Source organism: Silurus meridionalis, chromosome 20 (genome assembly GCF_014805685.1).
Source record: "Silurus meridionalis isolate SWU-2019-XX chromosome 20, ASM1480568v1, whole genome shotgun sequence".
Taxonomy (NCBI): Eukaryota; Metazoa; Chordata; class Actinopteri; order Siluriformes; family Siluridae; genus Silurus; species Silurus meridionalis.
In genome coordinates, this window is record NC_060903.1 from 13277370 (window position 1) to 13333667 (window position 56298).

The 56298-nt window shown below is 36.7% G+C and overlaps 2 protein-coding genes across 5 annotated transcripts; one reads left to right on the forward strand and one right to left on the reverse strand.

Annotated features, from left to right (window-relative positions):
* The first annotated feature begins 13660 nt into the window (after nucleotides 1-13660).
* On the forward strand, nucleotides 13661-24801 carry meis3 (myeloid ecotropic viral integration site 3). Its single transcript, XM_046877247.1, has 13 exons — nucleotides 13661-14060; nucleotides 14423-14534; nucleotides 17484-17623; nucleotides 17720-17894; nucleotides 17990-18040; nucleotides 18496-18546; nucleotides 18639-18788; nucleotides 18922-19030; nucleotides 20559-20704; nucleotides 21412-21488; nucleotides 21999-22057; nucleotides 22169-22255; nucleotides 22753-24801. Exons 2-13 carry the CDS (start codon nucleotides 14523-14525, stop codon nucleotides 22938-22940), a joined length of 1245 nt encoding a protein of 414 aa, XP_046733203.1. The 5' UTR covers nucleotides 13661-14060; nucleotides 14423-14522; the 3' UTR covers nucleotides 22941-24801.
* A 7237-nt stretch (nucleotides 24802-32038) lies between these two features.
* Nucleotides 32039-51343, reverse strand: rinl (Ras and Rab interactor-like). Of its 4 annotated transcripts, none has more exons than XM_046876842.1 (12): nucleotides 51008-51343; nucleotides 47041-47199; nucleotides 45395-45554; nucleotides 42534-42642; nucleotides 38992-39064; nucleotides 38664-38752; nucleotides 38244-38335; nucleotides 37922-38144; nucleotides 36343-36957; nucleotides 33851-34168; nucleotides 33246-33377; nucleotides 32039-32721 (listed from the first exon to the last, which is right to left on the reverse strand). In XM_046876842.1, the coding sequence occupies exons 2-12, from the start codon at nucleotides 47079-47081 to the stop codon at nucleotides 32360-32362; spliced, it is 2214 nt and encodes a 737-aa protein (XP_046732798.1). In that variant the 5' UTR covers nucleotides 47082-47199; nucleotides 51008-51343; the 3' UTR covers nucleotides 32039-32359. The 4 variants fall into 4 exon arrangements, with proteins under 4 accessions (XP_046732798.1, XP_046732797.1, XP_046732796.1 ...); XM_046876841.1 differs by having other exon boundaries at nucleotides 51000-51343; XM_046876840.1 differs by having other exon boundaries at nucleotides 50996-51343.
* Between the last annotated feature and the right edge of the window lie 4955 nt (nucleotides 51344-56298).

The window sequence follows — 56298 nt, forward strand, 5'->3', positions numbered from 1 at the left end:
GGTTATATGTGTGTCATGAGTTGCTGCTTTATCAATTTAAACCCTTCATGACCTGCTCATTTTCCAATCTATTCTGTATTTCCTGCATGTTATGATATCAGAGGTTATGAGGTCGCTGGGATAACCACCGTCCATTTATCTACTACCCCAAACTCTATCTACCGACCTAATCAGATCATGCCACCTACCAGTACCAATCATCAAAGAACTGAACTCGTGAAGACATCGCGTAACAGCGATTCACCACTGAAAGCTTGCGCTTGAGTTATACCATGCAGGGGCCAAAATCAACTCACGTGATAACACTAACATTTAATCAGAGACTTTTATTTGCTAAAACAGTTTAGGTTCTAAAAGACAGATCGTTTATATTTACAGTTTTATATTGTCTCGAAAGGCTGTTTCATTGAGTCGTTTACACCACACATCTATGCTAGAAAACAGCACATGATGGACATGAGATATGAGATTTTAGAAATGAGTAGGTAATAAATACTTTTTATTATTATTATTATTATTTTTATTATTATTACATTTTAAAATAATTTATATTGTATTTTATAATTTTTATAATTTAGATTATATTAATACATTATATTAATAATATTTAATTTGGGGGAGTTGATTTGACAACTGAGTTAATGTTTTCAAAATATATTTCACAATATTTAAAAACAACAACAACAACAACAACAACAACAACAACAACAATGCTACTACTTCTAATAAAAAAAAATAATAATAATAAAAAATATAAAAATAATAATGATAATAATAATAATAATAATAATAATAATAATAATAATTCTGGAATAATATTTAAAAGAATAAATAAATAGAAAGCAATAAACCATTAAGGTTTCTGTCTTAAAGAAGAGTAGAAACTTATGTATAATTGGTGTTTAGTAATTAGACCTGAGACGATTACCATAATTGATTTCTTTATTTGTTTTTTTTTGTAATAAAAAAGCAATATTTCAAATAAAAACTGTATTACTATTTATTTCAATATTGTATATCTGAATTTAAAGTTAATGCTTTTCTTCAAATCAGCGTACAGCAAAAGGGGGAAGACATAATAGTGGGTCAGTAAAAATCCCCCTTTTTGAAGAAGTGTTTTTTTAAGTTTTTTTCACGTTGCTGTTACCCGACGAATGGAGAACATTTGTACTGGTAGTAGAGCTCTTTCTTAATTAATGAGACCTTGCACTTAATGCTAGTCTTAATAAAGACTGCTGAGCTGGCAGAAGCCAAAAGGGCTAGTTTTTTCACACACACACACACACACACACACACACACACACACACACACACACACACACACACAGCCCATACAAATTACAAGCTACTTAAAATTACACAAAAAAGAAATCCGAGTTCCTAGAACGTATAAGCACATCCTGTGTAAAAGCTACTTGACCGTTATTACTGTAACACTGCTACACACAAGGCTGTGTGGGAAAATATATAGCGTTGACTGTAAAACTGTAGAAACTGCAGTGCATCCTGGGATGTTTAGCAGCACCAAGCTCATCAATGGCAATTGTTACATTGAGTGACTCTTTCTACATCTTTAGTGAGTTCCATCAGTAGGTTCGGCTAAAGTTACAGCTAAAATGTATTCCTTTCAGATGTTGTGTTTTCTCCAGATTCGAAAGTAAAGCATTTAGAATCAGTCATGCTTGATTCTTTGATCCTTTGGTAATATTTACTGGCTTGCAAAGAATTCACATTACGTTTTTACAGAATTAGCTCACTCAGTCTCTGTGATTTATTGTGTTGTTGTGAATTAATGTTTATTTGTTTGTTTGTTTGTTTTAAAAGGTGTTTGTCAGTTCATATATTTTCTGAGTGTCAGTTATGTTTATGTTGATATTGATATTATTTGAAATGAAAGATAAAAAAGTCATTTATTAAGACAAAAAAAAAAATTATACCCTCATGGGTGGGAAATCTCTCCCTGCTCTATCCATCCTAGTTATCAACTTATTACTAGGCTCGTGATGAGTTGCATCAAATGTAGCAAAAAATAAAAACAATGACAATTTAAAAAAAAAAAAGAAAATTATAGCAGTAGATATTTTGGGAATATTATGTACCCCCAGATATGTGATATGTGTTACTTTATTATTGGTTCAATTTACATCAAACCTTTGCATCATACATTTTTTTTGTTATTTTTGCATACTAGCTTTCACCCAAAGTTCATTGCAGCAACAGTAAATGGAGGCACAGGAGCTCTCAGGAGTGCATTTGAGTAATACTTGCTCATTTCCTGACCGATCTTTTGTTGTTAAACGCATTAAAGGGCTCTGACCCCATTTTTGTTTTTCTTATCCTTTTTATTTTACTTGTCAAAGATTCAAAAAAATCTTATTTGCATTAGAAATCAACAGGCACATTTGCATTGCAGAAATTATTCAACTTTAAATAACGAGGAAAATGCACATTTTATACCCTTAACCCCAGAAATCTTTATCTTTACTTTATTTACATGCATAATAGTAACAATATTCAATATGATACAATAGAATTTTCTTTTCTACAGATGGAAGCCTTGTTTTTATTTGCCTAAATTTTGTTTTTAGTAAAAAATTCCACCTTTAAAATGCTTCAAAGAGAGTTTGTTATATTTAGAAAAACCTCAACATAAAAGTATATAGTAGGTTAGTCTTGTTTTTTTTGTTTTTTTTTTACTGCTAAATGATATTTATAGTTATACTAACCTTAACCTTAAGGTAACATATACTGTACTGTATATATACCACCTATATTTAAATAAAAATTGTTTCTATGAATTTTCTATGAAAAAAAAAACAGTTGTTTCTATGAATTTTTACTTTTTTGATGAACGATATGTCATATGCAACTACATTCACAATTATTTTATAATAGTCCTACTATTAACCTAACAATACAATATACTGTACTGTATATATACCACTTATATAAAAAAACGACAAGATTTATAATGTATAAAATTTTAAAGAAGCCTGACTACCATATCAGACAGTTGTGTTCTTATGATTTTTAACTTTATTGATTAACTATATTTCATACGCACAACTACATTCATACCAATTTAAGACACCACAACTACTCATGTCTGTGCCAGGACTGCTTATTGATCTCACCGAGTACTTAAATAAAATAAAAAAAAGGATGTGACGTAATGAAATATTACGGCATATGATGGCGAAGCAGCATGCGATCATTTTACCCTTATGGTTTCGAAACACTTCAGTGGTTGTTTCATGCTCTTTCTGCATGAAGGGCAGGTGTATTTATTTTCACATGTGATTTGCCCAGTGTTTGTCTCGTGCCAAGTGTTCACTCAACCCTGATCAGATCTTACTGAAATAAATAAATAAATGCTTATTTTTTACATTTCATGTATGTAGATTTATTTTTAATTTAATTTTACATATTACTTGCACAATAACATATGGAAAGTGTATGAATTGTATAATACATGATTTTATTAGTTTTTTTTATCAAATAAAATGATATTATTTATAAATAATTAAATGCAAAAAATAAATGGCTTAAAAATCTTAGTGATAAAAATCATAATAATTAATGAATAGTTATTATTTTTTTTTATGTTTAAAGTTCTTTAAAAAAAAAATGTATTAGTAATTTGCATCCATTTATAATGCATATTATGTTTTCTCTATTTTTAACCCTTGGTTACTTTTGAAAGAATATATAGTAAAAAACTATGCAATGTGCACATAAAACCTGCACGAGAAATCCATTCTTATGTGTCCTTATTAACCAGTGTGGAGATGTTTTACAGAATCCAATTGGAAATCCTTGGTGTGTTTTTCAATTGGAAAAAACACATACACATACACAAGAATTTATCTCATCATCACAATCTGATCATCAGGCAAGTCTGGAAGCTTGAAAATAGCGTGCTTCTCTCTTATTTCACTCTCTCTCCCACTCCTCATCTCTGGTTCTCTCTCTCTCTCTCTCTCTCTCTCTCTCTCTCTCTCTCTTTCAGCCTCTTGCCCATTCCCTTGATCAATGAGCACGAGCTAGAGCCATGACTATTAATCAGAGCCTATCGGCAATCTGTCTCCCACAACAACCAATCACAACGGCCCGACAGCTGCCCCATGACAAATGGATAGAGGAGGGATGGAATGGGGCAGTGTGTGGGTTGGTGTGTGGTGGTGGTTGGGGAGGGAAGGGGGTGGGGGGGTGTATTTTATCTGATCTTCACCAGGCTGCAGACAACGGCACTTACAGATGACTCCAGATGCTGATTAAAAACACACACATACACACACACACACACACACACACACACATAGATGAACCAAATGATGCATATGAACCTCTATATATTTAAAAGACAGCTACAAATGTGTCCATTCCAACTGTAAATAAAGTTCTCGGCCATCAAAGTAATTGGCTTACACGATTCCAGTGGTGCAGCTCATTAAACTGTGATATTATGAAACATGATCTGTTAATTAAATCAGCAGATGTGTTTTTACAACGAGGTTTGTTCTACAGAGCAACGTTGTAATGATGGGCCGTGTCTGTTTTCGTGTTTGTTTGTTATTTATTCATGTTCACAAGGCTATTCGAGGATCTCTACAAGTAATCTTGAGGTCGGTTCAGGCCGTTTTAGGCAGCACTCATACTGTTCACATGTTTAACACTTCCGTCAGAGCTCTCATCGATGGGAATAAAAAACAAATAAACATTAAAATCCTTCTCTGTTACTGGAGATTGCAATAATCCAGTAGCTGATCATAACATCTCGCCGAAAACCTCGCAAACGTGTAATGCAAACCAGACCTTGGGTCAGATTTATGAACCACTTGACTTAGCGTTTCTCCTTTGCCCTGCTCCTTACTCCTCCCTTCCTTCTGTCCTTCCCCACATCTGTCCATCTATCATCCCCATGGCCAGCGGAAGAGCATTAATCCCCCCTCATCCCATCGCTCACTCTTTTGGACAGCAAAGCAGAAGGAGGGGTTGGGGAGGAGAAGGGAGAACCTGGGATTAGTTTTTCATAACATTGGAACTAAAACCGGTTCGCAATGCACGCCCGAAAATAGAAGGTTCTTAATTATTACACCAATCTTTTTAAGGTTCAGGATTCCCTTGCGATGTGTGAGTGGTGACAATTTGCTATCTCCAAACTTCTTCTGGTCCCACATGAGGTTCATGTAAACCTAGACCACTTGCTTCGAAAGAGAGAAAGCATTCAGTTGGTCGCTGGAAAAACACCCAATGAAAAAATCCGATACCGACAATAATCCGAGACCCACAATAATATTACGAACCATGTTGAGACAACAACTTCATGTCGACAACCTGTCCAATGATGAGGTGTTTGGGTCAAACAGAGTTCGTGTCGTGCTCTCGCTGGGCTGGTTTGACTCAAATATGTCTGACATGTGAGGAGCTTGCAGCCATCCTGGGAGCTAAATGCCATGGTGGACGTGAAAAAGAAAGTCAAATGTTTAGCTCAAGTGTGCTAAAAGCATAATGCCACAGCCCCAAGCTGTAATTACACGCTGTAATTACAACAATTAGTCTAGTCTTAATGCTTTTTGCCTTTTACCTTTTTTTTTTGTTATTTTTTATGATTCCCACATTCATCAAACTTTATGGTTTCAATTATGAGTTTGGCAAGCATTTATAGACTCTACATATGTTCCCAATGATAAACCTCATAAATGATCATTCAGAATAATTCACAGTAGTCTTCTTGAAGTTGCAATTGGTTGGAATTTAGTCCCTGCACCTAAAGATCACAATGCAGCATCACTTTAGTCTTTAAGTCTGTCCTTTAGCTCTCTCACCTTTCAAACCCTCCACTGAAAATTTCATTTTTCAGTCTCTGCTTCTTCTACAGTAGATGTTTTTATAAATACATAATAGGGTTCAAGTTTGTGGACACAAGACCATCATACACATATACACAGACCAGGTATAACATTATGACCATGTGCCTAATACTGTGTTGGTCCCCCTTTTGCTGCTAAAACAGTCCCGAGCATTAACAGCATTAACTTCTTCAGCAATTTGAGCTACAGGAGCTCGTCTGTTGGATCGGACCACACGGGTCAGCCTTCACTCCCCACATGCATCAATGAGCCACCCATTACCCTCTTTCCAGTTCACCACTGTTCATTTCTTGGACCACTTTTGATAGATACTGAGCACTGCAGACCAGGAACACACCACACGAGCTGCAGTTTTGGCTCTGACCCAGTCGTCTAGACGTCACAATTTCTTACATGTCAAACTCGCTCAAATCCTTACGATTGTCCATTTTTCCTGCTTCTACCACATCAACTTTGACAGCAAAATGTTCATTTGCTGCCTAGTATATCCCACCCACTCACAGGTACCATGATGAAGAGATAATCAGTGTTATTCACTCAATGGTATAATGTCTTAATGTTATGCCTGGTCGATGTATGATTCTTCACCAAACTGTTAATACAATCATATAAAATGTATTCACTCCTCAGTAGAACCAGTTCCACCATAAAGATTGAAGTTTGGCCAATTGGTTATGGAAGAACCTTGAATGTCCTGTGCAGAGCCCTGACCTCAGCCCCAGTGAACACCTTCGAAATGAACTGCAACGCAGACTTACCCCTCAAGTCTCCTCGCTTGATATTAGTGCCTGAATTCACTAATGCTCTTGTGGCTGAATGAGCACAAAAACCACAGCCATGCTCCAAATTGTAGTGGAAAGCCTTTCACAGAAGTGTGGAGCTTATTCTAGCATCTTAGAGGGGATTAAAACTGGAACAGGATGTTTTAAAAAAACACATTTGGGGTTGGTGGTGAAGTGTTGGGTCGACCCTATGCTCCCCTAATATTTAGTGTGAGGAAAAAGTGGATGATCTTTTGTTTTCAGGAGTGAACAAAAATTGATCATTAACCCTTATGCTTCAGATTGGTGCCATTTGTATTCAATTTAAATGCCAGTAGCAACGAAAGGACGTCACAGGAATAATAAATCTGCAGCCCCATTCAACAAATTAGAGAGCACATTGCATATATTTCAATGAGAATATATTTATGTACTTCGGGGTAGCCTTATCGTTTAATGTTCACAATTTATCATAATGCCATGTGACATACAACAGTGCTGACATGCTTATAAATCACCTTCATGTAGACTTATTAAGACTTATTAAGAATTCTACAAATAATGACATTCAGCACTGGGTGTATGTTGTTCTGCATTATAAATGGATTTATAGATACTATATAAACAATTTCAATTATGTATTAGTTAACAGACTAGTTTTTTTTGCAGTAACATGGTTTAATGTGAATTACCAAGAAAATGACTCGCATCAGGTTTTGTACCACATTACAATTCTCTCTGTTTCCCCTACTCTCCTTTTCCCTGCTCTTTCCTCTCAGCTCTCTTCTTTTTTTCTGCCATGCGCCCAGAGTGACAGGTAGATTAAGGGGCGTGATAGATGCACCTCTCGCTGTCTCCCCTTCTCCATCTCCTCCCTCCTTCCCTCGCTCCCTCCCTCCCTCTCTCTCTCTCTCTCTCTCTCTCTCTCTCTCTCTCTCTTTCTCTCCCTCTCCCTCTCTATCTATCACAAGGCCTGGTGTAATTGTGGCTGCGTCGGCCTGGCACTGCGAGCTGCCATCCATCTCCTTAATAACAAACAGTCAGGAAAACGGATGGGGCTCAGGCTCCAAGTTAATCTCCATCTGTAAGGGGACCAGGCGAGGGAGGCAGTGAGGGAGGGATGGAGAAAGAGAGAAGAATGGAGCCAGATACGGAGAGACAGAGAACGACTCGGATTTGACAGTGTAGGAAACCATTCTTGTCCTAATGTTTCCAAATGAAAAAAAAATAAAAGACGAGGGCGGAAAAAAAAAGTTTCTTCAAGTGTTTAAAGGATAAGATGATGCAAGACTGAGGTGAAATGTGCAATAGGCTCGCTTCGTGTGAGGTGATTTGTGAATGATTTATTGTTTTTTGAATGACTCTTTTACGCGAAGTGGGCAAGAAGAAAAAACAAACTCACAGGCACGATCTGATGCGTGATTTTTCTTTTTTTTTTTCATTGAAAATCAGGAACAGCAAGCTAAACATCTGACGCCAACATTTCCTACTCCTGACATGCTGGTGATGAACATGCTGTTCCCTGTCTGCCTTTGGTTTTCTCATCAGAACCCCTCTCTGGCGCTATGCATGCATCATCAGATCGCCATTTTTTAAATAGCAGTTGTGGGATGCAAGTTAAACATTTTGTTTTATTAATTTTTGCTCTTGAAATGGAGCCACAACATCTGAGGTCATTTTTCATTATTTAATTTTATTTTGGGGTATAGCATATTTGCAAATTTGTAAGCACTAACTAAGCACAACTAAAGTGACTCTTAATGTCCACACGTCATAATTAGGTTCTAATTAAAGTTCTATAAAATATGAAAATAAAACAAAATAGTGGGTATTCAAACTTGAGTATTATATTAAACACCTACCGAAGGCTAAATCACAATAACAAGTTAAGTGTGTGATAAAACACTGCATAAACCAACTGCATTCATCTTAATATAACTGAAAAAGCAAGCTCGATTGGCATCCGTCTGTCACTCCAGTCTGCCACTAATTAGTATGTGACAAGCAGAAACAATCGGGTTTTTGATCAACTCAACATGAAACGACACAATTACAGAGTTAATGGTGGCTTGGCTTTCACTCACTAGGTTAACGTACGGTCGCTGGGTTAGCTATGGGTCACTAATTACCCCTCACTCACTGGTTGTTCAGACTCAAAGAGATCATTCGAGCACGAAAGTTTTGATAAAAAAAAGCTGCGTGGGTGAAACGGGCGAATCAGGCAGATGATTGTTTAGCGTCAGATTTATACAAAGCTTTACCTAAGATTAACCACTTTACAGTGAGAGAGAAGAGATTGAATGTAAACACTGGAAAAAGTCACAAATCATTCACTGTTGCAGTAGATTGTGGCTACAGGACAAACATTAAGTCTACCTGCTTTTGTCTAGTCTTTGTTTGAAACCTGTGATTCATGGCACAGTTTGTGTTGCCAAAACCGAAAGAACTGTATTGTTCGATTTCTTTTGCTTGTGGTGTATTTTTGAAGTTGTTATATTTACCTTTTAAAGCACTGACTGTCAAAAAGAGTGTATTTTCAGAAATTATACCACCACACTATTTGTGCTTCTGTTCAGAATGTGGATTCGTTTTCTAAAACAGCAGCACTGCGTTGACTGCAAGACAAATCACATGTTAATATTAACCCACTCTTTTTAATATGCTAATCATTTGGACAGTAACAGAGACTTGTATTTCTATTGCTCCACATGAAAGGATTTTTAAAAGGATCAATAGTGGACAGTAATAAATAACATATAATTCATTACTTATAGCTTTTTCAGGTATCTGTACTTTACTGAAGTATTTCCATTTGGGGAGACTTTTACTATAACTTCACTACATTTCAAAGTCAAATCTCGTACTTTTTACTCTTCATTTTAAAAAATCAGTCGTTCCTTTTTATTAATGAGTGGATAAAAACTTAACTGGTAAAGAACGCAGCAAGCCACCAATCAGGCTCGAACGCACGATCTGTTTCGAACTTGTTTTGATTGCCGTTTGGTGTATCTACTTATCACCAACATACGGTTCAGCATCAGTTCAACCGCGAGCAGAACATTATGAGAGGAATAAATGATGGGAAAAAACTTCTGACTCGAACTCGCCACAACACCAGTTGACTTATTTGCACCATTTCTTTTAAGTAGTTGAAAAGAAGGTTTTGGGCTCATGCTAATTTTAATAAATATCAATCAGTGTTTGACTAATTCATATCATTCTATTAATAGATCAGTGTGCTGAGAGTCACATTAGAGTCTGTTGTTGATTGAGCAAAAGTCTTGGGACAAAAATGATAATAGGAAAATTATAGCCATAATAAATCATAGTACTTTGGATACATGTGAAGGCAAATACTTTTGTACTTTATTCAAGTGAAAGTTTAAATGGAGCTTTTAACTGGAGTCATATTTTACCGAATGCATCTCTACTTTAACTCAAATAAAGTTTGTGTTCTTCGTCCACCACTTGATGATGATATATACTGTAGATGTTATAGATAAAATAGAGCTATTGATATGATGACGATTTCTCTAAATGAGAAGTATTTAACATTTATTGAAGGTGTCTTCATAGCCAGTACATGGTAACAGTCAGGTGGTTTTGCGCCACTGGATGATAAATCTTATTAGGTAAGTGATAGCAGGAACTAACTCCATGGACGTGTATGGACTTTAAACAACATTTAATGTAACGATTAATCTATGAACCGTGACAGCTTAGTCTTTAAAGAATAAAGAATGTAAAACCCTTTGGGATAAGGAAAATGATCAACATAGCACACACCGTTCAATCATCATAATGAATCCGGAAACACGGACCAGGTTACATAAACAAGGCATGATGGGATGCATTGTTAGAGTAACAGATTGGTTGGTGGTTTAAAGCATGAACAACTCTTAGCACCATGTTGTGGATTATTTTCCTATAACTGCGCATCCTGTCAGGTGTGATTCCTTACTTAAACTGGGTTGTGATTTGTGTGAAATGTGGCTGCAAACACAGATATTGTAGTATAAGTGGCTCTCAGTATAACCTGCTCGGTATCGAGGTGTCACTTTAAATTCTGATATAAATAAATCAAAATTTGGAAGTGAATTAATAGTAGACAGAAAGTAAGTTGGTTAAAATCAAAATGGTTCATTTCTACTCAAAAAGGTGCAAGCTCTCTGACTCAGTGTTAACCCTGGCTCTTCGTCGAACACAGCAGCAGTTCATGGGCAGCCTGCTCGTATTTGATGTCCTACAGTGTGGTGGGCCGTGTGGGGATCATGGCAGCCATTAGAGTTTACAGCCGAGTCAACAATGTCAAGTAGCCTGGGTGGCCAAGGTTAACTAAGCAGGAACGTCATGAAGATCTTAGGTGATATAGAATTTTTAAAAATGCTTTATTTTTTGTTCATATTTATCCTATTAATGTTATTGCACCACTTGGATAATTCATACCTACCTATTCCTATAATAAACATTAACGTAACATACTATTGGGACAGAAATTATTGCTTTAGATTTCCAATCTACTGGTCAAAATCCAACATGGCGGATATACGAGTCTGAATAATGGATTTGGGATCGGAGATGAAATCTGAAGAAATCTATAGGAAGCTATATCTCCAGGAACAGGCTGGGTAATGAATGGTGTATGCTGTTCTTTAGAAAACACATTAGGCTTTAGATACACTTAAACCCTCACTCATAGAAAGGATAGTATGCCAATTTTCTTGTATTTAAACCTAACACTAGCATGGCATGAAGAAGAGGATGATAAAAGGTGAAGGTACTCTTATGCTGGGTTTTGATTGATTTTATTTGGAATGGACACACAGTCCATTGCTCTCACTTGCCTGGCTCTGTCTCATTTCAAGGTGTGTATGTGCATGAATACAGTCTAATGTTACAAATAAACCACACACACCATACTTAGAGAGGAAGGAGTTGCTCAGGTGAAAATACTGAACATCATATTTATATATATATATATATATATATATATATATATATATATATATATATATATATATATATATAAAAAAAAAAAAAAAAAAGAATTCACTATCTGACAACCAGGCACATTAAAATAAAAGCATTCTCAATTTTTCAGTCCCTTTTCACATCTACATCCTAAATGGGTTTTTTTCAGTCACATTAGTGGCCTCCACCCTCAGCTGTGGGGACACACACACACACACACACACACACACACACACACCCATTAAAAGTGGGTCAATTCAAAATCACTATCATAAAACACTTTCCTTGTGTTATTTTAAGATGTGGAAGATCTTGAAGATGATATTGAAGTAGACCCAGAATAAGCCAAAACCTTATTCTACTTCTCCTTCACTATCATCTTCAGGATCTTCCAGATCTTCAAAAAGAATAACAGTGAATAGGTACACTTAGGAACAATGCCCTTAATCCGGACATTCACAGGGCGTTGCTCTTTTTACGCCCCTGTTAAATCGCCGTTGTTCGGCTGTTGAAGAACCTTTTCTAGCTATGATCATCTCCATCGGGGAAGGCACCTCCCGTGGAGTTCAAGAGAAGCAGGTCGCTTGATCTCGCTGCCTAGCTATTGCGCACGCGTGAGCGAGACGCGCATGCGCACCGGGGGCGCCACGGCGCGGTTTTTTTTAGTGACAGTCGCGCACTCGCGTTGCCCCGCTCTGTGTGTGTGTGTGTGTGTGTGTGTGTGTGTGTGTGTGTGTGTGTGTGTGTGTGGTGTGGAAATCGCCGCTTTCTGCGCATTGAAGCTCCGACTGCCTGCTGGCGTTTACCGGCGGGAGGCCAATAAAGAAAACGTTTTGAATAATTGTTGCGTTAGTTCGGGGTAATTTACAACATAAGGGCTTCGGGTTTTGCTACCACGTTTCTTTCTTTTCTTTTTTCCCTTAAATATTTTTTTTCCCCCTCAAAAATAATCAGGGCAGGTCAAATCATAATTTGGTGCAACACTTTTACGTCATAAAATGCACTCCAGCCAATGATCTTAAAGATATTTGCAATAATTTACATAATGTAGCCTTATTTAAATACGCATTAGTAAAAAATTAAGAAAGAAAGAAATAATAAAGAAAGAAAAAACATTTGAACAGTCCCAAAACAAACAAATCATAAAAACAAACCCGCAGATGTCATGTGTATTTACAGATAATTGCGAATGTAGTAGGAAAGGAGGAGTTTTTTATTTTCCAGCAAATGTGGAAGTGAATGAGAGGCCATATGTTCCCTTCACTGACACACAACCTAATGGACTGGAGCAGCTCTAACAAATGGAGTGGCCTGTTTACATGTTTACTAACAAAAGTTGTGAGCTGTTTGGATAAGACCAGAGAGCTTATAAAACTCGAATGCTTACTGGAATATGAAACAAACAAACAAACAAATAAACAAACAGAATAACAGTTTTATTGTGTAGATGTGAGGGTCAATATATGTGCGGGGTTTTAATCCCCTTAAATGAAATATTACAGAATTTGAAGATGCTTAGGATGTGTCAAAGTGTGTGTGTGTGTGTGTGTGTGTGTGTGTGTGTGTGTGTGAGAGAGAGAGAGAGAGAGAGAGAGAGAGAGAGAGAGAGAGAGAGAGACTCGAAGGTAGTGTGTGTGTGTGTGTGTGTGTGTGTGTGTGTGTATGTGTGTGTGTGTGTGTGTGTGTGTATGTGTGTGTGTGTGTGTGTGTGTGAGTGTGTGTGTAAGAGAGAGAGAGAAAGAGAAAGAGATTTGAGTTGAATTAGAGAGTGTGTGTGTGTGTGTGTGAGTGTTTGATAGAGACTCGAAGGTAGTGTGTGTGTGTGTGTGTGTGTGTGTGTGTGAGAGAGACTCGAAGGTAGTGTGTGTGTGTGTGTGTGTGTGTGAGAGACTCAGAAGGTAGTGTGTGTGTGTGTGTGTGTGTGTGTGAGAGACTCGAAGGTAGTGTGTGTGTGTGTGTGTGTGTGTGTGTGTGTGTGTGTGTGTGTGTGTGTGTGTGTGTGTGTGTGTGTGTGTGTGTGTGTGTCTGGGGGGTGTTGCGTGTGTGTGCGCGCGAGCGTGCCGTTCAAGATAAAACGCAGGGGTCTTGCGTTTGTAATGCGCGAGCGTGTGTGTGATAAGAAGTGGAGGGGGGCGCGCGAGAGACCCCCGTCGCGTTTTGACCCCCGAAACGACTCCCGATCTCCAGCATCGCTCCCGCCTCCATTCGGCTTTTTAAACCGGGCCCATCGCTCGCTTCGCATACACACACACATCCACTCTCACCCCCACACACACACACTCACACCATCACACACGCGCGCACACACATATCCTTTTCCAGCTCGTTGTCTCGGTCCATGGACGTGGTGATAGACCGAGCGGATCGGATCTCTCCAGCCCTCCGAGCAGCGCCGACACGCCGCGGAACAGCCTGAGCGAGAGCCGGAGCGAGCAGAGGATCCGCGCGTCTCAAGGTTTGGTGCGATCTATAGATTTATAGCACAGATTCCCTGAATCCAATCACACCGAGGAGTCTCCTCTTTTCCGAATCAGAGTTATCTAAAAAATGATCAGATCACTTCAAAACTTCATTACAACCCGTCCTTTAAATCACGGATTTCTCTCTCTCTCTCTCACACACACACACACACACACACACACACACACACACACACACACACACACACACGTGTTTGCAGTTGTGTTTGTGTTACAGGCCAACAGCATCTGATCTTCATTCCGCTTCATTGCGCTTCATCCTTCTGCCAATTTCGCAGGTCATGCTTGTATTTTGAGGTGCATTCATTCTTTTCTTTCCTTCTTTTCTTTTTGATAGAGATCGTGACTGGTGTTCTGTCCCGGACTGCCGGATCGGTGTGTGTGTGTGTGTGTGTGTGTGTTGTCTTCCGCGAGAAGAGCGCGGCTTTCCGTGGCGCATGGAGAAAAGGGTACGTCTCTGCTCGTGCATGCACGATTGCGTTACAAACACACAAACAAACATCATACAGGCGGTCATGTCTCCACTTGAAGCACAGACGCTGATCTAATGAGCAGCCCGTGTTCGGGTCGGGTGGGAGACACAGATCCTGGAATCTCAGAGATCCCGGAATCTGTCCCACTTTTGTTCAGCATCCTTCCTGGTTTCTCAGCGCGCGCTCACGCCGAGCTCACAGGGCCACGTCCCAAATCACGGATTCCCGTATTGCCAAAATAGTAGGGGCGTGTTGTTTTGATATCTAAAGTGGGTCTCAATGGCAATAAAAAAAGATAAAAATATACAGGTTTAGTTTGATGTGTGATGGCACAGCAAATGATTTGCAATTGAACATCAAGGATTTTAGAAAGCATGTGTGTTTAACATAAATAAAAATAAATAAAAATAGAAACACAATGCATGATTTTAAAATGACTTTTAATGCTTTATTGGCTCTGATAATATTATTGCATATGACAACATGGTATTTAGGTCATCCGCTAATTAGTTTTTCCTGATTCAAAAATCATTACTAAAGCATAAGCAATGGAAAAAGGGGGAAAAAAAATACTCCAAATCTGCAAAGTGCAAACAGCGGAAGAACTGAATAGACAGGGCCGAAAAGAAAAGCGGAGGAAGTCGGTAAGTAGGTCAACTTTTTTGCTAGACTGAGCTGAGTTGAGCGGCTATAAAGGCGAATTGGCTCCGACCTTAATGCAGAAGAAATCTGCCATATTACCTGATTATCCATCCACAAAAAACCCCTCTATTTCTCTTTCTGTTGCTCAAAATAAGGCAAAAATATAATTGGTATTGATATAATATTATGACACTATTACATGCATAAATATATTCTGCATGCAGCTCAGTTCAGATCAGTAAAAACAACAAATGATTTTTTTATTTTAGTTTATACAACTTTTCGTTTCTTCATCTAAAAAAAGCTTTTAAGAAAAACTTGTACAAGTGAATATTTGATTTATTTTTATATCTATACACTTGCTATGATTTTAACTTGCTTTTAAAATAGTTTTGCTCCAAAAGAGTTTGAAATCGTTGTTATTTTGATTGCATCGTGTCTGAAAAAAGGCTTATTCAGTAAGAAAAAGTGAGTAAAAGAAAATATCATTTATGATAACATTTGTGCAATCAAAACGTGCACTACTACTACTTCTACTACTAATATAAATCTAGTTATACCTCAAACGATCTAGTGTCCAAACTAATAAATAGTCTATAATGATAAAATGAAGCCCCCTCATTAACTTTAAAGCGGTGTATGATATTCTGAAGTTGTTTATGTTTATAAATAGGTCGATTTATAAATCACGCATGGCTTTTATATATTATGGGATTTATATACTAAGACTTACAATATCCTAAAATACTTAATTCTGTGTGTTTGTTGCAGACATCTATAGAATAAGGCTATTCCCAGACATCTAACTAAACCAATCCGATTTTTTTAAATCCACAATTGAAGCAACAATTCGGTTTAATTTCAGTCTCTCGTGCATTCGGTTCAAAACCAATACTTTCAGTTTCAGCAGTGGATTAAGTCTGTAGGGAGTTAAACCAGACAATTAAAGTGAATTTATTAGTTATTAGGAATGCGGTTATTTTTGTGTAGTTGTCGCTTGAACCCTGATTATTAATTGTCGCGCAAAATCCAGACTGCTGCGCATTAATGTGATTGCTGTAGCCTCATTATTTCAATTTGTCAGCCCTCAGATTGCAGCTTGGTAACAAGCAGGAGCCCAGAACTCAGTGATCATCATCATCAGTACCTCTGATATATAATATATATCTTATATAGCTTATTGTTTTTACTTTATATATCAAAAAATATCGTGAAGTTTGCAAAAAGATATTTGTTAGATGAGCACATGACGCTCAAGGACCTTTATAGTAATCATAACTTTTTTTTTACTTAAAAATTCATATGCACAGTGATATTTTATACACTTCTCACAAATACACATGCAGCAGATAAAACGTTTGCATAAAATGATTTCAAGCTTAAAGCATCTTTACAAGTTTAACGAGGGGAGACGATACTGAGCATGCGCAGATTTACATTGCACTTTGCGAGAGCGTTTTCTCTCCCAGTAAATGTCTATGAAAAAAGTCGCACATAAAAATTATTTTTAAATCCAATATAACCTAAATATATATATATATTTTATATCACTTAAAGCATGAATGGTGCTTTAGCATTAAAAAAAATGACAGCTGTTTAAAAAAAAGTATTTATAGTAAAGTGTATAGTAAATGGAGAATGTATAGAGAACAGCAAAAATCTTTTTAGAGAACTAAAAAAGTATTTTTTCTATAACCGCTCTCCCAAGTATTATTCAGGAGCATTTTAGTAGCAATGTCATTTACATGATATACACTCTGCAATGTTTATTGCTATGTTTTGTGCACTCAGCTCCTTGTAGTATGTGTTATATGTGCATTCTAATGTTCTGTACACTTATACATCAAAGTACATTTAATATAAGTGGTACAAACAATGCCAGTTTGCACGGAAAGTGTCCATAGTGGTTTGTAAGGTTCAATTAGGTGACATGAAAACCCTGAAATTAAGGCAAATCTGTTGCTAGATATTATATATATAACACATCATGATGCACATGCAGTCTGGGTAAAATAATATTCACCAATTCTATTATATATATATTATTATTATTATCTATTATATAATATTATTATATTATATAATGGGTCCAAAGCTATGTTTGTTTCTGTAGTACGTTACATTCAGTGGGAAAAAAATTTACACTGTTTTCTACCCAAATATATTCTTTTTTATCTTTAAGTAAACATTCTGCAATTAAAGCTACAATGATGTATGTTTTTTTTTATTAACAATATAAATAATAAAAAAATTGACCTTTCAACAATTTCTTTTTTTTATCAGTATGAAGAGCTGGTGCAGTACCCAGGGTCAGACCTCATGCCCATGGGGGGGTACGGGGAGGCGATGAGGTCACTCCCGCCACCCCACTATGGCCATGGTGTTCCTGACTCTCTCAAACACTACCGTGATCAGATCTACGGGTGAGACACAACATAAACACGATGTACAAGTCACATGACCTCTTAATATGTTTTTATGTTATTATAGCTTATATTACTTTGAATAATTTTTTACAGCCACCCACTGTTCCCACTCCTGGCCTTGGTGTTTGAGAAGTGTGAGCTGGCTACGTGTTCTCCACGCGACTCCAGCTCGCTGTCGAACACGTCGCATCATCCCAGCATGACGGGTCACAGCGACGTCTGCTCTTCCGAATCGTTCAACGAAGACATCGCGGCCTTCGCCAAGCAGGTGAGCAGCAGCACAGACTGCCAATTGGAGTCGTCCCACACTGATAAATAACAGAAATGATAGGCATTAGATAACATATTTGTTTTTGTTTTTAGATCCGTTCAGAGAAACCCATCTTTTCATCAAATCCAGAACTGGATAATCTTGTAAGTACTTCTTTAATACACAGACACTTAGATTTGATTGGTGTTTGCTCATATCTGAATTCCATTAATAAATTGAATAATTTGACCTTTTGTTTTTTTAGAGATTAATTCATGTCGAATTTATTTATTTATTTATTGAAACAGCTGCAGTGTTCGGTATATCATGAGTTTAAACCCCAGTGATACCACTGAAATTGGTAGGAGGGACATAATTCCTGTCTGTCCTCTGCCAATCAGATTTTTTGAGCTCATGTATCATGTAATCATTTTTTTCCCTGAATGTGGTTTTTGATGTAGTGTCTAGAAAGCATGTGCTAGCTTTGACTCTCAGTAATTTGGGTGGGTGGAAATTGGCAAATCATCAGATTGGGGAGAAAAAAGTGGGGTATGCAGATTATTAGAAACCAGAATGTTTTTCTGACGTAGTATTTCGATTTTTTTATTTTGTGCCACAGATGATCCAGGCCATTCAAGTACTACGCTTTCACTTACTAGAGCTAGAAAAGGTACGGCACTACTCCAGCATTCTTTGTTTTTAACTAGTTTCTTTGTAAGTATTCTAAGTACTAAACAATCTGTTTATTTTCTGATATTGCAGGTTCATGATCTGTGTGATAATTTCTGCCATCGCTACATCACCTGTCTCAAGGGCAAAATGCCCACCGACTTGGTGCTAGAGGATCGTGAGTCAGGATCCAAATCAGACATGGAGGATTTCACTGGTTCTTGCACAAGTCTTTCCGAGCAGGTGAGTGAATCAGATGAGCAGATGGGACTTCCCAGCTGCAGTTTTGCTCTTGCTCTTGATTGGTGATAAGTGACGACAGGAGTAAGAATGAACGTGTTTCACTGTATATGGTGATCTCTTTGCTGTGATCTAGAATCAGTCCTGGTTGCGAGACACAGATGACTGCTTGTCGACGCCGTCAGGCACTCCGGGCGCTTCATGTGGACTCGCTGCACACAGTGTGGATGCTTGCAGCGACGCTGGTATTTACAACATACAGAAATACATGCACCCCCACACATTTCTTTAGAAATGTTAAATATCTTAAAGTGATCAAGCTGAATTTAATATTTCACAACATTATGCAGTGCTTCATACTGATGGCTAGCTGATGTCATCCACATGCGCCTCATAATTGAGCTCTTGTAATCGAACACTATATTTACACACTTTTAAAAATTCTCTTTAAACTCTAAAATTACAATGTGAAATTATTGTTGCTGTTTTTGTCGCCTGTTTGGGTTTTCGTTTGTGCCTTTTGCTTCTGTTTTTTTGTCTTTTTATTTACACTGCATTCAATTTGTAAAAATGATAATAACTACAATAATAAGTATTATTGCGATTATTATTATAATTATTATTATTACAGTTTTTAGTTTTTTTTTAATTATTATTAATAGAGATATAATCTGTAATATCAGATAATATCTACAATTAAATCAACTCAAGCGCTTCAAGAGCATCAAAATGTATTTTAACTTTAAGTGTATGACAATAAACAGCAGCCAAACCATGTATCAAAATAAACTACGGTATTATTTTTGCATTTTAAAAATACAAAAAAATGCTTTTACAAGGGTGCATGAAATTTCTTGGCAATCCTTCGATCAATTGGCCTATTTGATCTCCTTCACCATTACACTGACAGTTGATTAAGTAAACAATGATTGATAGCAACAGCGTTTCTCTCGCCGAGTCATGCAATAAATCTGACAATATTTAACCAGTTAACAAATCAAATATTCACATATATAATCCCTGTGATCTTCCACATGAAGTTTAGTTTTAAAGTTTAACGTTTAACAGTTTGCGAATGACTCAGAATTGTATCATAATTTAGTTACTTGGTGTTTAGTAACGAAGGCCTACTTCACATCAGCAACACTGAATCAATAACAAACAAGTTATTTATTAGGAAAAACTGATGGCACCTGAATTCATAGCAACTAGTTTCTAACTAATTATTCATCTGATGTTAATTATAGATATAATAATATATTATGTGTCAGGCAGTAATTCATGCAATGGTATGCAAAATCATGATCCTACTAAACAGCTACCTCATTAAGGGTACAATATTCGGCAATCAAATATTTATTTCAATATCAATCTTTGGATGCCTATTTGGAAGTTAAAAAACAATAGCATTTCAACAATTAATAAATGATCAATATGACAGCTGTCAGCTGCATGTTTTTTTCCCTTGACCACCTTCTTCCATATCGATAAATGTTGTGATCACAACAAATTACTGAACAGGCACCAATCAGAGGCCACATTTTTATGATGTCATCATGTAGACTATTTTCAAACTGCAAAAATAACTAAAGTATTTTGATACAAAATATGAAGCCATTTTCATTAACCCTATCAAATACAAATTACAAAATCTATTTTATATTTGAAATTCGTATTTGGATTACATGTATAATAAATACTGCTCATCCCTGCATGCATTTGATCTGTGCTACTAGTTACAAAGACTAATTTCACCCTTCTTGCGTCTCACAGGTGATGGCCTGGACGGAGCTGTAGCGTCTCCAAGCACAGGAGAAGAGGACGAGACAGACCGAGACAGACGAAACAACAAAAAACGAGGGATCTTTCCCAAAGTGGCAACCAACATCATGAGAGCTTGGCTCTTCCAGCATCTATCAGTAAGTCAGAGAGAAAAACCAACAGAATTGACTTAGTGTTTATTGTAGTAGGAAGACAAACAAGGGCAGTAGTTTTATAAAGAGATGACGGGGATCTAATAGAAGATTCCAGAGAGAAAGTCGTTGCATGACGTCTCAAACCAGTCGGTGTGAAATCTGAATTTTATGAACTCGCAGCCAGGGAATTATTGCACAGCTGAATGGAGTTGAAATGAGAGGTGCCGGCGCAGTACAGTAACGAGCATATGGTAATTAGCCGTTAATGAAGCTGCTGTAATTACGCACATAATTGAACTCCGGCACATTGACTATAAATAAAGACAGGAGAGGCACTGTGCAGACGGCATTGGCTCTGTCTAGATCGAAGATTCGTGCCTGCTCGATTAACACTGAGTCTGTACTTTATCTTCATTTTCACGTTAAAGTTGAATAATAATAATAAAAAAACATTTGCAATAAAAGCATGCAAGTGGATCCGTTTAATTGAATGACAATGATTTGCAAGTTGTAACTTTTCTTTTCTTTTTTTTTCTGTTTGGATGCTGCCTTCACATGCCCTTACTTTCAATACAAAAACATTTCTTTATTGTTTCATTCAAAAAATTATGATCTACGCATTATTAGCGAAACCTAGCAAAAATTGTACTTCCCTTTGCCATGATTGCATGGAGTTATAATCTAAAATCTAATATCATTTTTGTTTCCAGCATCCGTACCCTTCCGAAGAACAGAAAAAGCAACTCTCTCAAGACACAGGACTCACCATCCTTCAGGTCAACAACTGGTATGTACACTTTTTAACCTCAGTCAGCAACTTCCTCCTTCACACTGCACTTCCTTCTGCGATCGTTCATGAAGCTGCTACTGCACCGTAATCAATACTTGCCTTTAATGAGGATGTATGCTTGCTGTGGAAACATTAATAATGCCCCTGTTTATCAGTGTATCTAATTATTTAGGCTTTTATGAACATTTTCATTAACTCAGCATCATGGCTTTATGAAACTTCAATACTTCCAGTTTGGTGCTTGTGTATTGCTTTTCAAGCACAAGGTTTAATAGCTGGGGGTCATTTTGTCTTATACAGATACATTTAATGCATTAATTTGCTCTGAGTGATGTTTACGAATCGTTTACTTTCTTGTCATTCACTATTGTATAAACATAATGATCATTAGTAGTAGAACTACTAGACTGTCAATATTGTGTTGAAAATTAAACACTTTCATTCGCAACATTCCTGCAATATATTTGTGTGTTAAATGTGCGATGTCCGTACTCTGGTTTTGCTCAGGTTTATAAACGCCCGACGCAGAATAGTCCAGCCCATGATTGACCAGTCAAATCGCTCAGGTAAAAAACAAAACAAATACAAACATTTATTTTATAACATGCCATTTCATTTCAACTGGATTCCTTTTCAAATGCTCCGAATCATTTTTGTGCGTGTATGTGATCACACAGGTCAAGGTGCCCCGTACAGTCCAGATGGAGGAGCGCTAGGAGGTTATGGATTAGACAGTCAGCCTCACTTAGGCCTTCGAACAGCAGGTAACCGTGGCATACAGTGCACTGTATATTACGGCTTGGAGAAATCTGTTCCTGTTTTATTGTAATGTATGCGATGTATAAATCAAAAAGCATGGGATATAAATCATGGGATATTTGCATGCTATATAATAGGATGCATCTCAGTTTAAGCACAATTCTAAAGCTCTTGAATGTAACAATGAGAACAATTAAGATCAATGATTTAGGCTGGTGCCAAGTGTTTTTTCATTTTTTTCCTCAACAGTATAAATTACACAAAAGATTAATTAGTTTAGCAGCAGCAGCTTAAGACCCTCAACTTAAGATAAATTTCAACATCTTTGCCCATAGGTATATTAATGATAAACCTACTGGTTATTAATTCTATAAGAAACAACAAAATGAAGACCAGTAAATGTAACAGAACAGCAAGGTCAGCTAGCGTTAGGAGTTCAGACTTGGCTGTAAACAATTATAGATTCTCCCCATCCCTCATCATCTTGCCTACTCTTTCACAGGTCTTCAGGGAATGCCATCTCTTTCCGATTACCCTGGTGGTCTCTTGCCCCAGCCGGGTTACACCCATGCCGCTTCATCGCTGCACCCCTACCCCGGCCCCCACCCTGCCATGCTACTACACCCACCCCCCCATCCGCACTCCGCCGAGCCTTTAATTGGACAAGGCCTGGACATCCATGCCCACTGAGAGTGGGGGAAGGGAACAGGGCTCACACACACTCCGAGTGCACTAGTTTCACCTCAGTAACACGATGGCACGATTTCATAAACGTCGACACCTCGTCATGTTACGACACTAACCCTTTATAACCACTATCTCGTATCAAGAACGGACACAAAACCTTCTATTATTTTTCTACAATTCAAACTGATATCAGAGTCAACACAGTGAAACGGTTGAGGATTTTTTTTTATGATTGCACATAACTGGAAATTTTGGCAACACAAAATCGGGGATCTGGATTTTGGCTTCATCAGTCAAAGTGCCGAGCCAAAAGTTTCCAGCTTAATAGTTATCGACAAGCACCAACATAGAACTGATGGTACTCAGGGCTATTGAGCGGTTCATGCTTCACTTAATAGTCTGTAGATTGGCCAATGCTGCATGGCGATTTTTTTAACCTGTACAAACATTGAATTAGAAAACAAAAAGATCCCATATGATCAACAAAATTTCCACAACGAATGATCTTTCCTGATTTTGTGCCGATTGTGCAATTTAGCCAAGGCTGTGATTGCATTCCTAAACATCCAACACTGTTTTAAAACAAAGCTCAGATTTGTCGATTAGCTCTAATTGATAATGAAATGAAATAATCTATCAACAAGCTTTCAGGCTGCAATTTCTTTAATTTAATCACTTGTTCCATATTAAATTTGACCGTGATGCTGCTCAGACTCAGAAAAAGTGAACTAATTGTTGTTTTATCGTTAACCTAGCAAAGTCCGTCTTTAATGTCACTACTGAATACGGCCCTTTTCATGTACCTTTAGTCATTTTAAAAGCTACACTATATCTATGAATAGACTTCAGTATATCTACTTTAGGTGAAAGTGAGGTGAAATAAATTTATAATTGGCAGAGAATGTTCCAGAATCCCAAGTTCCATTGGTTCCTAGTTTGGCTTGTCCAGTGTGCAGTGAAAAAAAAATCCCCATACAGCCACACTGCCTGAATGTTGCATATTCGCACACATACACAACCAATTTTGCACGGTACATGTAAAAAAATTCTGGTTAGACTCATGTCTTCTTATGGCCTTTCTGCTTCCTGAACTGAGACGTGAGGCCTTCGGAGCCTCTACGCAATGCCCAGAGACTGCTCGTCAGGAACATGAAGAGAGAGCACACCAGATATCTGCAGTCTGGTGCCTTCATGACTGTACCAAAAAAATTTGTTTTCCTGTGACTGTCTCCGTGAACCGACGATGTATTCAAGCTTTGCCACAAAACCCAAAGACTTAACTGCTTGAGCCTGTGGACGAATAAATGAGAGCTTGAACTATGAATAATAGCTGGGTTGCTCGACCAGTCACATGTGCTATGGACCAATCCTAGTCTTCCCGTAAATAAGGGCAGTTTAACCCCTTGTCATTAATGGCACTCTTGTCATTTGTATACCATATTTAATTTAAATTTTGCTTTAATGTCAAATCTATTTTTGTATTTATGTCTGTCGAAGACTCGGTAAGACACCAAAAGTTTTTTTGAGTTGATGTTAATCTTCAGTTTTTTTGAAGTTTGTATTAAACTTACCGTTCACCATGTCCTAACGTAGCAAATGTTACATTCGTTGTAAAGAAACAAACCAACACAGCATCTTTATCACGTATTCTGTGTTCATTTTTTATTTGTATTTTATTTGGTTAACAGTTCAAGCAGAGTAAATTCTGTGAGGGGTTCTGCAAGTACCGATGTCGGGGTCCATTTTGTTTCTTATACAGACGGATATGTTCCTGTCTGTTTTTAAGTAACTTGACTAATATTTGGATTCTATACAGATCTTGTCCTTCACCTCTGTAATAATAAAACAAATATAAACCCAGTGAAAAAAATGCTTATGATAATAATGTATTTTCCAAAATTCCACATTACTATATAATTTCCTTAATACTATATAGCAAAAGTTGTGTATATATATACACACACACACACACACACACACACACACACACACACACAAAAGTGAGTACACCCCTCACATTTTAGCAACCATTTTAGTATATATTTTTAAAGGGACAATAATAAAGAAATGAAACTTGGATATATTTAAGAGTATTCAATGTGCAGGTTGTATAGCAGTACATATTTACTGTCCTCTATAAATAACTCAAAATACAGCCATTTATTGTCTAAAATGTGAGTACACCCTAAATGATAACAGCTGTAGGTCACTTAACCATGCAAAGCCACATGTCCTATTCATCATGTTCATGTTTTTGTCTACTTGACAGAACCATACAAATTTGTGCATCTTGTATTAGCTGTTAAAATTTAAGTACAATTCTCTCATACTGACCACTGGATGTTCAACATGGCACCTCATGGCAAAGACTCTATGAGGATTTAAGAATTTAAACTGTTGCTCTCCACAAAGATAGCGTTGGCTATAAGAAGATCGGTAACACCCTGAAACTAAGCTGCAGTACAGTTCTGAGTGTCATACAGAGGTTTTTCTAGACGGGTTCCACTCAGAACAGAGCTCGCAAGGGTCCATCAAAGAAGTTGAGTCCTCGTGTTGTGCGTCAGGTGCAGAAGCTGCTTCAAAAAACAGACACATGAGAGCTGCAGCATTGCTTTAGAGGTTGCAGAAGTGAAAATTATGCCCAAAGAAAATTTAATTGTAATAAGTGTAATTAATGGCAGAATTCGGTACAACGATTCCATCTTTTTTAATCTTTTTTTTATATGTAAAATAAAAAGTATTATGGTAATCTTAGAAAGATTTTTCAAATCATTGTTCAAAAAGTGAATAGAATCGTCTTTTTAAATTTTTTTATTCCAGGTTAAATCTTTAAAAAGAAATAATCAAAAAACATTAAGTGTACTATTTATTTACTAATTTAGTGTTTTAACAAATATGTCCTTTTGACCAGGTTATATCAGAACAAAAAAAGTCAGATTTCCCTTCTGTCTGGTCTCTATGTGTAAAGAAGTACTAATTGATTTCATCTCAAATGCATCTATAGCTTTAACACAAACTTGCGCTCGAGTGCACGCTGTGATTAAAGCTGAAATGAAACAAGGAAATGACCAAATTCACCAAAAAAGTTCTCTCAACATTGTTTATTCTGTACTATGATTAGAATACAGCAGGGTCTAAAAGTTTTGTAAATGTAAGACAAATCTCTTCCTTACAGTTCATAACATCAGCACAAAGCTTCCCAATTAGATAGATGTTTCACTTGCTTTGTTATTCTGAGGAAATTGTTACATCGAATTTCATGTTGTCTAAGAAACATTATTGAGAAATACGGTACATCTTCGAGCTTTTGCTTCAAGTTGCACAATCGTCGGTTAAAAGTGAAACTATTCATGCCTTGCGACCTTCCCACTCTTTCTTTCATCCACTCACTTCTGCACTTTCATGCATTGCGACCCCTAACCATGCTAATGTGATGAATGCAGCTTGCAGCAGGGGTTAGAGTTCATCCAGGGGTTAACAGGAAGTGGCATCTCTCTTTGACCCCTGCAGCTAACCCTGATCCACTTTAGATCTTGGCTGCTTTTCACTGTTTTCTTCTAGTATAATAATGGATGTTTACCCTGGGTGCAAGGCATTTTAATGGACATTGTGGACTCGCTCCATGTTGGACACAAAGGTTCAACAAAAAAAGAAAAGAAAGAATAAGAATGAAGCATTCACAGCCTTTGAATTTTGTCCATTTTAAATGAAAAAATATGCAGGAAAAAGAAAAATAAGGTGTAAGCGTAGCCTAGTTTCCATCAACTATGTCCTGTAATTGCCAGTGAGTGCCGAATGCTCACTGATATTGTATAGAGGAATTTCCTGCACCAGGGAGGAACCACGGACACACAATTTACACAAATTCTCCTTTATAATAGCTCCAGCAGTCATTATACTTGTACAACGTGTATGGAAGCATGTGTGCATGTGTGTGTGTGTGTGTGTGTGTAGCTTTGTGTGAGAGGAAGGGGGTGTAGAAGGACTGAGAGCGGACATTAATCATCCAATTACACACCTGTCAGAATATAGACAAGGGAGCAGAGGAGGGTGCAGAGAGAAAGAGGGAGGGAAAGTGGAAAAGAGAGAGTGGGGTAAAATATGCTAAACTGCAAAAGAGCTGGGGTTTTGTTTAGAAAACGTTGGCGAAGAGAAAGAGCAAAGAGTAAGAAGTAAAACTAGAGATTGTAAGTGGATCGTGAAGGAGTTTTTTAATTCTTTGCTTTGTTTCAAATCACAAACCTACAATGAAAACATGGAGATTCTACTAATTGCTTTCACAATGCAGTGTTCGCAAAAACATACATTATATTTAAGCTCGAATTCACGTTTTTTGATCACATTAATGAAAGTCTCATGAAACACATCACGAAAGTGTGTCTTCCCCCCCATACATGACTCATTAAACTTTGCATGCATATTTAAATTTCTTTCTTTCTTTCTTTCTTTCTTTCTTTCTTTCTTTCTTTCTTTCTTTCTTTCTTTCTTTCTTTCTTTCTTTCTTTCTTTCTTTCTTTCTTTCTTTCTTTCTTTCTTTCTTTCATGCATTTTTTTTTTACACCATGTTCCTTACAGAACTCCATGTTGTTTAAATTATTGCATGCACAACTTCATACCCATTTTTAATCACATCATTTATTTATGTTCCATCACTGCATTTTTCTTTCACCTTTCTGTTACATGTGGCTTCATTCTTTGATTCTGAATCTGAATAAATGGACATTCGGTGCAACCCAGATAAGGATGGGTTCCCTCTTGAGTCTGGTTCCTCTCAAGGTTTCTTCCTTATGCTGTCTCGGATAGTTTTTCCTCGTCACAGTCGCCACCGGCTCGCTCATCAGGGACAAACTTACACTTATAAAGAACATCTTCACTTTTGATCACCACATTATCTGTGTAAAGCTGCTTTGAGACAATGTTCATTGTTAAAAGCGCTATACAAATAAAAATGAATTAAATTGAATTGAATTCTCCTATGCGATCGCATCTTGTTCACATCACGCACGTGCAGTTCCAGGGCATAGCATGAAGAAATGCACCCTTTACATGTTTCATTGCTTTTTTTGGATTTGAAAAATCCAATTGTAAAATGATGTGAAGAAATCCAAATCTACTCACAAATAGAGGTGGGTTAGAAGAGTTGACACTGAATATTGTTTATACCACATCCGCTAGATTAACTCAGGGAGTAAATTGGTTTGAAAGTGTTGGAGACGGTTTAGCCACCAGTGCTCGTTTATTTATCTCCATTAATGGCAGCACAGTCATTAGATCTGACACTCATTAGCGATCTGTCAGTCAGAACTTTCCCCAGCAGAGGAATACACAGCGGTCTTTACTGATCCAAGCAAACAGAAAGAGTGTGTGCAGGCGTGATCAGCGTGTGCTCACGGGCTCTTCTCTGTTTCCCTCCCTTTAGGAACACTGTCCCTATGCTTCAAATGCCTCAGGCCTCCACCATCTGTGTATTCACTAACACGCACGTGAAGGCCATATATCCAGTTTTACAGCCCAGCTGAATGCGTAGTATTGTTTCATACTGGAAATCACTTGTTAAAATGCACAATCATGTATGTTAAACTGAAATGGTGTGCTGTTAACCGGGGAAGTTCATAAAGGCTTTCAGATTCCAGTTTGATTTTTTTGCATGCAGGAAAAAAAAAAACACACGCCAACCCAGATGTTTTATTAGCAATGCTATGATCAGAAATGCAGGCTGAATGCCAGATGCCTCATTAGGCAAATGTGATTAGGTTTGCAATTTTGACTTTTGACTTCCATATGTACCCTGCAAGCGTGTGTGTTTGTGATTAAGGACGATGGATTACTGGGTGTGCATGATCGAGCATGTCTGCGCATGCATGAGCAAGGAGCATGTGTACATTTCTGCGTAGAGAAACATGTATGTCATACTGTGTGGATTGGGCTGAACTGGTCCTTACTACAGGACAGGAAAGATTTGTTTATGACATAAATGCAGTTTTTTTTATGATTGAATCAGCCTCTGTTTGGAAAGAATTGGAATTTTAACAAATAATCATAAACGTGATCAGAAGGATTTTATTTTCTGTAAAACGAAAAAGACTTAAAAGACATAACAAATTTAAGACATAACAAATTAATGATTGATGATCTGAAAGATTTGATATTTGAACGATATTAGAATTTTATATTTTTTAGACCAGCGACTAATATACCAAAACAGATACAATACCGCCCCCTGGTGGTTGGCATTGTGAACAATTTTACAAACAAAATATGAAAAATTTAGAGTAAAAAGCAGGACTTTAATACTGCCAAAACAATTCACTTAAGGGAAAAGTAGAAGTTTCTTTAATTAAAGCTTTACTCAAGTTCATAAGTTAACTAGTGAAAACGTATTTATTGCAAACAGTGGTGAATAGTAATAAAGTAAATGTACTTAAGGAGCTTTTTGGCATGTCTGTACTTTACTGAAGTATTTCCATTTAGGGAGACTTTTACTTTAACTTCACTATATTTCAAAGTCAAATATCTCACTTTTTATTCAACTACATTTTGCGAAATCACTTTTATTGATGTGTGGATAATATCTTAACTGCTCACACACACACAGCAAGCCACCAATCAGTGTGTTTTGAACATGTTTTGATTGCTGCTTGGTGTATCAACTTATAACCAACATACAGTTCAGCATCAGTTCAACAGCAAGCAGAACATTTTGATAGGAATAAATGATAGAAGATACTTCTGTCTTTTTTAAGTAGTAAAAGTTTTTGGGCTCATAATAATTTTAATCAGTGACTCTAAAAGTGTGCTAAGAGTAACAGTAGAGTCTTTTAACCGAGTTGATTTAGCAAAAGTCTTGTGACAATATCTATAATTTTACCACCTTTAGCTTTGATGGGAATGCATTCACCGTGGCAACATTTCGCTAAGCTTCTGCAATGTCCCCACATTTATTCCCATCCAGAGTTGCAGTCATTTTGCACCAAAATCTTATATTGATGATGGGAGAGTCAGAAATCTGTGCAAAGTCTTCTCCAGCACATCCCAAAGATTCTCAATGGGATTAAGGTCTGGGCTCTGTGGTGTCCAATCCATGTGTGAAAATGATGTGTCATGCTCCCTGAACCACTCTTTCACAATTCGAGCTCGATGAATCCTGGCATTGTCATCTTCGATTATGCCAATGCTATCAGGGAAATAAAAATCCATTGATGGAATTACCTGGTCATTCAGTATATTCAGGTAATCAGCTGACCACATTTGTTTGGGCACATAATCTTGCTGAACCCTGACATGACAGACTGCAGCAACCCCAGATCGTAGCACTGCCCCCACAGGCTTGTACAGTAGGCACTAGGCATGATGGGTGCATTAGCTCATCCATTTCTCTTCTTACACCGATGCACCCATTACTCTGGAACAGGGTAAATCTGGACTCATCAAACCACATTGACAGTATGCCATTGCTCCAGAGTTCAATCTTTATGCTCCCTAGCAAATTGAAGCCTTTTTTCCCGATTAGCCTCACTGATAAGTTGTTTCCTAAGGCTACACAGCTGTTTGGTCACAATCCCTTGAGTTCCCTTCGCATTGTGCGTGCTCTTACTTCACTATTAAACATAGCCGTGAGTTTTGCTGTTGGTTATTTATGATTATAGTTTCCAAAAAAATGTTTAATTAAGTGCCAATCACGATCATTTGAAATGTTTTTCCAACCAGATTTCTTCCTAAAAGACGATGGTTCTCCACTTTCCTTCAGTTTTTAATAATACATTGGACAGTTCTTAACACAATTTTAGCAGTTTTAGCAATCTCCTTAGAAGTTTTCTTTGCTTGCCAATAATTTGACCCTTCTAAAAAAGATAACATCTTTTCCACAACCACAGGATGTCTTCCAACATGGTTGTTTAAGAAATGAGAAGCTACTCACTGCATGAGTTGGGGTTAAACAACTTGTTGGCAGCTGAAACATATTTATCCATGCAGTAATTATCCAATGAAAGGCTCTTACCTATTTTCATTAAATCCATGTGGTGGCGTTTTCTTTTTTTGGACGAGCAATGTATTATTAACGCTAGCTGACTAGCTAACTCGGTCGAGTGTTGTTGTTTTATGTGACTAGCATTTGAACATGTTTTAGGCTGTTGCAGCACTTTAATAGCTACAGAACAGACAATTGTTATTGAACACCTTAAATTTAGTACAAATCTTTTAGAATGTAAAACATTAAAATATGTGACTAGCTAGAGACTCTTCTACTTGATGGTTTTAATGTTTTTGCAGGTTCCTTTTTGAGCTGTGAAATGCCAATATCTCCAATATCTTTTTTAAATAATCACACTCCTTCTGTTTCAGCATCTAAAACTGTATATATTATGTAGTGACTTCAACAAATTATAATAAAATAAAAGTACCTCATTACATTAGGTACTTCCATTTTGCACATCTTAATATAGTTACACTATTTTTTAAATACCCCCTTTTCATTATATTATATATTTTCCTCATATCTCCTATATTTCCTTTTATTTTCAAATTTTCTCTATTTTATATTTATAGTCTTTTTTATCTAATGCACATTTTCTGAGTGGTCGATCGGATTTGCATCTCACTGCAAGTTGTATTCTCCATATAACTATGTTTGAGACAAATTTAAATCTTAAAATCTTAAAAATAATATGCTGAATATCACAAACTTTATGGAATAGTACCCTCATTGGCTTTCTTAGGTTAGGTCTTTAGGTTAGTTTTATTGCTGCTGGTTTCTCACCCACCTCATTATATTGCACTTTCACTGAATAATCAGCTTCTAAAATAACCTAGACAGGTCAATGCTTTAAAGGAAAGTAGCGAATTCAGTTGCATCGAATCCAGGATGCTACTCAGCAAAAATTACAATAGGTGCTGTTTTAATTGCGCAGACTGAAAAACTTGATGGTGACTTAAGTCATATGGTCCTCCTCTATAGTCATGTGGTGCACCTCTAGAGTCACTTGGTCCCCATCACTATTTGTGCACGGGTGTAAATGCAGTGATGCATCATGGTCAACTCAACTTCCTATATCCTACGCTGAAGCTCCATATCAAATAACAGAGACTGTAAACATTGAACATGGGTTTCGAGTGTGCTTGGTTTATTTGGTTCATTTAAATCAGTATTTTGATTACTCTAAAGCTGCTACAAATTAAATTAAGTTACTTCTGAGTGTATTATACAGCACTGAGTATGTAGAATTTTATCAAATGGTGCGGTTAAGGCCTCATAAACGATGCCATTAGGAAACACAATATATAAAAACCCTTAATTGTAGAGTTTTGGCGAAAGCGATTGTTTACATTTCAGTAAATACTTCAGCACACACTGTTAAGGCAAAAGTGCAGGGCAGTTTTAATGTTACCATTACTCATCTATTACCCTTCCTTAGAGGGATTTGTTACTGTAAGTCCACTGATCTTCCATTCTGCTTCTCTTCCTTTTCATCTCCAGAACTCTCAGTTAAACTCTGAAGTCTTTTTGTCACATCATTCGCATCCAAAGTCCATTGTCCTTTTTTCTCTTCGGATGTACTTGCAGTGACCTCTTCTGAGTCCTCATTGACTTTTTCACCACTTCTGTGCCTCCTGATTGTCCTGCGGTTCCTGCTTCGCCGTGACTGGTTGCAGTGGAGCGTGCGTCTGCGATGCCATTGGCTGAGGGACTTCTGGGCTTCGACGCTCAGCTGGCGTGTTGCCAAACGAGACCGGAAACTGCTAATGTAGAACAAGGAGGCGTAGAGGGATGTCAGGTAGTATCCACCTGGAGCAGGAGAGAAGGATTTAAACAGAAATTACTGAAAATAAATCAATCTCCGTTGACACTTTGACAATCATGAGATGATCTGCAGGAGCGTAACAACAGATACATGCTGTGTGTTATGGCAGCTATTTATATATGATCATAAAAACTGTAATATGTTAATTTTGACATAGCCAGTGTAGTTGTTGTGTTAATACAGTTAGCATGAACAGTGGCCAGATGTTGAAATGTTAGTCCAGGGTTTCAGTTTTCATTAGTTATGGTCATGTATAATTATGTATATATATTTAGAAGCTGGTAATGTGAATTGAATACAGTATTATGCCTTAAATGTTATGTCATATGGTACAGTACACTTGGATTATTGAAGGTTAGTAACACTGGTTTGAAAAAAAGCCAGAAAAATTCCCATCAATATAATATGCTTATTTACTGTATCTTGTAATATTCTATATTCTCTTTATAAATATGACCTTCCCTGAGGGAATCCCTGTCTGGATCACAGCCATAAAATGCCCTCCTACCTTCTCCCTGTAATTGAGAGGGATCCAGCAGCTCCATCATGTAGTCTGTGTCTATCTGCAGAGTGACAACATTGCTGCGGAGTAATACCCATGTCAAACAGGGCAAGAAGTCATCTGCTCCGAAAACTACACCTGTCAGAAAACAGTAGCATCAGTAGATACACACAGACACTGCATTTATAAAATGGAAATAAAATCTTTGCATAATTATGCAATATTATAATAATATATATAATGCCAAACATTTTGTTAATATTTGAATGCAAAAGTTACACATATCACATAAGGGGATTTCTTAGGTATAACATTCAATTTATGCCAGTAACTTGCTTATAGTTTATGTTTATGAGGTTGCCATATTTAAAATATTAGAGATGGGTTGTGTCTACACAACTGATTTTAAACACAGTAATTTACTAATAATAATAAAAAAAAATCAGGGACAGAGAAAATGACTGGAGAAGGAAAAAACTATATCAATATTATTATATGGCAACCTCTGTAAGTTATGTCTAAAGTCTAAATACTGCATGATTTGTAGGTTAAATCCTCCCTGTGTGTCAAATACAATTTTAAATATGACCCTTAACCTTTTAATCACTCACCAGGCTTGGCATTGACAGTCATGCTGTGGTAAATATTTTTGCACACTTTGAGCAGCAAGTCCACCTTCTTTTGGGGTGAGTATTGTTGGTGCATGGTAGCCCAGCGCTGCTGGATTTTCTCCAGCATGGCTGCATCAGGAACACCTGCACCTGCTGTCCCTTCCAGCTCCTCTAGGCTTTTGTCCTTCAGTGTATTCTGGTTTGCTTGCAGCTGCTGCAGGCTGCCATTCTGCTGTCGTGCCGTCTTTATGCTCTCATACAAATGGGTAGACACTGGCTTTAGTGCCACTTTATGTAAGACTTGCTCCATAATGGTATCTAGAGTGGAGAGACGAGGAGACGATAATAAAGAATTGCAATAGCAGGAGACAGACATTTTTAGTGGACCTACAGTTAAGTGTATTGAATGTAAAATACTGCAGTATATGTTTACTTTATATTTAGTTTCCATAATTTTTCCATAATAAAATGTTTGTTCTATTTTATTTTCTTAGTCACTGCAATTCTTTTCTATTGAATTATATTGTAAATTTTTGTTTTCTTCTTATGTTACAGAAGTGTCGTAATAAGTATTTTTACTGCATGCCATACTGTGTGTGGTTATGCATGCAACAAATATATTTGAATTAGAATACAACATTAGGGTTAGGGTTAGGGTTGTCACACTGATGGAAAGCCTACATTATCAATGTTTTATATTGTAGTTAAAGTATATTAGGGGTCCTAGCAACAAAGTCAGCTCAGACCTAATGTCTTCTATAAATAATATTCATAAAATAAATGCATACTGGGGAAACTCTTTAAGAATAACATTATCTTGAACTATTACAGCTTAAGAAAATAACATAAAAATACATTTAAAATGTTTTCATGTATGACAATATGTATACTGAGTGCAATCTTTTTTATGTGCAGAACACAGTACAGACCAAAAGTTTGGACACACCTTCTCATTCAAAGAGTTTTCTTATTTTCATGACTAGGAAAATTGTAGAGTCACACTGAAGGCATCAAGGGCTATTTGACCAAGAAGGAGAGTGATGGGGTGCTGCGCCAGATGACCTGGCCTCCACAGTCACCGGACCTGAACCCAATCGAGATGATGAGCTGGACCGCAGAGTGAAGGCAAAAGGGCCAACAAGTGCCAAGCATCTCTCGGGGAACTCCTTCAAGACTGTTGGAAGACCATTTCAGGTGACTACCTCTTGAAGCTCATCAAGAGAATGCCAAGAGTGTGCAAAGCAGTAATCAAAGCAAAAGGTGGCTACTTTGAAGAACCTAGAATATGACATTTTTCAGTTGTTTCACACTTTTTTGTTATGTATATAATTCCACATATGTTAATTCATAGTTTTGATGCCTTCAGTGTGAATTTACAATTTTCATAGTCATGAAAATAAAGAAAACTCTTTGAATGAGAAGGTGTGTCCAAACTTTTGGTCTGTACTGTAGATAAAATCTAAGTTCCCTCAGGAACGTATTAAGTGGCAGAGTTAGTTTAGTCTCCGCTTTTTTGGGTGTATTTTTTTATTAATATTATTGAACTTGAAAACATACAATGCCAGCAGTAAAAAAAGAAAAGAAACTAGAGTTAGCGCAGTTTAGTGTGACTACTCACTCCGTACCGGAAATAAGATTTGTTTTGCGCACACATGATACCGCTTAAGAATCTATAGCGCTAGCCTTAGCTGCTAACCAGGAAGTGGCTAACGGCTAACACTAGTGTTATCGATTCTTTAGCGTTTCATGTACAGCTTCAAGAATTTCTTTTAAAAGGAGAAAATCCTGATAATTTCACTTATGGAGGGACTGAATGAATGAATGACGGAAGGAAGGAATAAAGACATTTGTTAAAGTATGTTGAAAGAACATAACAGTTGAATAGAACATATCTTTAGAAAATTAAATATTAAATGTAAAACCCACACGCACACACACACTTACATACACATTTGTATTACCCAAATGAGGTCTAACAAATTAACAAACTATTAAAATAAATGTAATTATTTATTACATTATATTTCAATTAATTTAATTTATGCTGATTTAATTGATTACTCAATTTAATTAATATAATAAAAAGATTTATTCTATTTGATAAAAATTTCATTTTATATATTATTTAACCAAGCAGGCATTTTATTTCAAATTGTTTTACCGAAATTTAGCCGAAACGGGACTTAAAAATCGAGGTACGTACCGAATTGTGAATTTCGTGTACCGTTACACCCCTTATAAACGTATTATAATGTTTGAACCAAATAGAACCACACTAAACTCAATCATTTCACATCTAGCCTGGGATGCTCTGTGTATTCTTGGCCAGCTGTAATTCGATGCAATGTTTGACATGGTTTTGTAGTAGGGTGATAATACTGCAATGACATTTCTGCAGTAAGAGGTACACTGAATATCCATTGCAGAGAATATTCAAATTATCTGTACAAAAAAGTTTTGGACTGGTTAAAACTAATTCTGGTAATTCTTACCCAGCTCAAAATCAGGCACATCTCCAAAAGAATCTGTGATGCTCTGGATTTCAGAAGAGTCATACAACATTTCCCTTAGAGCTGTAAGAGAGGAGCGTACTTCTTGAAGGATCTCTGTACTTGTCACCACACAAGTAGCTTTCGTTTTCAGGGTCTGCTCCACAAATCCCCTTAGAGCCTCTGCGAAGGCACTGCCCTTGCGTTCGCTCATTTCCTGCACTCGCTTGCTCAGTCGTCTCTGTGGGTTCATCAAGCCACCCAGAGCCTGGCTGACTGCTGAAAGCCTGTTCTTTACCTTGTCAGCCAGTGGGAGGCGTGGTGAGTTTTGTACAAGGGAAGGGCTTGCAGATGGCTCGACATCAGTCTCCTCTTCTATGCTGCTCATTGACAGAGAATCTAATTCTAGGCATGGAGGGTGCAGCAGGGAGGAAGGAGCAGGTGGGTTCCATGGTTTGTCCTCGACCCAAGACACCCGATGAGGTGACTGAGGGATGGGGCTGATCGAATCCGCACTCACCCTCTTTAGAGGATCTGTGGTACTAGTGCTGCTTGCTCTGCGCAAAACCACTCCAGATGGAATCACTGGGGAAACCGGGTTCTCAACAGGAGAACCTGCTGGAGAGATAAAGATCATCAGTGGTACTGAAACAGTATGTTTAACCAAGCATATGAATTGCTTTTGAAAGCAGCAATTACAGTTTTCAAAGCAGCAACACTTTACTTATGGTTACTAGCAAGAGCCCTAACCCCTAAATACAGGGCTGGCAGATCTGTCTTACTTTCATATACTGAGTACACAGGCAGATTCTGATACAGGTTGTGCAGCTTCAATAAGAAAGGCAAACAAATCCAAATTATAGAACAGTAGCGTGGTCAAAAACAGGCAATGGTTCAAACCAAAACGATGTTGGTAGCACCAATCAACCGCAAACACACTTCTGGTTTGTGATTTGGAAATATTCAGTTTTGTATTTTCGAATTCTTATTTTCTATCACCAGTGATGTCACTACCAGTCATTGTGTGATCTGACACACAGTTTCACTTTTTGCAGAAGTGAACAAAAATTTAACTTGAAAATAAATGAACTTGAGCTTATTTTGTAGAAAAATCTATTGCCATGTGTTAATCAGAAATTGTTTAAACATCCAGTAATCCAGCAAAGAAACACTTTTCTTAGTATCTCTCTATAATTTCTACTTCTAATATTCAATGAAAAAGCTGCACGTGTACTTTTTCTTAACACCCTTCACGTTACTCCAGCTGTTTTACAACAACTGCAACTGCAACATCAGGGAAATGTTCATGATGTCACAGTAGTGAATTATGCGCAGACTTTAAATACTAGGGAATTCCCCCTTTAATCAAAAGCATCAGTAAATTTGTGAAACATTATAACTCAAATTCATTTGCCGAAACTTGCCAAGTACAGATTATACAAAGCGACCTGTTAACAAAAACCCCTACAAAAATTAGCTGTTGATTTACCAAACTAAAAAATATTGGTTATTGTGCTAAATAAACACAGTACTTTAGTATAGCTACAATGGTCAAAGAACATTGCTGAGACTTTTGTGTCACCTGAGCTTTCATAACTGGCAGATGAGTCTTCCAGTGACTCGGCCCGCTTCTTCAACCCTGCCCCTGGCCAAGCTCTTGCCATGCTCAGCCTCCTATCACGCTTAGGATTGAAGGAGCGACTAGTGAAAGTTGTGCTGACTGAGGTATGTGTCAGCCAATCGTCTCCATGCTCTTGGAGATACAGTGGGTTAATAAAGCAGAGTGCACCATTGGCTGCTGTTAACTGCAATAAAACAGAGACATAATTCATAGTTTATAGAATACCTACACCTTACAGGTATTCTATTTTTATGAAACATGTTGAACAGAGATGTACGCTCACCTGAATGGTGCACATTACAGTGTCTGGAGTGTCTGGTGTTCCTGGACTCATTGTTTCTGGTAGCGGTTCTGCAGTGGGACAAAGCCAGACCTCTGAAAAGAACACACCATAGTTTGTCTTATGGTACATTTTAGGAACTTCCATAGACATTAATTAATGCAACTAAATAATACTATCCCTACACCTAAATCGAAACTTCATATTAATCTCTGTAATCAAACGAAAACTCATTTACATTAAAATGTACAGGCTGCCAAATAGAAAAAGATTTTCTTTTGAGACCCCACAAGGTTCAATTGATTACTACAAGTCAAGAAACACTTTTACTAAGTGCATTCCACCTCTAAACATTGTGGACGGCACATTCCAAAAACACACAATGACAGAAATGCGATTGAATGAAGATATGAGAGTACTTACTTGGACCAGGTGGGAAAGCAAGAAGTTCTGACTGTTCTGTTAAGCCACACACCCATGAAGGAACTGACAAGCACAAAGGCAACACATCTCTGTCGGACAGACAGAAATAAAATGCAGTAGTAGAAAACTTACATTACTAATAATAAGCAATCATGTTCAAATAAAAATAATAATACAACTTGAGCTTGAGGACCTTCTTTCTTTTTGCACTGAGAGTTTAAAAAATCCTACAGATCCTTGCACTTACAATAATTACATGCCTGCACTAGCCTAAATCCATTTGAAACTGAAACACATCAGATAAAAAAGTTAGCCACTTATGCATTACCTGCTTAAAGTGTAAAAGACCACCAGCTGCAGCAGGTCAGAGAAGGCCAAGTGAGATGTATTTAGGCGCTGTGCTGTGAAGGTATCAGAAGAACGTAAGTAACAGAATGAGAGCTTGCACATAAAAGGCAGAGTAAAAGGCAGAGCAGCAAGTAAAGAAACCGGACAGACTGGTGCTGACTACAGACTTGTGAACAAGGAAGTAGCAGTGAAATCTCAAGATATTAATGCCATTATGGCCATATAAGCACTAGAAAAGAAGAGAAAGATTTTGTCTGGATTTTGTTTTAGCATGCAGTGTACTGTGGTGGTCTTTTATAAATAGATTGGATTTTGGGGATGTGAGTATGCTGACAAATCTAAATGTGGATGTGTACATTTGTTTTTTTCTTTTCCGTTTTTTATAGTTTTATGAACAGTCATCCTGACTGGCAGTGACTTCTCTTCAAGCTTAAATAACTTGATTTACATGTAAGTGTTCAGAGACAGACAGACAGACAGACAGACAGACAGACAGACAGACAGACAGACAGACAGACAGACAGACAGATAATCCTGTACGTTTGTATTTTAAGTAATTTATGAAACAGTGTGTCATACAACATTTAAATTATTATGCATTAATTAAGAGAGAGAGAGAGAGAGAGAGAGAGAGAGAGAGAGAGAGAGAGAGAGAGAGAGAGAGAGAAAGAGAGAGAGAGAGAGAGAGAGACTGTTAAACTTCTGCCAACAATGTAGAAACATACTACTGTCTGTTTATTCAGGATCTATTCAGGTTCTAATTCAAACACTAAGATCTTAGTTCCCAAATGCAACAGGATTTTCTACCCTTAAATCAATAATAATATTAATAATAACGACATTGAATATATCAAAATGAATTTTGTGCTCATTGATCTACAGAAACACCTGGATATTTATGTAATTTTTCCAGCCAGTCAAACATGTGACAGCAGTGCAATGCATAAAACCATGCAGGTACAGATATCACCTGGATACAGATGTCACTTTTCCTATTTTTCCACGACCCAATTTGGACAAGCCCTGTTGTAGTGGCAGGCTTATGCCAGAGTTCATTGTATGGTTAAAACACACAAAATGTATTAATTCCAGTTACCTCAGTTTATAAAAAAAAACAATTTCAACTCTACTGAACTGAAAACCGTGTGCTCCCACAGCTACTCTACACCTAAACTAGAAATTTCGAAAGCAAATATTACCCAAAAATATAAAATATATATTTTTTTATTCTATTAACTAGCAAATCTGGCAACAACCAACATGTAACAGTCACTAAGATCATTCTTGTCTCATTATGATAATGCCAAATGATTGGGCCACTAAATAATGACTGTTCAGGTATACAGTTCTCTAAAAGATGTATAAAAACAACATTGTCTCTGCGCAGACAAGGATAAACTGCATTAATGTGCTCTGCATTTTCAGCCTCGCAAAGATTTACAATATATACAAACAAAATCTGATGAAAAGCAATCCTTATGGAGCAGAATCTATACCGAAAAATCCCCAAAATATATAATTTATAATAGAATATAGAAACTAGAATATGGCCACAGTGAGCATTCTAGGCCATGTTGGAGAAAATGTGCAGCAGAATTGCACAATAGATTTAAGTCACTTGGGATCCAACATAAAACTCATTTACAGTTCTGCAATTCTGATTATAACCTTAGGGCATCTTTAAGCAAAGATAAAATGAGAGATAATGTAGAGAATTAGTTTTTAGAGAAAATTAGCTTATAATTAGCTTAAAATTGCTTATGCTTATATCATCTAGTATTACTTAGTATTCAGTCTTAATTTTAGCAATATTAATTTCAGTAGTGGTAGACTAACAGTCATTATGTAGAGATACTTAGTTATGAAATATAACCAAGCTTAACATAGGACAATTAGAATAAAAATATATATAGCAAAATATAACCGTCACTTTTGCACCAAGCAATATGCAAACTTCACGTATTCAACTATATATAATCAAAGGAAGTAAACCTTTAGTAGAAGTAGTAATCACAAAATGAGAGGTGTAAACAGTACCACTTAGATATCAAAGGCCAGAAAAACAATAGATGTTAATCTTAGTATCAGCAAAGAGCACAGTTTGTCTCGGCACAAAGAAAACAATAGATGTTATCGGAAAAGAGAAAATCACATAAATATGGAACTAGGACAAGGAGGAGATTATTGGGACGTCCAATAAGGAAAGAGAAATACATGAAATATGTAAATGAGGTAAATAAGACTTTAAAAATTGGAGGAGGAATTTCTTGTAATATGTAAATGATCAAAGAATGAAAAGTGCATTTTTTAGATTCGAATTTGAACTTAGTTAGAATCAGCTGACTTGTGCCATTGCTGTTTGGGATTTGCCTCCTAAGAGCTCATAAGACGTGCTGACTGACTGCAATAAAGCTGTTTTGCTCATTTCTTAACCATGACTGAAAGCTTCTTCATTTTGGTAAAGTACAATTTCCTTTTTTGGTTAAGTAAACTAACTTGCTACTACTTTAACATCTGGAGATACAATTTTAAAAAGCTCACTTTATAAGTCTAAATACCTGGGAGAATAATTTACCGGTTAAGAATAATTTATTATTTGTTGGTTATATCACAATTTGAGCTGCAAGGAAATGGAGTGAACGCCACCCTGCAAATGTGTCCGCTCAGAGAAGGGCTCTGAGTTTCCAACAATAATTGTGGGACGTATGGGTTAAATAAAGAAGAAGCTTTTTTAAAACCATTTTTAAAGCAGTTTTGGTTCAAACTTGTAACACCATGCTGCATTCTATACTATACTGACTAATTATAATAAAATCTAAACTAGAGAGTAAAATCAAAACTTTATTATAGTGTATATATATATATTTTTGCCTTTTTGCTGCCAAAACAACAAACTGGCCCATCGAGCTTTAAATCGCTCCCTACATCAATGACCGTCCATTGCCCTGTTGCTGGTTCACCACTATTGCTTCCTTTGACCACTTTTGATAGATACTGACCACTGCAGACCAGGAAAATCCCATAAGAGCTGCAGCTTTGAAGTAAACTCCCTCAAAGCCTTGCAATTGTCTATTTTTCGTGCTTCTAACACATCAACTTTGTGGACATGATGTTCACCTGCTAAATAATTCATTTTCATTTTTCCTATAGATTTTTATTTATCTCAAGTATTTATTTATTTTAATATATCCCACCCACTAACAGGTGCCATGATGAAAAGATAAGTGTATGCATGGTAAGTATATATATATATATATATATATATATATATATATATATATATATATATGTGTGTGTGTGTGTGTGTGTGTGTGTGTGTGTGTGTGTGTGTGTGTGTGTGTGTGTGTGTGTGTGTGTGTGCGCGTGTTCGTGTTCGTGTTTGTGTGTGTGTTTTATCAGTTTCAGTGCCTTTGAAATTTTGTTTCAATCTGTGTTTACAGAGACATGTGAATAGTCATAATATAGACATAATAGTAAAGGCTGTAATGTAATGAATAATTCTTGCAAAAAAATTTCTCTTACCTGAGCCAGTGTGTATGATGGGAAAGTCTTGAACTTTCTTGCTTTGGTCATCGATAGACACACACAGAAGATTATTCTGAGAAGAGGAGTCAGACACTACCAGGAAACTCTGTATGGAGTGAAGTGAAATTGAATGATTCTCAATGTTAATATATTAAATCTGGAGTTTAATTATTTTGGAATGCACTACAGTATAATGTAGTGAAGAAAGAATTACTTCCATAAGTTAAGCTTTATAAAAGATCTCAGTTAATGATTCAATGTGCTTCTCAAAAATGTGCTTCTAAATATTTTTTAATTAGAATTTAATTTCTAGTTATGTGCAAATGCAAAACATACACACACATATTCAAACGCATGCACAGAGGAGATACAGAATAATGCACAGTCTATATATAGTAAGGTATATTTGCCTCAAACAAAAAGGAAGTCAACGTGCTCAGCAGTAGAAAACTACACACAAAAAGAAATCGAAAAAGTCCCAGTGACAGAAAGAGAGGAAAGCTGAAGAAGTTACTTGAATTCAAACGGAAAACCACATACCACTGCCACTGACTGCACTCACATACCGGTGGTGTAAGACATTCATTTTCGAATAGCAAGTTACGTATGACATATTCAACAAGATGTCATACATAATCCATTTGAAAAGCAATGTGATACTCAATGTCTATTCCTCCAGCAGAATCTAATAATATATGTAGGTATACGCTATCGAGATTTAGAAAAGAAAAAAAATGAAAACGTTTCGTTTACCTTTTTAACCAACAAACTGAAATCCCTTTTTGAAATTTAAGTCTGAGTAATCCAGAAAAAACATTATTTGGGTTTAACCTTTTAATTGAAAAATGACAGAATTACACATTAAAATCTGTGCTGTGGCTTAAACCCACCATCCAATATTGTATTTGAACCTCAAATCCTCCTTCTGCTTCAAGTGAGTGAAAAATATCATTTCTAAACAGCACTTCATTGTTTTCAAAGTCTATCTAATTAAATTGCATTATGAAATGCATATCTTACCAGCCGTTGATTGCTACGTTCATCCTGCCTAAGGCTAAGCTCTCGTTAGTTCTGCATTTATTTAGTGATTAAAATGGAAACAGGTAGAACAGGAATAAAGTCTGTCACCTCTCAAATGTATACTGATGTTATCATTCAGCATCGTTATTTTAATTGACGCCACTCTATTTGTGTAATCTCTCATTATTTTTCATTAAGTTCAACCGTTAATGAAACTATCACTTATATATGTGCAATGCATAATATTTGTCATGCGCTGTGGAATTCACGATGTTGCTGATTAATAAATTATAACAGCAGCCCCAACAGCACCAGCTTTAATCAAAGTAACAACATTTTATTAATGTGCTTATCGTTTCTTATACAGGGACTTTTCTATCCTTGTGTTTTTTTGTGAGGGGACATTTATTTAGTCAAATGGAAATCTGTAACTTTAGGTTGCCCTACACTGTGCTTACAGTGAGGACGGAGACCTTTGAGCTTGTGGTTTCTCAGTAACATGGCTACATGTTTTTTTTTTTTGTCCTCATGAGAGATATAGAAAGGCATAGAAAAAAAATAATGTTAATAGCAACTGCAGGACTTGTGCAAAAAGTGAACAAAAGAGTGCGAAAAAGTGAACGAAAAAAGGTCTCCTGGGCAAAATGTATCTATAAATAGATAAATAGAAAGTGTTGTGGCTTTTTTAAACAAAACAATTTGTTGGCAAACTGCAAATGCTATAGGGAAGTGATCAACATCAGTGTGGTTTCTGAATCACACCCCCTTTAACAGCACACCCTGAAGTGTTCTATTCCTTAGCTAGTCATCATATTGCTTTTACATAACGCATCTTTGCTATGAATAATAATGTACATTATTTTAGATTTTAGGTGCAGGTCAGACATTTTAAATATCAAGAATCCTCATGTGATTGCTGTACGCCATATTGTTGAACGTTAATAGACACCTGATACGCACACCCATATGTTCTCCTTCGAAACAATGTTTCGCATGAATTTAGAAGCCCACTACTGTGTAAAAGGTGTTTGTATCATGTGGCTTTGCAGTTTCCTTTTCCTGGAGCTACGTGGCTAAAACCAGTTTTAGCGTGACACTGTGAATCCAAGAAGGCCTGGTTTGTAAAGAACTGGAACATGACTGCATCACAGGCCTACAGTGCATGATCTTACTAATGCTCTTGATGCTGAATAATCACAAAAATTATCTCCAAAATCTGGAACTGAGAAAAACCTTTACCCTCCTGGAAAAGTGGAGGTTATTGTAATCATAATTATAATTATAAAGTGGTGACGACTGGAATGGAACTTCCAAGTGTCACATATGAGTTTGATGGCTCAATTTCTTTGGCCGTATATTGTATAACTTCACTAATTGTTCAGTCCTATCTTCATAAAGTATCATAACCATACTTTTATTGATAAGTATAAAGTGTAAACATACAAGCCCAAAGACTGCAAATGCCAAATGCAATATAATATATTGTCAATTAGGAAAATGTTAAGCAAAGTTATAATGATGTATGAATGCAGCCTACAGTTATAAATAAGGTAATATGATCATAGAGAATAGTCTGTAATCATAATCTTCACCATAATCAGCAAGAACATCAGCATCATCCAAGAAGACCAAACAAAAAGCAAAACCAAACACAAGTCGAAACAATAAAAAAAGGGAAATGCTGCAACGAGGATACCAGAAGACAGTGAAAAACTAAAGAGACATTACAATGCAAGTCTTTGCACGCAAACGCCCCAGACTATAGAGTATACGAACAGACCACAAACTCAAAAAAGGACACCGGTGAAATGGTATGAATATAGTGGCCAGGTCTTTACCCCTGGTTGCCTGCCCCAAAGAGCAGCATGAGCTCCCTGTCTGTCCCATGGGCTTCCTGGGTTCCATGCCTCTTGACACAGACGTAACCCCTGCAATAAAGCCACAGGGTTTCTCTGAGTCACAGAGTCACCATTGGTGAGCTTGCCAGAAAGGCTCGTCCTGCACAAAACAAGAAATGTTTACATCAGCGTAAAAATAAAGTAGAAAAAGGGAAACTGATTTTATTAGCAGTGCACATTTATTCATTATGCCATTATTCATTATGCCGTTTTTGTGAGTTCATGCATATTTGAAATGTAAATTTTCAAACACAAACACTGTATCTATTTAATCTTTTATTAAAATCTATTAAATGAACCACAAGGCAAACTTTTTTTTAATAGTATTTGTATAGTATATCATTCACATGCTCTGTTTTCATCCTATGATTTGACAAACTAGATCAAAAGTCTTAACTACTGAACCACCACTGCTACTTGAACTGAACAGTCATAGTACTGCATACCGGACATGAACAAACCGGTGTGCAAAGAGGAACAGTCCAGAGGAGAGTTGCTTAACATTGCAAAACTGTTAATGTACTGCAATGTATCTGATCTAGCACTAAACAAAACTCAACCGTTTCTGAGAAAATAAAAATCACTTTAAAAAAAAAAAATTGTGAAATTGTTTGGATTGAAAAAGATTCATTGGTGGGCTGATGTTTGGACCCCTAAAACAGGAGCTCCATTATCTGCAAAATACATTTCACTAAACCCCTAATATTTATTTAATCCACAGAATCCCATTTTTAAAGATAATAGACTTTATAATAGATTTTTTTACTGTATTGAAAAATCTTTTGGCTATTTAATGCCACTTTTTGAGGTTTTTATTCCGGAACTTTCCAGATTTTTTCTCAGCTACATGCTTTAAGTTCCTTGTGATTAACACCACTTTAACAAAATCAAAAAATCATGGACCTCACTTTAAAAGCCACAGTCTAGACATTATAAGTAGACTATTGTCTAAAACATCATCTTTCGCTTATAACAGGTAGCGCCTGTTTATTAGAGCCTAAAAAATCTCTGTTTCAAACTGTTGTGGATGGGTTTATCATTTCATATTTCCATCTGCCACTTTCTGATACTAAATATTATTCTTGAAAAAGCAGTATAAATCATGTTGCCCTTTCTTCATGTTTTCATACAGTTTATCAATATACACTGTGGTAAAATGTCTGGTTTATTCTTCATTGGATAATTAGACTGGTTTAGCTGTAATCATTAAGTCTATAATTTATAAAGACTTATCCTCAACATCTTTTCAGCAGCTGATTTACTGAGTATATAATACATCAGTTTATGATTGTAGAACAGTATTTTTACTTATACTTCCTCTATATACTGTTATATACTGTTTTCTTTTGATTTGGTTTCTTTATGTCCTCACGTGTACATTTTCTTTGTCATTCATATGGGAATAAAATATCACTCTTCACCGAAATTTCAGTAAAGCTTCTTTTCGTGGCTTTGTCTATTGTCTCAATAAAACTGAAAAGAATAGAATTTCCTGTAAATATAATTAACTACTTCCCACCATTAATTCCTAGTGTGGGTGGATTAGTCATATTTTCACATACTGGTGCAAATACAGTCTTTCTCACCTGTTCCCACTCTGTGTGGGCTCATCGTCCAATCTTTTCATTATATCTGATCAACTCGGTGAAGCCATGATCTTTTTTTTAGAAAGTGTTATTAAGCCACTGGTGGACTGGTGCAGCTCCTCCTGTGGTGATTCATCGACAGAGGAAGGATCTGTTTCCCTTTATGTGATTAGAGACAAAACAGTACAGAAACCAAACTAACGAATCAAGCGGACAAAGTTTCCAGAAAAAACATCAACTGTTTCACACAAAGCACTTCGATTTTTCCACACATTAAGCAGGCGTTAATGAAGGATGTTTTTCTGAATCACCTTGTTTCGCTGGAAATTGCAAAGGGTCGAAGACAAAAAATTTTGTTTTCAAATAAATGCAAATGCTACAGTACACTATGAAGCCAGAGGTGAAAAATGCTCAAGTAATTTTGTTACTAAAGTATTGTGTCTGGGTTTTTTTTAAGGTTTTCTTGAAAATGTATTGAAATTGATTTTTTTTTTCAAGAGAAAAAAAAACCCTTCTTACTTCTTCATTTAGATGTTTCCTAAGGTATTACATATGTCTCTTTTTCGATCCTCCAGTGGAATTAATTAAATGGGCTTATAATCAACATTCAGTCATTTCAGTTTGGCATTTCATCAATTCATAAATCTTTCAGTCTTTCAGTGTGTCGGTTTGTAATATGTGATGACCTTCTCCCGCTACACAATGTAGCTGTATCTGCATGTATCTGAAGATAGATATCTTTAAGACTAAACTGTGCGACTTGAATAAGTGCTTGCCTGGTATTATATTAGTAATATGTTTCAATATGTAAGAGTAAACAAAAAACTCATATCTAATCAATTCCCAAAAGGGAATAAAAACTATCATATTTGAAAAATGCATATTTAGGAAAGCTGTGCAGATTTACTGTGAGAACCTGTTACTACTTTTTTAACCCAAAATATGCTAGCCTGATTTGTTTGCTAATGCCAAGTTAGACTAGCATCAGTTCCAGTAGGTAATATAATCAGCTAAGCAGCAAGTCAAACTCAAACGTATGGTAACTATTTACTGTATTTGGTTTTACAGTGAGGAAAATAAGTATTTGAACACCCTGCTATTTTGCAAGTTCTTCCACTTAGAAATCATGGAGGGGTTTGAAATTGCACAGTGCATGTCCACTGTGAGAGACATAATCTAAATCACAATATATGATTTTTAAACTATTTATTTGTATGATACAGCTGCAAATAAGTATTTGAATACCTGTCTATCAGCTAGAATTCTGACCCTCAAAGACCTGTTAGTCTGCCTTTAAAATGTCCACCTCCACTACATTTATTATCCTAAATTGGATGCACCTGTTTGAGGTCGTTAGCTGCATAAAGACACCAGTCCACCCCATACAATCAGTAAGAATCCAACTACTAACATGGCCAAGACCAAAGAGCTGTCCAAAGACACTAGAGACAAAATTGTACACCTCCACAAGGCTGGAAAGGGCTACGGGGAAATTGCCAAGCAGCTTGGTGAAAAAAGGTCTACTGTTGGAGCAATCATTAGAAAATGGAAGAAGCTAAACATGACTGTCAAGCTCCTTCGGACTGGGGCTCCATGCAAGATCTCACCTCATGGGGTCTCAATGATCCTAAGGAAGGTGAGAAATCAGCCCAGAACTACACGGGAGGAGCTGGTCAATGACCTGAAAAGAGCTGGGACCACCGTTTCGAAGGTTACTGTTGGTAATACACTAAGACGTCATGGTTTAAAATCATGCATGGCACGGAAGGTTCCCCTGCTTTAACCAGCACATGTCCAGGCACGTCTTAAGTTTGCCAATGACCGTTTGGATGATCCAGAGGAGTCATGGGAGAAAGTCATGTGGTCAGATGATTCCACTAAACGTGTTTGGAGGAAGAAGAATAATGAGTACCTTCCCAAGAACACCATCCCTACTGTGAAGCATGGGGGTGGTAGCATCATGCTTTGGGGGTGTTTTTCTGCACATGGGACAGGGCGACTGCACTGTATTAAGGAGAGGATGACCGGGGCCATGTATTGCGAGATTTTGGGGAACAACCTCCTTCCCTCAGTTAGAGCATTGAAGATGGGTCGAGGCTGGGTCTTCCAACATGACAATGACCCGAATCACACAGCCAGGATAACCAAGGAGTGGCTCTGTAAGAAGCATATCAAGGTTCTGGCGTGGCCTAGCCAGTCTCCAGACCTAAACCCAATAGAGACTCTTTGGAGGGAGCTCAAACTCCGTGTTTCTCAGCAACAGGCTAGAAACCTGACTGATCTTGAGAAGATCCGTGTGGAGGAGTGGGCCAAAATCCCTCCTGCAGTGTGTGCAAACCTGGTGAAAAACTACAGGAAACGTTTGACCTCTGTAATTGCAAACAAAGGCTACTGTACCAAATATTAACATTGACTTTCTCAGGTGTTCAAATACTTATTTGCAGCTGTATCATACAAATAAATTGTTAAAAAAATCATACATTGTGATTTCTGGATTTTTTTTTTTTAGATTATGTCCCTCACAGTGGACATGCACCTACGATGACAATTTCAGACCCCTCCATGATTTCTAAGTGGGAGAACTTGCAAAATAGCAGGGTGTTCAAATACTTATTTTCCTCACTGTATATTCTGTTTTACTTCCGATTAAATCATTACCAAACTATGCAGTACTACAAACAGAGGTTTAATGATGTTTGCAGGCGAATAATGCAGATGATTTTAAACAAATATTATCCTGTGAAAGTTTTAGATAAGTAAAATGAATTTTTAGCATAAAAACATTTACTTTAAAAAAAATAATAACTTGAACACGCAGTATGGGAAAAATCATGTAGACACCTGACCATCACACCCATTAATGCTTTTTGATAATCCCATTCTAGACTACTCTAGAAGTCTGTACTTCGCTGTCATAATAATCAGCACTTTTCTGGAAAGGCCATTACCTAGAGCATAGACGTGGGGATTTGCTAATTAAGCAACAAGAGAACAAGAGAAGAGGTCGGCTGAGAAGGTCTGGAGTGCAGTCTGTGTTTTAGTTCATTGCTGAGATCACGGGGGTATTTTTTCATGTATGAACAAGTTTGGGTCTCTTTGTTCCAGTGAAAAGAAATTGTAATGTTACCATACAAATACATTCCATACAACTAGGTATATATCAACCAATCTAAAATGCAAAACTATAGCTGTTGAAATCATAAAATTAATTGTGCACGAAGGTATAAGATTACATTTAAACACAGTAAGTTTCCTTATTTTTTACCACTTCATTAACAGTTTGTAAAAATTGCAAACCATTTGTGTGCTACAATGCAGGTTTTTTTACTACCTCTTTATCAATGCAAAATGCCATTGTTACAAAATAGGAAATGAAGCAGTAATCGGATAACAAAGGCTGTGTACTTTTCTGCTTTATCTGTTCTTATCCTGGGTTTCGTTGTATTTCCTGCTGTGTTTAAGTTATCTTGCATGAAATCTAAACTGTTCCAAAAAGCAGAACTTCAGGTAAATGCAGTTGCCTTAATGATGAGTGAATGAGTACCTGCAAAAATGTGAACATGCCTCTCAATGGTGTCTTTAAGATCCCCTTTGACATCCCTTCACTATGTTAAAATAGCTGATAAAAATCCTAATAATCAGTATTTTCTTATATATTAAAAATCTCAAACTTTAAAGCACAAACATAGTGTGGCAAGGACGCGCAAAATCTCTGTCACAAGCGATGGTTCTTCTTAAATAACAAGAACACTTTAAAACTTCTCAAAAAAGACATTTTAAAAGTTAAGTTAATGTTAAAGTTATCAGAGAGTTCTTCAATCAACACATGGAGCCAAAATGATTTTGAGTCCAATAATAAATCCAGCAAAGATTTTCATTCTAACATGTAACACCCACCATGTCCTACTAATAAAAACTAATCAAGACTGATGATTTATAATAAAATGAAACTCACTCACTAACTGACCCCAGCGTTGGTTCTTCTAGGCCTCGTTGTTTAGATCAAGTGCTTGCCGCTGAGCATCACGCCTGCACCTCGTCATTGCACAGCTCATCTCGGTTTTAGTCCTGTTGTGAAATTGTGCCACGCTACTACTGTATGAAGTTAACTTTCAGACTGCATCACACCACCGAGGTGATCCTACTTCTGGACTGGACTTCTCTAGAAATCTATCAGACCTGCTGTTCACAATACTGTATTTCTGTCTTTCTTTCTTACTTTTTTTTAACACTGTGTATGCTTTTTTTTCAGCTTGCTTCCTTTCCCTCCCTTTGTAGACTGTGGTAAACCTCTCTATCTCTCACACAATTTTCTCTCTCTCTCTCTCTCTCTCTCTCTCTCTCACGCTCACTCAATCACACTCACACACACACACACACACACAGGCAATAATAAAACACAGTGTATTAAGAAGAAACTGCTGCTCGAGTTTGTGGAGTAACACTGATCATATCTTATATCATATAATATTAGAAGTGTAACAGTACATGTACTTATACCCAGGGATTAGCAGTGTTTATGATATATGTATTTTAAATACATATTTCAAATGTAAAATAGAATTTTGTAATTAGTTTTTGTTGATGAAAATAGCTTCATGTTTTGTATCAAAATACTTGTGTTTTGTATTTTTGTAAATTTTAAATACTTTGAAAGAAGTCTACATGATGTCATCAGAAAAATGCTGGCTTCTGATTGGTGCCCGTTCAGTATTTTGCCCAGACTTGTTGAGATTGATCCATATGGAAGAAGGTGGTCAATGTAAGAAACATACAGCTGCCAGCTTGTAAATAGGTGTCCAATGTTTGATAAATAAATATTTGATTGCCAAAAATGTACCCTATTTGAAGTAGCTGTTTAGTAGGATCAAGATTTTGCATAACATTGTATGAATTACTGCTTGACACCTAATATATTATTATATTTATGATTAACAAATTAAATGATTAATTAGTTAGAAACTAGTTGCTATGAATACATGTGCCATCAGTTTTTTCTAATGAATAACTTGTTTGTTATTGATTCAGTGTTGCTGATGCAAAGTAGCCCTTCGTTACCAAACACCAAGTAACTAAATTATGATACAATTCTGAGTCATTCGCAAACTGTTAAACATTAAACTGTTGCTTACTTCAAAACTAAACTTGATGTGGGAGATTACAGGGATTATGTATGTAAATATTTGATCTGTTAACTGGTTAAATATCTTAGCTTTATTGCATGATTCATTCAGAGAAAAGCTGTTGCTATAAAACATTGTTTACTTAATTAAAGTGAATTAAAATGAAAAATGTCTGGCCATCTGTTCGTGACCTCAAGCGGAAGTGAATTTGGGTTCTGCAGCAGGACAATGATCCAAAACACACCAGCAAATCCACCTTTGAATGGCTGAAAAAAAACAAAATGAAGACTTTGGAGTGGCCTAGTCAAAGTCCTGACTTGAATCCTATTGAGATGCTGTGGCATGACCTTAAAAAGGCGGTTCGTGCTCGAAAACCCTCCAATGTGGCTGAATTTCAACAATTCTGCATAGATGAGTGGAGCAAATTCCTCCACAGCGCTGTAACAGACTCACTGCAAGTTATCCCAAACGCTTGCTGTTTAGTTGCTGCTAAGTGTGGCCCAACCAGTTATTAGGTTTAGGGGGCAAACACTTTTTCACACAGGACCATGTAGTTTTGTATTTAGTTTTCCCTCAATATTAAAAACCTTAATTTAAAAACTGCATGTTGTGTTCACTTGTGTTATCTTTTACTAATATTTCAATAAGTTTGATGATCTGAAACATTAAAGTGTGACAAACATGCAAAAAAATAAGAAATCAGGTAAACAGGAGAAACTTTAATGATGTATTAGATTTTTTAAATACTATATAGTGAATAACAGTTACTGTGTGACTTATTTGTAAAAATTGGTAAACATCAATCAATACATTACACATACATATAAGCACAGATAAGCAATCTATATAACTGAACATTATTGTACAATAAACTAGATTGTTTTTTATTATATGAAACTTATAGTCTTATAAAATATCCTTACAGAAATGTATAATGAAAAACAACCTAGTTTTATATAATGTTTTGTATGATGCGAAGATTTAGTTTTGGCCCACAGCCTTCAGTCAAGTTTAATTTAAGCCCTCTTTATCGAAAAGACGAGGTACTATAGGAACATGTCCTACCTGAGGAATTTTTTTTGCTTCAATAGATGCAGCCTCTTGCTCTTTTTATGCAAGTAACAATTAGCTGAGCATCCTGTTGTGCAATTTTTTTCTCCTGTTTTCTCCTGAGAACTAGTTAGGTAACTACCATAACATCTTGCTTAATAGCCGATACCTTACTTCACAATTAGCCTTAATGCTTTAAACTGTATTTCTAAGAAGGAAGATCCTAGGTCTCTTTACAAACATCATTATTCTACAAATACAGGCTAAGCTAATTAACCCAGTACTATTGCAAACATTTACTAATCATTCTTAAAGTGAGTCAAATGTTGTTTTGCCTCTACCATCCATGAGTTTTTATTAAGTATCTCTAAAGATCCTGTAGGTCTTGGTTTTTCAAGGAATAGTAATTCATTATTTTTCAAAGTACACCCCGAAAAAAATTAATCCTCGACGTACACTTTATAAGTTTGTACTTACTGTAAATGTAATATTGTGGAACTTTAATAAAAGAGGTTATCTATTTGTACAGCTGTAAACAACCGTTCTGTTTAACCAGCCTCACTTTTTCCATTCTCTTGAAGCTAATAAGATAATAAGCAGCTCTATATCATGGAAGTGTTCATTTATCAGAGGAAAAAAAAAACTGCTGAGTGCTGTATTACTCATGACTGGTCAACCGCATAAGAACACAGTTTTGTCAGTCTCAGACCAAGAGGACTTGGGAGTTTATTTCATGACTGGTCAACTGTAAAAATATCTCTAAAATAAGAAATTATTGTGCAAATAAAAAGTTAATCAAAATGGTGTCCAAAGGGTCAATATTTTGTGTAAGCAACATTGTAATCTATCACTGCCTCCATCCACCTGGGCATCCAATTCACTAGAGCTGCACAGGTTGTTGCTGGGATCCTCTTCCAGTCCTCCATAATGACATTACAGAGCTGCTAGATGTTAGACACATGACACTTTTCCACCTTCCACTTGAGGATGCCCACAGATGCTCGATAGGGTTCAGGTCTGGAGACATACTTGGCCACTCAATCACCTTCACCTTAGCTTTCTCAGCAAGGCAGTTGTCATCTTGGAGATGTGTTTGGGGTTGTTATTATGTTGGAAAACTGCGGATTAGCTCAGTGTCTGATGGGAGGGCATTATGTTCTGTTTCAGAATGTCACAGTACATGTTGAATCCATATTTCCCTCAATGAACTGCAGCTCCCCAGTACCAGCAGCATTAATGCAGCCCCAGACCATGATGCTACCAGGGTGTTACCGATCTTCTGATAGCCTAGCCCTTTGTGGAGAGCAATAATTCTTTTTTTTGCCATCAGGTGCCATGTTAAACATCCAGTGGTCAGTTTGAGGAAATTATAGTCAAAGCACCAAATTTGAACTGCTCTAATACAAGATACATAAATTTGTATGGTCCTGTCAAGCAAAAAAGACATAATTAATAGGACATGTGGATGTACGTGGTTAAACAAAGTACCGTTGTTATCACGGTGTACTTACTTTGTTGCATATTGACTACTTTAAAATATATCCAAGTTTCATATCTATAGTATTGTATCTTGAGAAGATATACTAAAATGGTTGCTGAAATGTAATGGGTGTACTAATTCTGTGACTGTGCATATACAGGTGCATCTCAATAAATTAGAATATCATTAAAAGGTTTATTTATTTTGGTAATTCCATAAAAAAGTGAATCTCGTATATTATATAGATTCATCACACACAGACTGATATATTTCAAGTGTTTATTTCTTTTCATTTTAATAATTATGGCTTACAGCTAATAAAAAAAAATTAAAATTCAGTTTCTCAGAAAATTAGAATATTGTGAAAATGTTCAATACTGGAGAGTCATGATGTCATACTCTAATCAGCTCATTTAATCCAAACACCTGCAAAGGTTTTCTGAGGCTATAAATGGTGTCTCAGTCTGGCTCAGGCTACACCATCATGGGGAAGACTGCTGACTTGACAGTTGTCCAGAAGACTATCATTGACACCCTGCACATGGAGGGTAAGACACAAAAGGTCATCACTAAAGAAGCTGCTGTTCACAGAGTGATGTATCCACGCACATTAATGGAAAGTTAAATGGAAAGGAAAAAGGTTGGTAGAAAAAAAGCACATTTAGGTAGGGGGAGATTCAAAAAGAGTGGACTGCAGCTGGAGTTAGTGCTTCAGAAAACCACCATGCACAGACGTATCCATAGGCTACAACTGATGCATTCCTTGTGTGAAGCCACTCCTGAACCAGAGACAATGTCAGAGGTGTCTTACCTGGGCAAAGGTCATTTCACCTGCTGGTGTTGGTCCACTGTGTTTTATCAAGTCCAAGGTCAGCACAGCCGTCTACCAGGACGTTTTAGAGCACTTCATGCTGATTTCATTTTCCAGCAGGATTTGGCACCTGCCCACACTACCAAAAGCACCAAAAGTTGGTTAAATGACCATGGTGTTGGTGTGCTTGACTTGCCAGCAAACTCACCAGACCTGAACCCCATAGAGAATCTGTGGGATATTGTCAAGAGGAAAATGAGAAACAAGAGACCAAAAAAATCAGCTGAAGGCCACTGTCAAAGAAACCTGGGCTTCCATACCACCTCAGCAGTGCCACAGACTGGTCACCTCCATGCCACACTGAATTGAGGCAGTAATGAAAGGAAAAAGAGCCCCTACCGAATATTGAGTACATATACAGTAAATGAACATACTTTCCAGAAGGCCAACAATTTCTAAAATGTTTTTTTGATTGGTCTTATCTAATTTTTTGAGATAGTGAATTGGTGGGTTTTTGTTAAATGTGAGCCAAAATCATCCAAATTAAAAGAAATAAACACTTGAAATAGATCAGTCTGTGTGTGATGAATCTATATAATATACAAGTTTCACTTTTTGTTTTGAATTACTAAAATTAATAAAGTTTTTAATAATATTCTGATTTATTGAGATGCACCTGTCTATATAATTTGAGACTGGGGCAGAGGAACTACACTGGGAAGGATGGGCTGCAAACTAAGAATGCAGATGAAAATGTTTTGACTAGTCAGGAGTGTGTTGAGAAGGTGGATGGA

Excerpts from the sequence above, each read along its gene's own strand:
- rinl (XM_046876842.1), bottom strand. The coding sequence starts at position 47,081 with ATGAAAAGATTGGACGATGAGCCCACACAGAGTGGGAACAG. Across the intron at positions 38,336-38,663 it reads TGCTTTCCCACCTGGTCCAA|AGGTCTGGCTTTGTCCCACT; the intron begins GTAAGTACTCTC and ends TGTTCTTTTCAG. Across the intron at positions 38,145-38,243 it reads CTGTAATGTGCACCATTCAG|TTAACAGCAGCCAATGGTGC; the intron begins GTGAGCGTACAT and ends GTTTTATTGCAG.
- meis3 (XM_046877247.1), top strand. Across the intron at positions 19,031-20,558 it reads GGATGCTTGCAGCGACGCTG|GTGATGGCCTGGACGGAGCT; the intron begins GTATTTACAACA and ends TGCGTCTCACAG. Across the intron at positions 22,058-22,168 it reads TGACCAGTCAAATCGCTCAG|GTCAAGGTGCCCCGTACAGT; the intron begins GTAAAAAACAAA and ends GTGATCACACAG.